The 64,114-nt window shown below is 41.8% G+C and overlaps 1 protein-coding gene across 1 annotated transcript; it reads left to right on the top strand.

Moving 5' to 3' along the window:
• Nucleotides 1-971: 971 nt before the first annotated feature.
• LOC142741772 (uncharacterized) lies at nt 972-54,957 on the top strand. Its single transcript, XM_075851106.1, has 8 exons — nt 972-1,047; nt 1,232-1,693; nt 1,920-2,108; nt 25,194-25,336; nt 34,620-34,809; nt 34,896-35,019; nt 46,652-46,736; nt 54,043-54,957. Exons 1-8 carry the CDS (start codon nt 972-974, stop codon nt 54,292-54,294), a joined length of 1,521 nt encoding a protein of 506 aa, XP_075707221.1. The 3' UTR covers nt 54,295-54,957.
• Nucleotides 54,958-64,114: the final 9,157 nt, after the last annotated feature.

Here is a 64,114-nt window from a genome sequence, read left to right on the forward strand (position 1 = left end):
TATGCCTCTTTAATTGTACCTTTCTTCTGTCTGTTTTTTTTTTATATTACTTTGCTTTGGATGGTTTCTATCCATATTCATCGTATTACTTATGTACCAGTATTTGCATGCACTATTTGCACTTTACTATAGAGGCTGTGGGACCCGACCTATGTGGGGATCCTTTTTCTATGGGTAATGTTACTGCCAATGTACTTATTTTTAATGATTTTGTCTTTCAATAAAATATTGTCCATTTTTCGATAATAATGGTTCATGTGCGATTTCTTATATGGGTGTTCATATTCGTATATCACACGGTTCATTTGAGTTGCTATATGCATGTATTAGCCCAACTATCTTAGTAGGTGTTATGCCATTTTTCCTGTTTTTTTCAGAAGGGAAGGTTTTTGTAATATGGACTTCCGGGCACGTGAAGCATCTTGGCGTACACAAGCAGATGCATTATTTTGTGGCAGTTCACTACCCATTGAAGATATGGAGCAAAAAACGGTTAGTGAGATTAAAAATGTATTAAAGAAATCTCTACATCGTAAAACGAGAATTTGGTGGAATAAACTATCTCTGGAGAATTATGTGAGTAAGCAACTTATTCCAAGAGGTTTGAGGATACAGATTTTTCCCTCATATGGGATTGAGGATGAGACTTTCAGTATGAAGTGGGAGGAGATTTGCAATTCCAGTTCGAAATCTTTGATACTTCTCATTATTGACCATAATGTGAAATCTATGGAGGTGTTGGACAAAAACATTGTGGAATGTGAAACACAGCTTGGTCGTTTGTTAACCCCTGCAGTCATGGAGACATGGAAAGTGGAATTGGATGAGTTATTTCAGACCTGGGAGAAACAAATACAAACCGTAAAGGCTAAAAAATTCCAAAGGGATATGATGGATATGCAAACAGGACGTATGTATAAATGAAAGGAGAGAACTAGGAGCAGAACTCCATCAGTATCATCGTATACATCATGTGGAGCGGAATCTACGACTTCAACTCACTCTACCCAGAGTCTTACAACACGTTATGGCAAGAGGAAATCTTATGTAACGAAGAGATCACAGTCAAAACGCAGAGGTGGTCACGCTTTTGGGAATGCAACATATGATAACAAAGACACCCAACTCAAGGTAATTCATTTATCTAATGTTACTTTAACCCGGGCTCAGACTGAGGTTCCCAGTTTTGGTCTTTCGTTTGTTCCTTCTGATGGTTTTGACTATTTTACAGCCAGAAAGGATTTGCACCATTTTGCAAGAAAATTTATTTTTAAAAGGATTTATCATCGAGAAACAACATCTGACATCTTTTCTACACGGGAGGAACAAGAAACATTGAAAGCTCAAGAGGATCTTATGGAGGAACAGACTGTGAAACCTAGGGGTAAGTTTCCCTCTATAGTTTTAACTAAATCCCAAAAATTCCCTGCATTGTCTCTTTATCCTCACATTGACCTGTTTGTTAAACTGGTCAGTGAGGAATTCAAGTGTATCCCAAGAGCAATCAGACATGATAATTGCACCCATCAGCAAAGTACTGCCATTAAAGAATGGAGCCAGATAAACGACGTTGTTATTAAACCATCTGATAAGGGGGACGTCGTCATCTGGCCAAAAGGCATGAATAAAAGAGAGGCTTTTAGACAACTTTGTGACTCAACATGCTATAAGCGACTCACGTTTAATCCATTGAGTAAATTTAAAACTGAGCTTGATACTAAAAGCAGTGTCTGAAGGGATTATAAGTAAAAAACAATATGAGGGACTAATGCCCAATGATCCAATGGTGGCATGTTTTTACATGCTACCTAAGATCCATAAGCATGCCACGCTGTCTCCTGGAAGACCTATTGTATCCGTAATCAATGGGATTTGTGAACCTATATGCAAGTTCATTGATTTTATTTTGCGTCCTCTAGTTGAGACTTTACCATCTTACTTGAGGGATACGACCGATATTCTACGTAAGATGAATGGTATCTACTTGGAACCTGATATGACTTTTGTCACCTGTGATGTGGAATCGTTATACACCTCAATACATCATAGTGACGGATTGGAAGCAGAAAGTTACTTTCTGCATACATCTGAAGATGATCCTGATCTGGGTAAGCTCATTCTCCAACTGCTTGAGTTTTCCCTAACTCATAACTTTTTTCTCTTTAGGGAGTCTCTGTAATTACAGCTCCAGGGCACAGCAATGGGGGCGTCATGTGCGCCCTAATATGCTAACTTGTTCCTGGGGCTGTGGGAACGTTAGATATTCCTTACTGAGCCCACGGCTCTTATTGAGAGGGTTCATCTATGGGGGCGTTATATTGATGATGACATTTTTATCTGGCAGGGGACATCTCAGGAACTGAAATGTTTTATGGATGGTCTAAATAACAACTTCATGAATATCCAGCTGACATATACATCCCGAAGAACAAAGATGGATTTCCTAGATGTACAATTTCATGTGACCAACGATGGACAAATAGAAACTGATGTACATAGAAAATCCACCTCTGTGAATGCCCTTTTACATGCCAATTCATCTAATCCATCCAATTTGATTAACAGTATAACTGTAGGCCAATTTTTGAGAATACGCAGAATTTGCTCTGATGACTGTAGTTTTGAAAATCAAGCCACTGAACTCAGGAGGCGGTTTGAGAACAGTGGTTTTAGTGCACGGTCAATTAGACAGGGCTATAAGAGAGCGAAAACCTCAAGACGTGATGACTTACTGATGCCCAGAAGAATTTTCAAACAACAACCTGACATTGTAAGATTTATATCCCTATACAACTCTGGGTGCCGTGAAATGAGACCTGCTATTAACAAATATTGGGATATCCTACAGACAGATGACATACTGAACCGATACATGCCAAAGGTACCGTCGATAACCTATCGAAGATAAAAAAAATTGAAAGTTCTATTGGTTCGGAATTATTACCCAGGTAAGGTCCTGGGTAAAATATTTGGGACAAAAGGCCCCAAATGGAGCTGTAAGCCTTGTGGTAAATGTGTTGCATGTCCAAATGTGGAAACTGCTGATAATTTCCTCAATTCATGTAGGAATAGAGAATTTAAAATCACACATTCCATTGGATGCAACACAATTGGTGTAATATAGTATGCAACGTGCCCGTGTGATAAAGTCTATGTCGGACTAACATCACGTGAACTAAGATGTCGTGTAAGGGAACATGTTCTAGATATTGAAGCAGCAGTAAATTAAACTGATTTATCAAAGTTGAAGACTCTACCTAGGCATTTCAAGATACATCATAACTGCAACAGTAAATACTTACAGGTAAGGGGGATTGATCGGGTATTGATTAATGGTAGGGGAGGGGATTGGAAGAGAATTCTGGCCCAGAAGGAGGCTAGATGGATTTATACACTTGATACTGCTTCCCCTAAAGGGCTAAACGAGAAAATTAGTTTTGCACCGTTTCTATAACTTTATAACATCGTATTTTGACTAGGATCTTTTTGAATACTGGAATTATCTGCTACTGATAGTAGTTTATTGCTCTACAGATCCCTTTATTTATTCTCTCACACTCATAACCACCCTATATGTCCATGTTTAATTGATAGAATCTATGTTATTAGTGCTTCATATCACCATTACCCAGGTTTTTGGAGATGGCTTTTTAAGTTGGTTTTATATGCTTTAATTTTACTAATCTTTGTGGTTTTTATTTTCTATGTCCTACAGATATATTCAAGTTTCATATGGCTCCTCCCCTTTGTGCTGCCCTATTTTTCTTCCTCTATACTTGTATGATGGTTATGGCTTATAATCCTCGATATCTGACATTTTTGTCACCATTCTTAATGGGACTATTCTCATTTTAAATACCCGTTTAGGATTGGTATATTGGATTTCAATTTTATGCTGATACTTCGGTTTGGATGACTCTCATTAAGATCACTGTATTTTGTTTTTTCTACTATTGTGATTATTTATGGGTTTTTGTCACTGTTTGTTTCACTGCGTGTTCACTTATCACTGCATGTTCACTTAATTTGAGTTTCACTCATTATTGGTAAACATACTTTGTTTTTTATTATTATTATGCACTATTTTTTGATTGTACTGTTTAGTACCATATTATGCATTATTGTAAATATATGTTTTTGCATGATTTTGTACACATTACATATGGATTGGACATGATGTAATACAGTGTCATATTATACATGTCCCCGTTCACACACTAATTGTTCAGCGTTTATTTATTTTATTTTTTGCGGATTGAATTTTAATATTTTATTCTATCAGCGCGGGGACTTTTATTTCCCTTATTGTCATCAGATCTATATTAGTGTATCCTGCATGTATAATAATGACTGTATATAATGTTATACGCTGTGTATTCAGATATCGGTGGATGAAAAACAATTCTTTCATTAGCGGTCACATGAATTCTGACATGTTCGGATATTATATTAATCGTGACCTTTGAAAAAAAGTGGGACATATAATAAGATTAAAAACACAAAAAATGGCCATACTCACAAATTGGGCAGGTATAATCCCAACAGGACGCAGCCAGGTCAAAAATGCTGCTCAAGGAAAGTGCACAGGTGTGTTTAAATAATAATAGCCACTCCCACTGGCCTTGAGGGGAGTGGCGTGTGGTGCATGGGATATGTAGTAAAAAGTAAATGAATAGTGTATAATGTGCAAGTAGTAATAATATGTGTGAAATATAGGGGGCAGTACTGAGTATAGTGAGTGGTGAATAAAGTGTAAAATATAGGGGGCAGTACTAAAAGGGTCAGGAACGTGAGTGATGCATGAAGTGTGGGTGCAGTGTGTAAAACATGGAGGGCTAATGCGTAAATCATGAGGCACAGTGACCTTTATTCAATGTCTTCCTCTTTTTTCTTGTACTTTATGCGCATTCGCGGCATCCTGGCCGCCCTCCCATTCATCCCTCCCTCCACCCTTGTGGTGGGACGGGCGTCTAATGATGGCGACCATCTTGCCGGCGTTCCAATGCACTCCTAGGCTAATATGCACATTTTGACAATGTGCTTATGATCAGTATTTCCTGGGAGACTGAGTGTGTGCCCACTCGCCTGCCCCTCCCTTTGTGAGGACGGGCCAGTGTGATTGTGGTTAGCTGCACCTGAGTTTTGTTCTGTGAACAAACTCACAGATCCACACCCTGTTGTTTCCATGCGATGATACTTGGGAGGTATCTTCCAATGGGATTATATCATGTAGGACTTTAAAGGTAAATTGCTGTTTGTTACCAGCTGCATGTTTTAGCCGTTCATTGGTGGGTTGTGCTTTATATACCCACATATCTGTGCTCCTTGGTATAGCCCCCGGAAGAAGCGGCGTGCGAAACACGTGTTGGGGTTGACCCCCCCCCCATAGTTCAGGTCTGTATGCCTCCTTAATTGTACCTTTCTTCTGTCTGTTTTTTTAATATTACTTTCCTTTGGATGGTTCCTATCCATATTCATCATATTACTTATGTACCAGTCTTTGCATGCACTATTTGCACTTTACTATAGAGGCTGTGGTACCCGACCCATGTGGGGATCCTTTTTCTATGGGTAATGTTACTGCCAATGTACTTATTTTTAATTATATTGTTTTTCAATAAAATATTGTCTATTTTTCACTAATAATGGTTTATGTGTGATTTCTTATATAGGTGTTCATATTCGTATATATCACACGGTTCATTTGAGTTGCTATATGCATGTATTAGCCCAACTATCTTAGTAGGTGTTATATATTTTGTCTTAAACAAGTAAAATGCATGCTCGATCGGGTTGAGATCTGGTGATTGACTTGGCCATTGCAGAATATTCCACTTCTTTGTCTTAAAAAACTCCTGAGTTGCTTTCGCAGTATTTTTGGGTCATTGTCCATCTGTACTGTGAAGCGACGTCCAATAAACCTTGCTGCATTTGGTTGAATCTGAGCTGAAAGTATATCCAGAACACTTCAGAATTCATCCGGCTGCTTCTGTCTTCAGTCACATCATCAATAAAGACTAGTGACCCGATGCCTTTGGCAGCCATGCATGCCCATGCCATCACACTGCCTCCACCATGTTTTGCAGAGGATGTGGTGTGCTTTGGATCATGAGCTGTTCCAAGAATTCTCCATACTTTCTTCCTCCCATCATTCTGGTACAGGTTGGTCTTAGTTTCATCTGTGCAAAGAATGCTGTTCCAGTACTGGGCTGGCTTCTTTAGATGTTGGTTGGCAAAGTCTAATCTGGCCTTTCTATTTTGAGGCTGATTAATGGTTTGCACCTTGTGGTGAACCCTCTGTATTTGCTCTTATGAAGTCTTCTCTTTATGGTAGACTTAGATACTGATACACCTACTTCCAGGAGAGTGTTCTTCACTTGGGTAGATGTTGTGAAGGGGTTTTTCTTTACCATGGAAAGGATTCTGCAATCATCCACCACTGTTGTCTTCTGTGGACGTCCAGGCCTTTTGGAGTGCACGAGACCACCAGTGCGCTCTTTATTTTCAAGAATATAGCAAACTGTTGATTTGGCCACCCCTAACATTTGTGCTATCTGTCTGATGGATTTACTCATTATATTTCAGCCTAACAATTGTCTGTTTCACTTGCATTGAGAACTCCTTTGACATGATGTTGTGGGTTCACAGCAACAGCTTCAAATGCAAATGCCACACCTAGAATCAACTACAGACCATTTACCTGCTTAATTGATTATGGATTAATGAGGGAATTGCCCATGCAGCCCATTAAATAGCTTTTGAGATAACTGTCCAATTGCCTTTGGTCCCCTGAAAAAGAGGCAGCTACATTTTAAAGAGCTGTAATTCCTAAACCCTTCCTCAAATTAGGATGTGAATACCCTCAAATTAAAGCTGAGAGTCTGCACTTTAAGCCCATATTGATTATATAACTGTATATAATGTCTATATTCTATAAGTTTTGGTTAACAGCTAAAATGCCAAAACTTGTGTCACTGTCCAAATAATTCTGGATCTAACTGTATACAATGAACTGAAAACAATTCTATCAGCCCTGCGATTTTGCTATTATAAATATATCCTATATAATTACAATTCCAGGACCAAACTCAGTACATAAATACAGCCCCAGAACAAAGCTATGTACATATATTCAATACCAGAACCAAGCTCAGTACATAAATGCAACATGAGAACCAAGCTCAGTACATATACAGGGTGGGCCATTTATATGGATACACCTAAATAAAATGGGAATGGTTGGTGATATTAACTTCCTGTTTGTGGCACATTAGTATATGGGAGGGGGGAAACTTTTCAAGCTGGGTGTTGACCATGGCAGCCATTTTGAAGTCGGGCATTTTGTATCCAACTTTAGTTTTTTCAATGGGAAGAGGGTCATGTGACACATCAAACTTATCGAGAATTTCACAAGAAAAACAATGGTGTGCTTGGTTTTAACTTTACTTTGTTCTTTCATGAGTTATTTACAAGTTTCTGACCACTTATAAAATGTGTTCAAAGTGCTGCCCATTGTGTTGGATTGTCAATGCAACCCTCTTCTCCCACTCTTCACACACTGATCGCAACACCGCAGAAGAAATGCTAGCACAGGCTTCCAGTATCCGTAGTTTCAGTTGCTGCACATCTCGTATCTTCACAGCATAGACAATTGCCTTCAGATGACCCCAAAGATAAAAGTCTAAGGGAGTCAGATCGGGAGGCATTTCTTCTGCGGTGTTGCTATGAGTGTGTGAAGGGCAGAACCAATGTAGCTAAATTTAGTGCAACCCCTGCCGTATAGGTTTATACGGAGTAAAACTACAGCTCCCAGCATGTCCCGAACAATGGTAAGGATATGCTGGGAGCTGCTGTTTCACAAAAAATATCATACCCCCCATCATCTCACTGCAGATCATACAGTGACAACAGTACTGATTAGAGGCAGAATAAACATTTACATTAAGTGACTCACCGGTGACATCAGATTCTAGCCCTCCTGAAGATAGTGCCCCACATATGGTGCCCCCTTTATATAGTGCCCCACATATAGCCCCCTGTATATAGTGCCCCACATATAGCCCACCCTGTAGATAGTGTCCCACATATAGCCTCCCCTGTAGATTGTGTCCCACATATAGTCCGCCTGTAGATAGTGCCCCACATATAGCCCCCCCTGTAGATAGTGTCCCACATATAGCCTCCCCTGCAGATAGTGCCCCACATATAGCGCCCCCTATATATAGGACCTCACATTAAGTGCCCACTGTATATAGTGCCCCATTTATAGCCTGCCGTAGATAGTGCCGCATATATAGCCCCCTGTAGATAGTGCCCCACAAATAGCCCCCCTGTAGATAGTGTCCCACATATAGCCTCCCCTGCAGATTGTGCCCCACATATAGCTCCCCTTGTAGATAATGCCACTCACACTTTTAAGTGTAAAAAACAACTTTACATATTCACCTTGATCCTGTTCCCTTGCCGTCCTGTGTCAATGCAGGCCTACTCTCTTCTGAGCAGGTCTGCTGGGGCTGAAGGACGCAAGCGGCGCGATGACATCATCGTGCCGTTAGGGCCGTTGAAAGGCACTGATTGGCAGTGCAGAATGACTTGCCCCGCCAATCAGCGCCCTTCAACAACGGAAGCGGTACGATGACATCCTCACGATGCCAGCATCGTTGAAAGGCGCTGATTGGCAGAGCAAGTCATTCTGCTCTGCCAATCAGCGTCATTGTAAGGTGCTGAATGGTTGGGCACGGCCATTCAGCGCTTATGCATGTAATTGTATCTGCCTTCTATAGACGCAGGTACATTTAGTGCACGAGGGGGTGGCGGCGGCTGGTTTCAGTAGCCCCGCCACCCCCTCAGAGAGGCAGCCGGCTGCCGTCTGAGGCGAGAAACTCATCTTGCCTTATGGATGATGCGGCCCTTCCCATGACACAAACTAAGCATGATCACTGATGAACTACTGCATTCATACTATATGAAGGGCTGTTTTTATGACTATACTTACTGTACTTACCTTGCCGCACGCAACATCCTGCAGTTGTCTAGGACCTTGTGCTATGGGCCCATATGAGGGACTTGCAATTAATAAAAATATCTATCTATCTATCTATCTATCTATCTATCTATCTATCTATCTATCTATCTATCTATCTATCTATCTATCTATCTATCTATCTATCTATCTATTCGTCCAATAAGAGACAGCACTCCAATTTGTGATAGAAAAAACGGCTTTTTATTAGCCCCTGTGCGACGTTTTGGCTCTTTACATGGAGCCTTTCTCAAGCATACAAACAGTGTAAAAGCATGTGCTATATATGGAGACCACACAACTGGTCTCATTAGGCAAGTGATTTAACATAAAACATAAATAAGTACAAAGATGCAGTCATGTTGCATCAGTAAAAGTTATAAAATACAAAGAAGTGCCATTGTGTATATATGATGGTCCTCAGATCAATCCGGGCCATCCAGTTTACAGCAGAAAAAATGCTAATTAGTGAACAACTTTAAAAAAAAGTGCAGGTGCACATCATATAACAATTTAAAAACATGAGCCTTGTGTTTACCTCGGATCCATGTGTTCGGGTTGTAGTTCCGGCGCCTGAAAAGTGGGGTGGCGACTATCTATGACAGAGTAGTCTCTTGCTACAGCGCACTTTCGTGCATGCGCAGTACCACCATGAGGCAGGCGGCGGCCATCTTAGTACAGCATACAAGGCCAGCAGCGGCCATGTTTGTATAATCTTATTGTCAAAATGAAAACTTTATTCTAGGAACCGTGCATACAGTCGATTGCGTCCATGTACAGCATAAAGGGAACTTAGAAGATACCAAAAAAAAATCAATTTAATAGAGATGACAGGGAATACACCCAGTCACCAATCATAACTGCACTGTGAGATATAGACTAGTAACTTTAAGAGTCAAGAATATGTTGCGCTGAAGATGCGCATATAAATGAGAGCAGTTGATAAAGAGACTTAAGGTAGCCATTTATAGATAAAAAACGGCAAAATAAAAGGGAAGACAGTCATCATACATATCCAGAAAGGATTATGATGATTATGATAATGTTACCCCTGGGAAAATAGCAAAAAAAGTTCTAAAAACGCATGAAAAACGCTGTACAAACGCATGGTGTGCACAATACCCATGGAAAAAAAAAAAACAAAAAAAAACGAACATATGATATTAGGTTCTACTTAAATTGTAACTCAGACCATGTCATATATGTACTAGAATGTCCATGCCACCTCCTCTATGTTGGAGAAACTTCGCTCGAATTCAAAACACGGTTAAATCAACACCGCTACATGATCCGCAAAAAACGTATGGACCTTCCTGTGTCCAAGCATTATATAGAAGCTGGACACACGGAAAAAGATATACGAGTATATTTGATAGACGATGTACCAATGTTACGTAGAGGTGGAGACCGTATTAAATCTCTCAAATATAGAGAGCTTCAATGGATTGAGAGATTGCAAACATTGAGACCTAGGGGTCTCAATGTTGACTTCATAACGCACGGTGTAGTCTAGGGATCTACTTACACTCCGTGGGGATGTATTGTTCATAGGTCTTCCTGTATATGAACCAGTGTAAAATCTACCAAATTTGTAACCTTATCTATTTCATTTCTTCCAGATCTCTGATAAACAGAAAATATCAAGTATCACTTGTGTTTTACCTTGGATCCACAATTTCGGGGTATTGGACCATCTTTATCACATTGTTATGATTTGCCTCTTGTGGTATCTTATTCAATTGCATTAAATAATACTTTATATATGAATATATCTACCAAAGGGTTTTTGGAGATAAAAAAAAATAAAAAAAAAAATAAAAAGGAAAAAGAAGAAAAGGAGGGTATTGTGCACACCATGCGTTTGTACAGCGTTTTCATGCGTTTTTAGAACTTTTGTTTTTTTTTGCTATTTTCCCAGGGGTAACATTATCATAATCATCATAATCCTTTCTGGATATGTATGATGACTGTCTTCCCTCTTATTTTGCAGTTTTTTATCTATAAATGGCTACCTTAAGTCTCTTTATCAACTGCTCACATTTATATGCGCATCTTCAGCGCAACATATTTTTGACTCTTAAAGTTACTAGTCTATATCTCACAGTGCAGTTCTGATTGGTGACTGGGTGTATTCCCTGTCATCTCCATTAAATTGCATTTTTTTTTTGGTATCTTCTAAGTTCCCTTTATGCTGTACATGGACGCAATCGACTGTATGCACGGTTCCTAGAATAAAGTTTTCATTTTGACAATAAGATTATACAAACATGGCCGCTGCTGGCCTTGTATGCTGTACTAAGATGGCCGCCGCCTGCCTCATGGTGGTACTGCGCATGCACGAAAGTGCGCTGTAGCAAGAGACTACTCTGTCATAGATAGTCGCCACCCCACTTTTCAGGTGCCGGAACTACAACCCGAACACATGGATCCGAGGTAAACACAAGGCTCATGTTTTTAAATTGTTATATGATGTGCACCTGCACTTTTTTTTAAAGTTGTTCACTAATTAGCATTTTTTCTGCTGTAAACTGGATGGCCCTGATTGATCTGAGGACCATCATATATACACAATGTCACTTCTTTGTATTTTATAACTTTTACTGATGCAACATGACTGCATCTTTGTACTTATTTATGTTTTATGTTAAATCACTTGCCTAATGAGACCAGTTGTGTGGTCTCCATATATAGCACATGCTTTTACACTGTTTGTATGCTTGAGAAAGGCTCCATGTAAAGAGCCAAAACGTCGCACAGGGGCTAATAAAAAGCCGTTTTTTCTATCAAAAATTGGAGTGCTGTCTCTTATTGGACGAATATTGAGGATTTGGGAGCAGTGATCGGGCTCCTGGGACGTGCACCCACCTGTATTCCTGACTGGTGCTGCTGGATGGTGGATATTCTATCTATCTATCTATCTATCTATCTATCTATCTATCTATCTATCTATCTATCTATCTATCTATCTATCTATCTATCTATCTATCTATCTATCTATCTATCTATCTATCTATCTATCTATCTATCTATCTATCGTGCCTTTTCCTGAGCACCACCCTAGGCACTGGACCACCAAAATATGGCCCTGACCATAGAGTTGATTTGATCCAATACCTAGTCTCTAAAATGTTGACCAAGTTTTTTTTTTAGTGTAGGAGGAAACAATAATGTCCACAGGAAACTAACGCATGTCAATGCAAAAAGAACATAAAAAGATTCAGATATTGTTGCTGGTCAGAACTCAGGACTATAAGTGCTATAAGGCAGTGGTGCTATTGCTGACCACCTTAAATTTCCCAAACACAAATGCTGTGATAGGGTGCACCAACACAGTCAAAACCGCATGAAACAGGTGAAGCGTATGGTTTTATTGTGCGTCACCTGTACAAGCTTTCACATCGGTTTTTAATGCGGTTTTGACCGTATGATAAAGAACTTCTCATGTAAATGAAGCCATAATCAAGTGATTGTCTGTTAGTAATAATAAACTCTGAGCCAAGTAAACGCTGACGGAATACGCTTTTATCAGAAATCTTGATCTCTGCACTGTTACACATCTGAAACTTTTCAGCTTTATGTATGTTTCTATAATTTGTATCCAGTGATTATAAAAGCTGCTTCGTGTAGTTCTTTCCTGTTGTCATTTCCTCACTCTCCTCCCTCAGTCATTAAAGATAATTTTCCCAATGTTATAAAATGAGCTGCAGAATCTCCACTGCTTCACTGGTGACACATCAACATTTTTATTTGCAAAGAATGATGCTATTTCTCCTCTTGTGCATTGCTTTGACTGAAACTGTGCAGACTCAACAAAGTGAATTTAAAGGTAGGTAAAGGATTACTGTTTTTTTGTGGGAAGAATGCTTTAGTATTTCAATGTATTATTCAATGGCTTAGCTCTATGCCCTCTGGCCCTAATTGGCCATTTTCAGCTTATCTGTTTACAGGCTCTATGCTTTAGGACAATATCACACATGCAATTTTCATGCAGGTTTGATATGAAGTGGACAAGAAAAGTTATATATTAGAATTTTTTTATACCTTTTCTTCCTTTTGGATTAACTTCTGGCTTTGTCTAAAAAACATACTGAGCAAAAAACTGCATTAAACCTGCATGTGTAATCGTGGCCTTCTACTTTTTATACTCTATAGTCCACATACCGTACAGTAAGGGCTTGTCCACACGTAACGGAATTGCTGCACAAAATTTATGCAGCAATTCGGTTGAAAGTAGCCGACATTCCGCTGCAGAAAAAACGCACCATTTCCTGCGTTTTTTACTGCAGAAAATGGTGCGTATTTTGCTGTGTTTTTCTCAATACAGGGAGATGGTGACATATCCTTTGAAAAACGCAGCAATTCAGTCCACTTTGCGCTACAGGAATTGACATGCTGCGGTACGAAAAATTCGCACCGCAGGTAAATTTCTGCTCGGAATTTTTACACAGCGTGTGGATGAGATATGTTAAATCTCACCCACTTTGCTGCTACTGTAATCTGCTGTGTATTTTTTGTCCGCAATTCCGGATTGAAAATACACAGCAATTCCGCTACTTGTGGACAAGCCCTTACGGAAGTGTCACAGCACTCAGCCAGGGGATTCTGCCCGTTATTCTATCAATCAATGAAAGTCTCAGCAGCTTAACACCCACTGATCATAACTTCTGAAACATCTCTTTTTAAGGCCTCATGCACACGACCGTATTTTTTCCCACCCGTAAATACTGGCGTAAATACGGGTCCGGTGTCACACGTATTCCACCCGTTTTGCACCAGTATTTATGAACCCGTGCCCGTAAATATGGGTCCGGTGTCACCCGTATTCCACCCGTATTTACGGGCACGTTTTTGGCGGCAAAATAGCACTGCACTAATCGGCAGCCCCTTCTCTCTATCAGTGCAGGATAGAGAGAAGGGACAGCCTTTTCTGTAATAAAAGTTAAAGAAATTCATACTTACCCGGCCGTTGTCTTGGTGACGCGTCCCTCTCTTCACATCCAGCCCGACATCCCTGGATGACGCGGCAGTCCATGTGACCGCTGCAGCCTGTGATTGACCTGTGATTGGCTGCAGCGGTCACATGGCCTGAAACGTCATCCAGGACGTCGGGCCGGATGTCGAGAGGGACGCGTCACCAAGGCAACGGGCGGGAGACCGGACTGGAGGAAGCAGGAAGTTGTCGGTAAGTATGAAAGTCTTTTATTTTTATTTTTTACAGGTTTATACTGATCGGTAGTCACTGTCCAGGGTGCTGAAAGAGTTACTGCCGATCAGTTAACTCTTTCAGCTCCCTGGACAGTGACTATTTACTGACGTCGCTTAGCAACGCTGCCATAATGACGGGTGCACACATGTAGCCACCCGTCATTTACGAGAGCTCCATAGACTTCTATGGACTGTCCGTGCCGTTATTACGGCCTGAAATAGGACATGTTCTATCTTTTTCAATGGCACGGGCACCTTCCCGTGAGAAAACGGGAAGGCACCCGTCGCCAATAGAAGTCTATGAGCCCGTTATTACGGGTCGTAATTACGACCCGTAATAACGGGAGTTTTTACGGTCGTGTGCATGAGGCCTTAGACGGCAGGTGTTTAGTTTTAAAATTACTTCCAAATATTGAAATATGTATTTGTCTGTAAAGCCAGTGAGGGTCTTCATACACATAGCAACCATGATGCGGTAGTGTGCTGCGTGGTAACACTGCACATGGTTTTACCATCAATTAACGTAATTTTGTGAAGTGTTCTTTGGCTGTGTGGCTTGTACAGATAAAGCACGTTGAAACCATGTCCATGCTTCACCTGTGCAAGAAGTGCGACCAAAAACTGCATTGCGAAACTGCAACACTGAGTGGTAAAACCGTGTCTGTTTTTGGGCCGCGTGGCAAACTACCACCGCATGACCGCTAGGCATAAGGGCACCCTTGTGGTAACCAGGGCCGATTCTAGCTTTTCTGCTGCCTGAGGTGAAAATGCCGCCTGAGGTGAAAATGTAAATGGCCTCCCCCAGATTTTGATTGACATCCCCCTGGCTGTTCTACAACACTTCCAGCCTCCTCAAACCGTTGCGGATGCGCCGTTGCCTAACTCTGGCGGATGCGCCGTTGCCTTGTACTGCCCTGGCATGTGCAGTGCAGCGATGAAGTCGGGCAGAGTACACCCCTCTGCACAGTGCGTGCAAAAGTAGTACAAAGGAATGGCGCATCCGAGAAAGTTGTATCAGCCAGGGGGATGTCAATCAAACATGGGAAGGTGGGTTTGGAGGCAGGACTATGTGACTCTTCAGGATAGCGGAACCGCCAAATGACCCTTTAATGAGTAATTAGCATATAGTGTGTGCCATTTTAAAAGTTTTTTTTATAGATTTTGCAGCATCTGAAAAAAACCTACATTTGGAAATATTGTCAGGTCATGTATTAACGCATGGTGGTGGTTCAAGCTGTGAAAACTGCAAGACAGGTTCCCATTAAGTATACAATGAATTGAAAACAATCCCATCTGCACTGCAATTTTGTTATTATAAATTTATCATATATAATTACAGCATCAGAACCAAGCTATGACATATATGGCTCCAGAACCAAGCTCAATACATGTATACAGCACCAGAACCAAGCTTAGTACATATATATAGCACCAGAACAAAGCCCAGTACATAAATACAACACCAGAGCCAAGCTCAGTGTCACAATCTGTGGGTATGTGGACCCACTGGGCCATACCGCTGTAGCGGTATAGCAGCTGGCCAATACAGAGTACCAAGTAAAGTCTATAGTTCAAGCAAGGGTACCTGTGGTGGTTCAGACAGTAGCGATGACTAGTCTCAGATGGGACCTTGGCAGCAGACACCAGGCGTGGTGTAACACAGCAGACAGATCAGTGGTACAACACGACTCCAACTCTTTAAGGCACAGGAACAAGGTAGCACTGGATACAGGATACAGGTAGCAGGTACGGGAACACTGGGAACTGGAAGACACTAAGGGACCATTTGCAAAGACTAACACAGGTAACACAAACAATGCTCTTTCAATGAAGGAAGGGGCAGGGCCCTTCTTATGGTTCAGAGTGATCATGGGAGCAATCAGTCAAACTAAAACATGTGTGTGCTCTGGGCCATTAAGCACGCACCCTAGTGGTCCCTGCAGGACAGGACGGCCGCATGTGCTGGTATCTCTGGGGAGGAAGACGTATGCAGGATGATAGGAGTCTGTGGTCTGCGCTACAGCCCCAGAACCAAGGTCAGTACACATATACAGCACCAGAACAAAGCTCAGTACATATATACAGCACCAGAACAAAGCTCAGTACATATATACAGCAACAGAACCAAGCTCAGTACATATATACAGCACCAGCTCAATTTAGTGCAACTCCTGCTGTATAGGTTTGTACGGTATAAAACTGCAGCTCCCAGCATGGCCTGAACTATGGTAAGGATATGCTGTTCTACAAAAAAAATAAATCATATCATAATCAAGTCATCCATCATCTCGCTGCAGATCATACAGTGACTATATTACTGATTAGAGGCAGAACAAACATTTACATTAAGTGACTAACCGGTGACGTCTCAGATTCTAGTTGTTTTTCTCTTTTCTTCTCCATTCGGTCCAGACCTCTATGATGACTTCTCCCGGCCACAACGCAGTTTTCAGCTCAGATATCTTCAGCTTCTCATTTTTAAAACATTTCTGCATCTATAAACGAAGATAAAATTCTCAACGTCCCTAAATATAAGAGCGCCATACACTGTACCTCTAATTATAATAGCACCATACACTGTGACTCTGATTATAATAGTATCATACATTGTGTCCCACACACAAACACACACACACACACACACACACACACACACACACACACACCGTACCCCTGTAAATAGTGCCCCCATAGCCCCCTGTAGATAGTGACGTCAATTACGTCATCTTGCTGCTAGCGTCGTTGAAAGCCGCTGATGGGCAGGGCAGAATGACTTGCGCCGTCAATCAGCCCCATTCAACAACGGAAGCGGCGCGATGATCTCATCACGCCACTTGCGTCATTGAAAGGCGGGGCAAGTTATTCTGCCCTGCCAATCAGCGTCATTGTAAGGTGCGGAATGATCAGGCACGGAACGTGTACCGGCCATTCAGTGCTAATGCATGTAATTGTATCTGCGTGCTATAGATGCAGGTACAATAAGTGCAAGAGGGGGTGGCGGCGGCTAGTTTTAGTAGTGCCGCCGCCCCCTCAGAGAGGCAGCAGGCTGCCGTCTGAGGCGAGAAGCTTATCTTGCCTCATGGACGGTGTGGCCCTGGTGGTAACTGCATCACTTCAACAACATTATCCTGTAATGGAAAAAACGAAAACAATATTCCTTAACCATCTTGTTACACTCCAGGACTCCAAGAAGTCAAGAAAATGAGAAGTTGTTTGGTTGGGTTCTTTGACTGGAGAGCTTGTGGCCACTAGAATTTTGCCTGCATAAGAAAATATGGGCTTGTAAGTTAGTGAAAGAAAATCACTAGTGACAACCAGCTTCAGTGTGAGGAACCTGCCAAACAACCCCACTCTATGACCTCTTTATGCCCTGAAAGGCCATTAAGACAGGAGTTGTCCTTGTGAATCAACCCCTTTATTTGTAGTCATACCTCAAGTTTCATGAGTTGAGTGAGGCTTTAATTTACTATTTTCTTTTACATTTTTATTAATTCATCCAATGTAAAATGGTGCATCTGCTCACTTTTACATAAAAGTTTTTTTATTTTTTATAGTGATACTAATAAAGGAATTCTATATATTTTCTAATAGGTAAAGTTTAACTTAGATTGCACAAAACATACAGATCATCCCTGGATGCTGTGGTCCTCAAGATATGCTTTAGGGTGTAGATTTTAATGCAGTTTCTACTAGATTTCAGGGGTCTGTTAGATGAGACTAAATCTTAGGACCCCTTTAATTTTACAGCATATAGTTTTTGCCTGTAACCCCTTCCCACTTTGGCCACTTTTGACCTTCCTGACAGAGCCTAATTTTTAAAATCTGACATGTTTCACTTTATGTGGTAATAACTTCGGAATGCTTTTACCTATCTAAGCAATTCTGAGACTGTTTTTTCGTTACACATTGGACTTTATGTTACTGGCAAAATATGCTCGATACATTCAGTATTTAATGGCATGTGAAAAATATCAAAATGTAGCGAAAATTTTTAAAAATTAGCATTTTTCTTAATTTGAATGTATCTGCTCGAAAGACAGGCAGTTACACTACACAAAATTGTTGCTAATTAACATCCCCCACATGTCTACTTTAGATTGGCATTGGTTTTGGAACATCCTTTTCTTTTTCTAGGACGTTACAAGGCTTAGAACTTTAGCAGCAATTTCTCACATTTTGAAGAAAATGTCAAAAGGCTATTTTTTCAGGGACTGGTTCAGATGTGAAGTGGCTTTTAGGGCCTTATATATTAGAAACCCCCAATAAGTCGCCCCATTCTCAAAACTGCACCCCTCAAAGTATTCAAAACAGCATTTAGAAAGTTTCTTAACCCTTTAGATATTTCAAAGGATTTAAAGCAAAGTAGAGCTGAAATTTACAAATTTAATTTTGTTTTGCAGAAATTCATTTTTAATCAATATTTTTTGTAACACAGAAAGTTTTACCAGAGAAGCGCAACTCAATATTTATTGCCCATATTCTGCAGTGTTTAGAAATATCCCACATGTGGTCCTAGTATGCTTATGGACTGGAGCACCTAGTGGATTTTGTGGCCTTCTTTTTATTAGAATATATTTTAGACACCATGTCAGGTTTGAAGGGCTCCTCCTGTGCCAAAACAGTGGAAATCCCCCAAAAGTGACCCGTATTTGTAAAACTACACCCCTAAAGGAAATTATCTAGGGGTATAGTAAGCATTTTGACCCCACAGGTATATTGCAGAAATATTGGAAGTCGGCAGTGAAAATGAAAATCTAAATTTTTTCAAAGAAAATATAGGTTTAGCTAATATTTTCTCATTTCCACAAGGACTAAAGGAAAAAAAGCACCGCAAAATTTGTAAAGCAATTTCTCTCGAGTAAAACAATATCCCACATGTGGTCATAAACGCCTGTTTGGACACATGGCAGGGCTTAGAAGGGAAAGAGCGCCATTTGGCTTTTGGAGCTCAAATTTAGCAGGAATAATTTGCAAAGGCCATGTCGCATTTGCAAAGCCCCCGAAGTGACAAAACAATAGAACCCCCCCACAAGTGATCAGATTTTGGAAACAACACCCCTTGAGGAAATTATCTAGGGGTATAGTGAGCATTTTGGCCCCACAGGTATATTGCAGAAATATTGGAATTAGGCCGTGAAAATGAAAATCTACATTCTTTCAAAGAAAATTTAGGTTTAGCTAATTTGTTCTCATTTCCACAAGGACAAAAGGAGAAAAAGCACCACAATAATTGTAAAGCAATTTCTCCCGAGTAAAACAATACCCCACATGTGGTCATAAACAGCTATTTTGACATTTGGAGCTCAAATTTATCAGGAATGGTTTGCGGAGGCCATTTCGCATTTGCAAATCCCCTGAAGGACCAAAAGAGAGAAAACACCAAAAAGTGATTCCATTTAGGAAATTACACCCCTTGAGGAATACATATAGGGGTGTAGTGAGCATTTTGACCCCACAGGTGTTTCATAGATTTTATTAGAATTTTGCAGTAAAAATAAAAACAATCCTTTTTCTTCAATAAGACGTTGCTTTAGCTCAAAATTTTTTATTTTCTCGACAAATAAAGCAAAAAAAGAACCCAAACATTTGTAAAGCAACTTTTCTGGAGTACGGAAATACCCCATATGTGGTCATAAACTACTGTTTGGGCACACGGCAAGGATCAGAACAGAAGAAGCGCCATTTGGCTTTTGGAGTACAGATTTTGCTGCATTGATTTCTTGGCACCATGTTGCTTTTGCAAAGACCCTAAGGTACCAGTACAGTGGAAACTCCCCAAAATTGACTCCATTCACGAAACCACACCCCTTGAAGAATTTATCTAGGGGAGTAGTGAGCATTTTGACACCACAGGTGTTTCATAGATTTTATTAGAATTGGGCAGTGAAAATGAAAAAATATCCTTTTTCTTTAGTAAGACGTAGTTTTAGCTCAAAATTTTTAATTTTCTCAACAAATAAAGGAAAAAAAAGAACTGCAACATTTGTAAAGCAATTTCTCCCGAGTACGGCATTACCCCATATGTGGTCATAAATTGACGTTTGGGCACACAGCAGGGCTCAGATGGGAAGGAGCGGCATTTGGCTTTTGGAGTGCAGATTTTGCTGGATTGGTTTCTGGTCGCTATGTCGCATTTGCAAAGCCCCTGTGGGACCAAAACACCTAGGGGTGTAGTGAGCATGTTAACACCACAGGTGTTTTGCAGAAATTAGTGTGCACTCGATGTTGCAGAGTGAAAATGGGATTTTTTCCATAGATATGCCAATATGTGGCGAACAGCTTGTGCCACCATAACAAGAAATCTCTTTAACTGGTTCCCGACCGCTGGCTGTGGTTTTACGGCCAGCGGTCAGGGTCCTTAAAACCCGAGCCATAGACTTTCTACGGCTCGGGTTTTAACTTGCTGCCCGCGCGATCGGGCAGCTGAATGTCGGGTCTCCGGCTGTCAGTGACTGCCGGGGACCCCGAGGAGAGGATAGAAGCAGCTTTCGCTGCTTCTGTCTTCTCCGATGTCTTTTTACACAGCGCTCAATCAACGCTGTGTATAGGAATAGAGGCAGCGGCCGCGGCGCTGTCTCTATTCCTCCAGGTGATCATGTGACAGGTCACATGATCGCCGGGATGCCTTTAGTGGCAGACTGCTGCTGGGTCTTACTAGACCCAGCACAGCCCTATTAGTGACAATCGTCACTATGAGAGGGCTGATTTCCCCTGTAACTGGGGCTGCTGCGCAGCTCCAGTTACAGTGGAAAAGATGGTGTAAAAGAAAGAAAAAATATATATAAAGTTCCCCAAAGCTCTTTTCTGACCTTTGAGGGACAGACCATAGTAATAAAAAAATAATAAAAGTAAAGTGCAAAAAAAAATTACATAATAAATACACATAAAATACCCACCCCAAAAAAATACCGTTCCCCCCGCCAATCATTGTTGTAACGCTAACGCTGACCCAATTACCCTAATATAGACATGTACTATAAAATTTACGGTAGACAATGACGATCACAAATAAAAGGTCTATTTTAGGGTAAAACTATGTTATTACCAAAAAAATAGCTGAAACGTAAAAAAAGCTTATTTTTTTACTATTATTTCCAAACTTTATGAATAAAAATTCTAAAATAGCAAAAAAGGATGTGTATAAAAATGATAAAAAAAGAAACCTGCATTGTCTACGGAAAAAACGTCGCAAAAATCACGTCGTTAGCCCAACAAATAAAAACGTTATAGCCATTTAACTAACACGTGCTAAAAATGGCTAAACAGTGTCTGGTCCTGAAGGCTCAAAATAGCCTGGTCCTGAACTGGTTAATTATTATGCTGTGTTTCCCAGTTTTATAAACACCCTACATGTAGCCCTAATATTTTGCCTGGACATTTGACAGGGCTCAGGAGTGAAAGAGTACCATGTAAAATTGAGGCCTAATTTGGTGATTTACAAAGTATTGGTTCACAATTGCAGAGGCTCTGATGTGAAATAATAAAAAGAAACCCCTGAGAAGTGACCCTATTTTGGAAACTACACCCCCTTCAAGGCATTTATTAAGGGGTGTATGGAGCATTTTCACCCCATCTTTCTTTTCTATAAATGATTGCGCTGCGGATGGTGCAAAGTAAAAATTTCAATTTTTAGCCAGATATGCCATTTCAGTGGCAAATATGTCATGCCCAGATTATGCCACTGGAGACACACACCCCAAAAATATATGTGGAAGTAAACTGCTGTTTGGGATTTGTAGGGGTACATATAAGCTGGGCAAAGTACATCAGGGGCATAGTCAGGTGGTATAATTATGGGGTAAAATAATCCCTAGATGTGTGTTACGCTGTGAAGCAATCATTTCTGCACAGGCCAGTGTCGCACTAATAAATGGTCCTTACTCATTCCCCTTTTGGTCCACACTCCGCACCTTTGCAGTTTGGGGAATTTTACTGGGAAAGCGTTGTTCTGGTATAATACGGGCACCCTTGCTTCCAGCAGATATGTTTGGGCCCTACCGTTCCTGGTTCCCTAATTTTAGGGCCTTGATAAATCGCCTTTTGAAACAGAAGAAATGTTCCCCTCGGACCGGCACAACTGTATATTTTTTATTTCCTGACTTATTGGAGCCTTAATTCATTTTATTTTTTTCATAGACATAGTGGCATGAGGGCTGTTTTTTGCAGGACGAGCTGTAGTTATTATTGGTACCATTTTGCACCTGCGACTTTTTAATCACTTTTTATCTAATTTTTTGAGCGGGAAGGTGACCAAAAAACAGCAATTCTGGCATAGTTATTTAGTTTTTTTTATACAGCGTTCACCATGCGTTATAAATTACATGTTAACTTTACTCTGCGGGTCAGTACGATTCCGGCGATACCTAATTTATAGCACTTTTTTATGTTTTACACCTTTTTGCTCAATAAAATTACTATTGTAAAAAGAATGTATTTTTTCTGTCGCCATGTTGTGAGAACGATAACTTTTATATTTTTTCGTGGACGGAGCTGTATGAGGGCTTGTTTTTTATGAGACGAGCTATGGTTTTTATAGGTACCATTTTTGGATACATGCCACTTTTTGATCACTTTTATTTACATTTTTGTAGGGCAAAGTGACCAAAAAACAGAAATTCTGGCATTGTTTCTTACTGGTTTTTTTTTACGCCGTTCACCGCGTGGAATAAATAATATAATATTTTTATAGTTCAGTCCGTTACGGTCACGCCGATACCAAATATGTATGTTTTATTTCTTTTTTTCAATAATAAAGGACTTGATAAGGGAAAAAGGGCGATAGTGTTTTTCTATTACTTGAAAGTTTTATTATATTTTTTACAACTTTTTTTTCACTTTGTTTACACTTTTTTTTTAACATTTTTCTTTAGTCCCACTAGGGGACTTGATGGTCCAACTGTCAATTTTTTTCTAATACATTGCACTACCTATTTAGTGCAATGTATTAGATCTGTCAGTCATTCACTGACAGCAAGGCTTCGCGTCCCGGGCAGCACCTAATCGGCTTCCGTAATGGTAGAGCAGGAGGCCATTGTTAAGCCTCCTGGTGCCATAGCAGTAGTCGGCAGCCCTGCTATTGCAGGGCAGAGCTGCCGATCTGCTGCCAACCACTAAGATGCAGCGAACGCGTTCCGATCGCTGCATCTAAGTGGTTAATGGCAGGGATCGGAGCTAGCTCTGGTTCCTGCCTATTGCAGGTGGACGTCAGCTGTAACATACAGCTGACATTCACCGCTGATGACGCCGGCTCCTGTCCTGAGCTGTTGCCATCTTCTCAACGGCTACGGACGCCTTAAAGGCCCCGCCTCCGGGCGGGGGCCTGGAATATTTCCGTACTAGGCAGACCGGGGGGCCACTATTAGGCCTCCGGTTGCCATTGCAGCCACCACCACCCCGGCAATTTCATTGCTGGGGTGTTGATGAGCTGCAAACACCCTAAATGCAGCGATCGCATTTGACCGCTGCATTTAAGGGGTTAATGGCAGGGATCGAAGCTAACTTCGGTTCCTGCCATTACAGCACGATGTCAGCAGTAAGATACAGCTGACATCCGGGGATGATGGCGCCGACTCAGCTTCTGAGTCGATGCCATCCATTTGTCGTGTATACGACAATTTGCGGGAAGCACTGGCTTTCCAGAACGTATACATATGACAAATGGCGGGAAAGGGTTAAATACTTTTTCCACAGCTGCACTTCACCTTAGCAGCTGTAAACGGTGCAGATCACAGTCACTTTATTACCTTCATACTTGGGACGTCCGTCATTCATCTCTATTGTTTTCGATTCATAATAGTGAGGGTATGTTCACACGCAGAGTTTTTTGGCGTATTTCAAGACGTAAATGCCCCAAATTAAGCAAAACAAATGGTAGCTATACACCTTCAAACATCTGACCATTGAATTCAATGGGAAAAACCGCATTTCGTTCAGACGGTGCGCTTTTTTACGCCGCTGTTTTAAAAAACGGCGCATAAAAACAAGGAGCATGTCACTTCTTGAACCGTTTAAGCTGTTTGCATTGTGTCAATTTAAATACAGCTCTAAAAACGGCTCAAAAAAATCTTTTTCGGCTGCAAAAATGACTGAAAATCAGAGGCTATTTTCCCTTTAAAACAACTCTGTCATTTTCAGCCGTTTTAGACTTTGCATGTGAACATACCCTAAGGGGTAACCAAGACATTTTGAATGCACAAGAGTCTTCACAAGAATACTGAACTGTACCCTTGGGATGTTACATAATTCTATTAATAAAGCACTATTTAAAATACTGCATATATATATATATATATACAATTTATTATTACCTTTTGCCTTCTATTAAGATTATAAATTACTTACAGTACAGTATGGAGTTCGATGATTTAAAACCTTATTTTCATTGACCATAAACCGTGTACTTTTATCCATGCGCACTAAGAGCTCACGGACATGGAAATGCTGTGTGCTTGGCAGCACACGGAGTCCCTACATGTCCGTATTCTGGACCCATAGGCACTCCATACACTGCTGTATGTTGCATCTATGAGGCACTATACTATCCCACAGAAGTATTCTATGTTATACGACATGTGATGGAGCAATCCTGTGTGCCTCTATATAGAACCAGTGACACATTGAGGGCATATAGAGGTTGCTGCAGTCAGGTAGCGCTTGATGACATGTCATAACATTAGAATGGCGCCAAATTTAAAAGGTAAGTACTTTAGAATTTATTTTAGCATTTTGAGTTACTTGAATATGTGGAAAACCCGTTTTAGGTTTACTCTATGTAATTAACATATATGCTTATATCATTAGAGACTGTTATTTTGCTTGGACTATTCTTCGCTTTGCGTTTGTACATAATGTTATTGCATGTTTTTTCATTACTGACCAAATAAAAAATTATTATTCACAGTAAAATACAATTGATATTTGTATATTTGCAATGTGACATAATATTTAGCATATTTTACTTATGCAGGTCCCCCAGAAAATATAACTTTGACATGGCAGGGTGGTGATATGGTGATTCAAACGTCAGATGTTCAGTTTGTAAGGCCAATGAGCATAGATTGCTTCAAACTTTTTCTGGAACTGAAGAGCAGCAAAGAAATGGAACAGCGGGTCAGTATTGAATTTTTTTTTACATTCTTGACTTAACTATAACTGAAGTTATTGTCCAACACACAGTGGCGTAACTACCGCCGTAGCAGCAGTAGCGGCTGCTACGGGGCCCGCGGCATGAGGGGGCCCGTGTCACCCGCCGGCACGGGCCCCCACCATGGCCGGGAGGCTCCGCTAGCAGCCGCTATGACTGCTACAGCGGGACGCCACTGAACACTACGGCAGAGCAGGGAGGTATCTCCCCGCTCTGCCATTAACTGGTTCCCGACCGCTGGCTGTATTTTTACGGCCAGCGGTCAGGGTCCTTAAAACCCGAGCCATAGACTTTCTACGGCTCGGGTTTTAACTTGCTGCCCGCGCGATCGGGCAGCTGAATGTCGGGTCTCCGGCTGTCAGTGACTGCCGGGGACCCTGAGGAGAGGATAGAAGCAGCTTTCGCTGCTTCTGTCTTCTCTGATCACTTGTACACAGTGCTGAATGCGCGCTGTGTACAGGAATAGAGACATCAGCAGCGGCGCTGTCTCTATTCCTCCCGGTGATCATGTGACTGGTCACATGATCGCCGGGTGCCATTAGTGGCAGGCTGCTGCTGGGTCTTACAAGACCCAGCACAGCCCTGTTAGTGACAATCGTCACTATGAGAGGGCTGATTTCCCATGTAAATGGGGCTGCTGTGCAGCCCCAGTTACAGTGGAAAAACATGGTGTAAAAGAAAGAAAAAAAATATATAAAGTTCCCCAAAGGTCTTCTTTGACCTTTGAGGGACAGACCATAGTAATAAAAAAATAATAAAGTAAAGTGCAAAAAAAATTAAAATAATAAATACACATAAAATACCCACCCCCCAAAAAAAAACGTTCCCCCCCGCCAATCATTGTTGTAACGCTAGCGCTGACCCAATTACCCTAATACAGACATGTAATATATAAAAATTTACGGTAGACAATGACGATCAAAAATAAAAGGTCTATTTTAGGGTAAAACTATGTTATTACCAAAAAAAAATAGCTGAAATGTAAAAAAGCGTATTTTTTTACTATTATTTTCAAACTTTATGAATAAAAATTCTAAAATAGCAAAAAAGGTGTGTAGAAAAACGATAAAAAATGAAACCTGCATTGTCTACGTAAAAAACATTGCAATAATCACGTCGTTAGCCCAACAAATAATCATGTATCCCCTATCCTGTGGAGATCCTGTGGAGAGGGGATACATGTATTTTGTAGGACACACTGTAGGTCGCATTTTTTTGGGAGGGGGGACGCTGTATGGCGTTCCCTACAGGGGGGGGTGGCTGTATGGCGTTCCCTACAGGGGGGGGTGGCTGTATGGCGTTCCCTACAGGGGGGGAGCTGTATGGCGTTCCCTACAGGGGGGGCTGTATGGCATTCTCTACAGGGGGGGCTGTATGGCGTTCTCTACAGGGGGGGCTGTATGGCGTTCCCTACAGGGGGGGCTGTATGGCGTTCTCTACAGGGGGGGCTGTATGGGGTTCTCTGCAGGGGGGCTGTATGGCGCTATCTACAGGGGGGTTGTATGGCGTTATCTACAGGGGAGCTGTATGGCGTTCTCTACAGGGGGATGTATGGCGTTATCTACAGGGGGGGCTGTAAAAAAGGCACTATCTACAAGGGGGGGGGGGGTTGTGTGACACCCAGGGAAGGGGGGGCCCCAGTCAAAAGTTTGCTATGGGGCCCAGTCTTTCCTAGTTATGCCCCTGCCAACACAGCTGCACACATCTCTATTATTAACATTTTATGAAACTTCTTGTTTTCTATGTTCAGTTTTGAAGGAAAGGCTTTGGGCATCATACGATGCCACCGGATTGTCTGCTTTACCAGCTGCATCTTCTACCATCACTTGCAAAATCCACTTCTTTAATTCTGTTACTTCCTAGTACCATATAGTCACCAACCCCTGTCCATATGTCCTATTGAAAGCATATAAACATGTTACGTATTGCACTTCATCCCCATTCAAGTGAGTGGGCCTGAGCTGAAATACAAAACACAGTCCATGGAAAAGATTGACACTGTTTCTGGGGAAAAAAGCAGACAATTTAAAAAAAAATCCTGGACAAACCTTTTAACCCGTTCCCGACGTATGATGCATACTTAGGTCATAGCCGTGTAGGGAAAGCATGGAGCGGGCTCACGGGCTCAGCCAGATCCATATAACGTGGGTGTCTGCTGTATTACTGTAATGATCGGGAACCCGCTTGTTTAACCCCATAGATGCCACTGTCTAAAACAAACTGCGGCCTCTAAGAAAGGGGGGACGCCCCCTTTGACAACCCAATGCCCCCCCATGGCTGCCATCTTTGTACTTCTATTAAGCTCTGCCTTAGATTGTCAGAATCAAGATATATGGCAACACATTAGTATCCCTGGTTCTAGTCTTCTAGGGGGTCTAATAAAAAAAGGAACATAATGTTTTTTTGTTTATGTACAAAAAAAATCTTAACAGTTTAAAAAAAAACAAACAACTCTTTTTCCATTTAATTCCTAAAGCATTGTAAAAAAATTAAAATAAACATAATTGGTATTTCCAGGTCTGTAAAAGTCTGAAATATTACATTATAACAATATTTAACCTGCATGGTGAACACAGTAAAAAAAAAAAATTAAAATGTTAGAATCGCTGATTTTTGGTCACCTCATCTCCCACAAAAAATTGAACAAAAAGAGAGCAAAAACTCGCACGTACCCCAAAATGGTACCATTACAGACCACAGCTCACCCAGCAAAAAATAAGCCCTCAAACTGCTCAATCGATGGAAAAATAATAAACTTAAGGCTCTCAGAATATGGCGAAAATTTATTTTATTTTTAACAATTAGTTTTTTTCCTTGTAAAAGTAGTAAAAAATATAAAGTAACTATATAGATATTGGTATCGCCATAATCGTATTGACCCACAGAATAAAGCTAACATGTTGTTTTTATTGCACGATGAACGCCGTAAAAACTAAACCCAAAAAACAATGGAGGAATGTTCACACGTACAAAAAGAAGTGGCTAAAAATTACAAGGCTGTTTCCTAGGAAAAACAGCTTCTGATTTCAAGTCATTTTTTAAGCTGAATTTTTTTTTTACATTTTAAGCTTATTTTGAGGCTTTTATTGTAAAAATACACCTTATGTGAACAGCACAGTGTATGTGCCATTAAAATCAATGGAAAACTATTTTCAGGCTTATTTCAAGTATATTTTGGAGCATTATACAAGCCTTTTTCGCTCCAAAATAAGCCTGAAAATAAGCTGTGTGAACATACCCTTTTCATTTTTTTTCCAGTTTCCTAGTACATTATACGGTACAATAATGGGTGCCATGACAAAATTCAACTTGTCCCGCAAAAATTAAGACCTCATACGGCTTTATCGATTTAAAAAATAAAACAAGTTATGATTTTTGGAAGATAGGGAGGAAAAGACAAAAATTAAACTCTGAGAAATGGCTTCGGCGGGTAGAAGTCAAAGAAAAACTCCTGACAAAGCTTATGCACTGTGGTATGTATAATACAGGGCCTGAGGGGCAATTTTCTGACTATGACATAGGGATTTTCTCTTTGGTGTTCTTTGAATTCCTGTGAATCCGTTTTGCTCAGAGTGTTTCTTTAATTTACAAATTAAGCATCACATATTTTAGCGATCCATCAATGTCAAGTTTTAGGAAAACAAATAAAATAATTAAAATGCTAATGACAGTTTAGTTAAATAGCGGAAATTAACAATAGAGGGCCCCTGTGCAAGAACAGTATTTGGGCCTATAGATTTTCAACTACCAATTTGCCAACACTTTTATCCCTAGACTTCCTAATCCATGGCTCGCCAGAAAATCCCTCAATGTTGTGCTAATGTCTGCTCTTGGTTTATTCCTTTTATCATTAGATCAAAGTTTTATTGAAACGCTGATCTGAGCCGTTTAACCCTTTCTGCACCGCAAGTAATGCTGATCACTGTACTCATCTACCTGTCAGCCCCATCATTGCAATCGCTTCGGTTTTAAACTGGTAGCTTGGGGCCTATAAAAGGTTTGCAGTATTTTTGCCTGTTAGAGCATACCTAATGGGACTATTTTTAATTGTATCTTTTTAAAAAATGTACAATTAAATAAGACAATGACGCAAAATATAATAAGAACGATTTAAAAACATAAATAAATGATATTGAATGAAAATAGTTAAACAGTAGAAAACACATACATATTAGGTGTCCGCGCACACCTCATTACCTTTCAAACTATTTATTTTTGTCAATTAAGGTAAATGGCATAAAATAAAGACTAAAACTATGGCAGAATTGCTTTCATGAATTGCCATTTTAAAAACATTCATAAAAAATGTATAAAAAGTTATATTATTTATCTACCACTAATCCTGCAAAAAACAAGACCTTGCAAATATAAAAATGATAAGTTATCACTGACGGAATGCAGTGAGGCAAAATTAAAAAATTCTGGTGGCCCTAAAGGCCAAAATTGTCTTGGTCCTTAAATGGGTAAAAAGTATTTATATTTATTTATTTAAAGTTACCTATAGTAAAATTGCATGTATTTTACTTTATAATAGATGCTTTTTCCTGGACTTTGCCCTCCCTTGAACTAAATGGATTATATAAATGTTTATCAACTAGGTCCAATGTGTAGGTCTTCCTTCCTCAGTTTAAAAGGGGTTTCCCCTTACTGTATCAGTTTAAAGGGAACCTGTCACCAGCATTTTACCTATTGAACTTTACTTATCCCTCACTGGCAACTGCTATCAAAAATTCATTACCGTTATCCCCTCTCCTAAACTCCTCCTCCGAATGTAAATAACGGTCTGCAAACATTTTGTGCTTTTTATCGTAATAATCCGGTGTCCCTTTGTGTGCACACACCAGAAGAGGACATCAATGCACAAGTGCGGGATTTTGTGTGCTGGGGGAAGGCGAGGAGCTGTCAATCAAAAGTAAGGAGGCGGGGTAAACTCGGAAAGACTTGAGGAATGAAGATTTGACTCTTTCCAAACGAAGATATGACTCTTTTATGCTCATTAGCATATGGTGTGGGAATACTAAAATACTGAATACCAAAGCTACAGAGCCGACTAAGAAGATTATTATAGGTTATATAGAAATTATTTTTCACCCACTACCCACAGGTATTGCTGGTTTAATAGGTGAAATGCTGGTGACTGGTTCCCTTTAAGTAGGCACAGAGGCAGGATAGACATTAATATACAAATAACATACACAAAATTTAGAAAGATGAGAAAAGAGTTCAGAAAAGTTGTTATGACTATTGTATGAAGATAGATAATGCAGTATGCAATCTATGCAGTGAGAATATCTGCTGTAGAGCACCGACTGCTGCTCTAACACATAAAATATTTGGTACACTATCAGAAAAGGACCATTCGTGAAGACATGTAAAGTTTTATTATTAAGATTGCGAGATACTGTGAGGTTAGATGGCTTGGGTCTGGCTTCCTCAGCTCTGGCTCGAGATAGAGACCTACATAATGGTTCTCTACAGCTGTAGAGTGTTGAGCAATTAATCTACCTATATGCTATCGCCAGACTTCTTGCTGCCTGATATTATTTTGGATGAGGATGATGATTGTTATTACACAAATGACTGTGTAAGATAATGTCTATTTTGAAATAGCTGGAACTTGTTCCAGGTGAACCAGGTGGGAAGGGGGAGGAGGTTGGTGTAGGGTTTCGAGGGAAATGTGTTGTGTGCTTTGCACAATTTTTATATTTTCTGTACTTGAATACGTGTGTTTTGTAAAACACTGTTTCTTGTTAATCAAAAAATGTAAATAAAAATATACGTGATTAAGAGAGATACTGTAAGGCTTTATGTACACGACCGTAGAGGTGTGCAAGGTCTGTGATTACGGCACGGATGGGCCGTAGAGTGTCATCCACGTGCCATCCTCAATCACCGACCGTGCACACACAAGATGTGCATTGACTTGAATAAGCCCGGACCGCAATTTCGGACCATATAATAACGTCCTATTTTTTTTGCGGTTCGGACTCTGGGCAATGCACGAAATGTGGAAACCACGGTCGTGTGCATTGGCCTATAGGATAGCATGTGTTCTATACTATCTGCAATTGCGGATAGTATAGGGCCGCAAATGCACGGTCATGTGCATGAGGCCTAAGATTTTGATGCTGTACAAGGCTCACAATACACATATTCATAAATTTGTTCTTATTTCTGTATAACAACTATTTTCTTTTGCCTTATCCTTTTATCTGAAATATTGCCTCTTTATTGTTTTCCTTATTGTCAGCATTTGTATTAATCCGATTATAGATGTCACATCAGCAACGATAGCTTTCATGCATCTGATCGACATTTAATATGAGTGGAAAAATCAGTGATGACATCATCACTATTGCATCACCAATTTTTAAGTGATCAGTGGTGCTGCACAGTCCTTTCCACTGAGCCGTAAAATGCATAATGGAAGTGATTTTTAAAGCAGGTGCAAATATAAAAAGTGGTAATGCCAATGATGACCAACTTGATGTTAGCACTTTATGATCAGCAGAGAGAAAAGCATTGTAAGGAATATAAAATAGAGCTAAAATTCATTATTATAGCTCCTTATTTATCCACTGGAGTGAAAAAATCTGCGCAAACTCCTTTTGATATGCCTTTAAAGCACTTAAAGTTTAACTCTTGTTTTCACTGACACACTAGCCTCCTACACCTGTCACATCCTCTTCTGGGGGAGATATATCGACGATATTCTCCTCCTGTGGGACGGTGACCTATCCCTATTCCACGATTTCATGAACATACTCAATACTAATCAGGTGGGTATGAAATTCACCCACTGTATACACGAAAAATAAATTATTTTTTTGGATTTAAAAATCTCCTTGGATCCTGCTGGTGGTGTCCATACTGATATCTCCAGGAAACCTACATCTACAAACAGTCTATTGCATTGGGAAAGTTACCATCCTCCTGCCCTTAAGAAGGGAATCCCTATTGGGCAGTACCTCCGTGCAAAAAGAAACTGTTTGGACGAACGGTCCTTTCAACTGGAATGTAATAGCCTCTTCTCCAAATTTGTGGCAAGAGGTTATCCCAGAAAGTGGCTGCACAAAGCCTATGCCAGGGCTAGAGCTACTAATAGAAGTGAATTATTATGTGAACGTAGGTCTCAAGATGTTCAGCAAATAGCGATTACTGCTAAATACATGGGATCTACTAACATCAGATGCATCGGCACTTTTGATACTGGCTCCCAACAGGTTCGCAAAATTTTACACCGACACTGGCCAATTCTGTTGGCCGACCCAGATCTTCCTGATGCTATCCCCTCTACACCTAGTATCACCTACCGTAGAGGGAGGAACCTACGCGACTACCTGGTCCATAGCCATCACTCCGGCCCAAATGTGATGTCGAAATGTTGGCTAAAGTCATCTATCGGCTCACACCCATGTGGTCGGTGCTCTTTCTGTTATCTCATGCCTACCGTCAAACATTTTACAAATCCATTGGATGGAAGATCTTACCAGATCAGAGAATTTATTAATTGTCAGAGTAAGGGGGTTATTTATTTTGCTAAGTGCCCTTGTCCTAAATTATATGTTGGCAAAACTATACAGGAATTGAGGAGGAGAATCTCTAAACACCTAAGTACCATCCATCACAAAGAAGACACACCACTCTCTAGGCACATGCGCTTCGCACATGATGGGGATATTCGTGCCTTGCAATTTTGGGGTATCACCCATATTAAACTTTGCCCCAGAGCAGGTAATCTGGATCGCAGGTTACTACAAGAGGAGGCACGTTGGATCCATTGTTTGGGTTTCACTTTTGCGGCTTTTCTGTGAATTTATCTACTATTTGATATGAGCATGTTATTATCATCAGCCGGTTCCTTTTTTCCTCCCGGTATATATACATCAGTATGTTATGTCATAAGCTGTATTATTATTTAACTAATTCTAATAATGACTATACCTTTTGCTATCCATTACTATTTATTGATTTAATCTAATTTACTATCTATTTTTGGATAACTATTCAGACTATTTTAGTGACTAGTGTGACGGCTCCCTTTAAACTTATAATCGAGCTCCTACTATAGATTAAATTTGTTTCACTATTAGTGTTATCTTCTAGGTGACATTATACACACATTGTCTATACTTGTGCTAAACCACTTCTGTGGTCTACGTTTACATAGCCATGACTCCCAGTCTATTTGTCTACATTTTCCCCTCTTTATCGCTGGTCACGGATTGACGTAGCGATTACATCTCACTTTAACTATGTTTGCATATACTTGCAGTACGTATGCGCCCAGATGAATCCTCGTTAACATTTTTTAACTACCCGATTTTTTCTATCTCCTCTATATTCTTTACAGCGCCTGCGCGCCTGCACTGCATTCATTCGTGGTCCGTGTATCGTCTGCGATTTGCTGTGCTGACTGTCAGTCAGCCGAGTGGAGGCACGGTCCTCTATTCGGTTTCTGATTGGCTCCCAGCTAATTACAGGCACACGTGTAGACACTTCTCCTTGTATATATGACTGTGGATTCCGCCGCTCGCTGTCACTAGCCCCGATACCCCTGAAGACGCTACGTCGGTAGCGAAACATGTCGGGGGGGGGGGGGCTTCTTTGAATTTTAATTATTGGTCTTGCTGATCCTTTAGAATTTAACTGACAGCATTGGTGCTGCGGACTGCAGTCGTTAGCACCTTGCTTCCTTTGAGTCTTTACACACTGCACTATGCTGATCCTTATCAGCAATGGACCAGGAATTTTAACTTTCATGTAGTCTGTCTATGGTTGTTATACCTAATAAAAATTTTGTTATTTTATTTTGGTATTTGGGAAACAAGGGCTTGTTTGCCGGCAGGCATTCTATGTATTGAATCTCCTGCGCCCACCAACTATTGGGGTCCATCCCTTAGTAATTGATTGCACAATTGCTCTCACTAAATGGTGACACATTGGGGAAGGAATTTAGGATTAACCCTCCCTCATCCCTATGACCTGTAAGAGCCAGTAAGAGACCTTCCTTAAAATATTCTTATTCTAAAATGTCAGCTCTCGTGACGCTACAAGATTGGTTATGTGGGCTCATGTAGGCAGGTAGGTGTGTATGAACAAAAATTTATGAAAAATATTAATACTCAGTTTGTCTATGTGTTTTTTTACATATGGGATTTAAATTCAACTATGTCAACAGCATTGTAAGTCAATAATTTTGTACTCTATGCACACATTTTAATCTTTAATATGTTTACTCTTTGCTAGAGAACATTTATATCTTCAGAATGTTCCAAAACAGACTCATTGCCAATGTTCTGCCAATTTTCCGATCCAAACTTGGATCCAGAGAAATGTTTCTATATACGATTGCAGTTTCAAACAAATGAAGTTTGTACACATATATATGAAAGTGAGTGGAGTGATACAATCTTCATGAAGAATTACAGTCTAGTAGGTATGAGTCATGTGTCTTGATCATTTGCTTGTAATTAATTGCATTGCAGTATATAGTATACTTATTTGTTGTCTTCTCTTTATTAGAGTCATGTCATGTGCAGAAACCCACAGCGTTTGGTGTGATGGACTCACACTTCATAATTTTATTTTCAGCGATTTCAATACTGGTTATATTTGTTATAATATTTCTCAGATGTCATATGGAAAGGTATGTAAATTCATAACAACTAGTAGCATAAATTCAGAAATAGCTTATAATCTGGACCTTGCTATTGCTTATTGTTCAATAGCTTTTTTAAGACATCATCGGACATGTAACTTGAAGCTCCTGGGCCCCAATCCAAAATCTGTATAAGGGCTCCCCACTTACCATGGACTGTTTACAATGCTAGTGTCTTCTTTTGTGGTAGGGTGGACTGTTGGTGTGACTACTACATGTAATAAATGGCCTAGCCAAATCCTCTTTATAATAGTTCTCTACTCTGGCTAATAGATTGAGTCCTGAGTAGGGCTCCCCCTTCCTCATTATGTCTAATTGGGCATATGGACAGAAATTGTGCAGATTTACAACTGTAATTGCCCTTGCATAATATACATTTCACATTCCAATTCCATATATATATATATATATATATATATATATATATATATATATATATATATGTATATAAATATATATATATATATATACACACACCGTATATATTGTATGTATATATATTTATATATATTGTATATGTACATGCATAGTTTATGCCCAAAACTATGCGGACTCCGCAGGGGCGTAGCTAGGGGGGGGGGGGGCAGGCGGACACCTGCAGCAGCGATCAGTGTTAGAAAGAGCCAGTAGTTCATGCAGCGGCGTTCTGACTGAGGTCCAGTCACCTGACCTGTCACGTGACCACACGTCAGTGACATGGGGTCAGAGGATTCAGGTCAAGTAAATGGACTGGTCCATTCCCAGGCTGTCACCGACCAAAGGCAGAAGGAACTCCGCTGCTGCCTGCGCCGCATGACCTCCTCGGCTCCTCCGGTGAGTCACGTCAGACAGAGTAGAGAGTGGTAGTGGTAGGCTACCGCTCTCTGCTCTGTTTACTGTGTGGTGTTAAGTGCAAGGGGGGGAGTGTGGCGCTATTTACAAGAGGGGGGAGTGTGGCGCTGTTTACAATGGGGAGTGTGGCGCTATTTACAAAGGGGGGGGGATGTGGTGCTATTTACAAGAGGGGGAGTGTGGCGCTATTTACAAGCGGGGAGTGTGGCACTATTTACAAGCGGGGAAGCAGGCTGTGTGTGGCACTATCTACAAAGTGGGGAGTGTGCCGCTATTTACAAGGGGGGGAGTGTGGAGCTATTTACAAGGGGGGGAGTGTGGCGCTATATATACAAGGGGGGGGAGTGTGGTGCTATTTACAAGGGGGGCAGCAGTCTGTGTGCGGCCCTATCTACAAGGGGGGCTTTGTGGCGCTGTTTACAAGGGGGGGCTCTGTGGCACTATATACAAGGGGGGCTGTGTAGCACTATCTATAAGGGGGGCTGTGTGTGGCGCGATCTACAACATGTGGCTGTGTGTGGCTCTATCTACAACAGGAGGATGTGTGTGGTGCTATCTACAAGAGAGGGGCTGTGTGTGGCACTATCTAAAAGGGGGGGTGGCGCTATTTACAAGGGGGCTGTGTGGTCCCACCTACCTGAGAGGGGATGTGTGTGGCACTATCTACAAGAGAGGGGTTGTGTGTGGCGCTATTTACAAGGGGGGCTGTGTGTGGTGATATCTACAAGGGGGGCGATGTGCGTGGTGCTATCTACAAGGGGGGCTGTGTGGCGATATCTACAAGGGGGGCTGTGTGGCACTATCTACAACAGGGTGGCTGTGTGGAGTTAACTACAAGGGGGGCTGTGTGTGGAGCTATCTACAGGGGGCTGTGTGGCGTTATATACAAAAGGGGGGCTGTGTGTGGCGCTATCTACAGAGGGCTGTGTGTTGCGCTATCTACACGGGGCTGTGTGTGGCGCTATCTACAGGGTGCTGTGTGTGGGGCTATCTACAGGGGGCTGTGTGTGGGGCTATCTACAGGGGGCTGTGTGTGGCTTCTTTAATTTATTTTCTTTTAATTTATTTTTATGTTAACTCCCTTATATAACTATATCACTTGTAAAATGTAGAAATGCTTGAGTTACATTTAAAAAATTGAGAAAAAAAATTGATTGGTAGAGAAAGCAAACAGGGGCGAGGGGGAAGGAGATGCCGAGAAATAAGTTGTGGCAGGCGCAAATATGAACCTTTGTCCCGGGTGCAGGAGAACCTAGCTACGCCTCTGGACTCGCCTGACCATCACATCTTCACACCATATGAGCTTATTGGATGCTCCAGTGTTAATATGGAGGGGGCTCTTTTGCTGATATGACAGCTTCCATTGATTTTGGAAAGCTTTTTGCAAGATCGAGGCGATCAGAAATTTAACAGACTTACTTGTGGCATAGGTGGCATCCTACTGTATGATAGTGCCACATCTAAAGCCAATGAGCTTCTTGTAGCGTCCATGGCCGCGGACCGTCAGGGTTACTCACCCCCGGCGGCCGCAGCAATGGATCTGTGAGCGCTGGCTCTCATCTCTTTCCCAGGAGACACCAGCGATCACTTCCGCTCCGGTCCGCTTGTCCCATAGGGTGCGCGTGCAAGCTCGTGCCCGGCCTTAAAGCTCCAGGAAAGCACAAATGGAATCATCATCAACTGCCCATGATTCCTGGGACTGTAAGAAGGGCCCTGCCCCTTTACTCATTGCCTGAGCGTTGTTAGTATTCCCATGTCAGTCTTGCAAATGGTCCCTTAGTGTTATCCCGTTCCTGTTGTTACCCATGCCCTATTATCTGTATCCTGTATCCCATGCTGTGTTCTTGTTCCTGAGCCTGTTAGTGTTGGAGTCGTGTCACACTGCATCTGCTGTCATCTGCCACATCCAGTGTCATCTACCACTCTCTGCATCATCTTCCACATCCAGTGTGATCTGCCACATCTGGCGCAACCTATTGCACCTGCTGTCATCCGCCACGTCTGGCGTAACCTGCTACACCAACCTCCATCTGTGCCAAAGCCTCGGCCACTGTCTGGACTATTCAGGTATCCTAGTGCGGGACTTTGTATTGCTGGGGTGCTCTGTTGTTTGGCCAGCTGCCCCCCCCGCTATGGCTGTACGGCCTAGTGGGTCCACATACCCACAGACCGTGACAATATGCTCAGGCCATGGACCCCGCTTGTCAACATGAGACCTTGACGACACAAGCCATGCTGGTCGAGATGAAGGTCCTTCAGTCACGGCAAGACCAACTCCTCCTGTCGGTGAATGCCATTGCACATCGGCTGGTTGCTCAAACCACAGTCGTCACCGCACCTATTCCTACTGTTCCTCCTGCTACACTTCCAGGCTGTACCAGTGCCAATCCCCTATGCTTCTTGCCGCTACGTCCTCGTTATGACGGAGACACAAGGAACTGCAGGGGATATCTGAATCAGTGCCAGATCCAGTTCAGACTACATGTCAGGGCCTTCTCATCTGATGATGCCAGGATCGCCTTCATAATCTCTCTCCTTACTGGCAAAGCCCTGGCATGGGCAAATGCTCTGTGAGAACATCAGGGATCAGAGACCCGTGACTTTGCAGTGCTTTTGTACGGACTTTCCGTTCGATATTTGAAGAACCTGGGAGAGTTTCTTCTGCTGCTGCATCCATGCTGACCCTACACCAGGGAGACCTCTCCGTGGGCGAGTATGCCATACAGTTTCGTACCGTGGCTGCTGAATTAACTTGGAACAACGAGGCTTTGGTGGCCACATTCTGGCAGGGACTGTCTTCTGGGATTAAAGACGAGCTGGCCGCTCATGATCTGCTACCTACCCTGGACGATCTCATCCTACTAGCCACCCGGGTTGACATGAGGATCCAGGAGCATTCCCAAGAGGTTCTCAGGGAGAGAGGATTTCCTAGGCTGGCTTCGACTATCCAGCAAACCCTACTATCCTCTTCAGTCGTCCTACCAGAGGATCCTATGCAGATGGACCGAGTCAAATTGTCTACCCAGGAGAGACAATGCAGATGCACTTCTGGACTTTGTCTGTATTGCAGCCTCGGAGGCCATATTGTGCCCCCAGAGGCCAGAAAGACCCGAGTGCCTAGGATTGGTTGGAGAGACAACCCTAGGTGGAACGGTACCAAATAAAGCATTCAGTTCCAAGTTGACCATTCCTGTGACCATATTATCCGGCGAGAAGACACATAGTTTCTGCCTATCTGGACTCCGGGTCCACGGCAAACTTCATCCAAAAGGAGCTAGTGGATCATCTCCAGTTGCCCACAGTTCCCCTGGAGACATCTTCGGCTTTTGCCACGGTGAATGGACTGCCTCTGCCCGATTCGATTGTATCTAAGACCAAGCCGCTGAAGCTCCAAGTTGGAGCCCTTCATTCGGAACTAATTTAGTTTCTAGTTTTGTCCAAATCCATCAATCCTGTTCTGCTGGGCCTGCCTTGGCTTCGACTGCAGGCCCCAGTCCTAGACTGGAGTTCCGGAGAGGTTCTCCAATGGGGCTTTAAGTGCATGGGTCGCTGTCTGTTGCAGATCCATCCTGTCCAGCCTCCTCTGCCTCAGTCATTGGCGGGATTACCCCCCCATTTCGCTCAGTTTGCGGATGTCTTCAACAAGAGGGAGGCTGAGACGCTGCCTCCACATTGGACTTATGATTGCGCCATTGAACAGGTTCCAAATGCCTCTCTACCACATAGACGGGTATATCCTCTCTCCTTGCCAGAGACTCTATCAATGTCAGCCTATATCAAGGAGAATTTGGAGAGGGGTTTCATACGAAAGTCCTCCTCCCAAGCCTGGGCCTTTGTTAAAAACAAAGACAGATCTCTTCGACCCTGCATTGACTACCATGGTCTTAACCAGATCATGGTCAAGAACAAATACCCGTTGCCACTTATATCCGAACTGTTTGACCGTATACGAGGAGCCAGGATTTTTTCAAAATTAGGCTTGCGTGAGGCCTTTAATTTGATCCGAATCCATCAAGGGGATGAGTGGATGATGGCGTTTAAACACGAGACGGGCACTACGAATACCTAGTGATGCCCTTCGGACTGTGTAACGCTCCCGCGGTGTTCCAGGAATTAATCACTGATATCTTCCGAGATCTCCTCTATGTCTATGCTGTAGTCTATCTGAATGATATTTAGATTTTCTCCCCAGATCCGACGACTCATCGGAGGCATGTCCGTCAGGTTCTACTGCGATTAAGGGAGAATCGTTTATATGCCAAGCTGGAGACGTGCATCTTTGAAAAGTATTCTCTGCCCTTCCTGGGCTACATTATCTCGGATCAAGGTCTCAAGATTGATCCTGAGAAAGTAAAGTCTGCGTTTCCTGGGATTCACCAATTATTACCGGCAGTATATCCCAAACTTCTCAGCACTGACTGCTCCCATCTTCACCCTTACCAAGAAGGATGTGAACGCCAAGGTGTGGACTCGAGAGGCAGAATCCACATTTATTAGCCCCAAGAAAACCTTCACTTCAGCCTCGATCCTCCATCATCCTGACGTGTCTCGGCAGTTTTCATTGGAGGTGGATGCTTCTTCTGTTGGTGCAGGTGCACTTCTGTTCCAGAGGAGCTCCAAAGGAAATGCAGTATTATGTGGCTATTACTCCAGACTTTTTTTTTCTGCAGAGCGCAACAACTCTATTGGGGATCGTGAGATACTGGCCATCAAATTGGCTCTGGAGGAGTGGAGACATCAGCTAGAGAGCGCATCTCACCCCATCCTGATCTACACCAACCACAATAACCTCACCTATCTCCAATCGGCTAAACGACTAAATCCCCGTCAAGCCAGGTGGTCGCTGTTCTTCACCCATTTCCAATTTGTGCTCCACTACCGTCCCACTGACAAGAATGTGAGGGCCGATGCCCTGTCCAGGTCATTTGAGACAGATGTCACGGTGGAGTCCCTTCAAAGTATCATAGACCCGTCCTGCATTGTCACTGCCAATTTTTTGCAGGTTAGAGCCATCCCTCCGGGGAGGACTTTTGTTCGGTTGGCAGACAGGAGAAGAATTCTCTGCTGGGGACACAGCTCTAAGCTAGCTGGGCAAGCTGGTGTTCGTAAGACCCGAGACCTGATTACTCGTCATTTCCGGTGGCCCACGCTACTCAAAGATGTTGTGGACTTTGTCTCTTCCTGCATGGTGTGTGCTTCTAACAAGGTTGCTCACTCCAAGCCTGCTGGCCTGCTCCAACCTCTGCCTGTACCCAATGTCCCCTGGCAGCACATTGCGATGGACTTTGTCACAGACCTTCCTCCCTCAGCAGGATGCAACACTGTCTGGGTGGTGGTGGACTGGTTTTCGAAGATGGCACATTTTATCCTGCTGACCGGCCTACCTTCAGCCCCCTGACTAGCGAGTCTCTTCATTCAGCACATCTTCTGCTTGCATGGCTTGCCCCTTCACATCGTGTCCGATCAATTTACCTCTAAATTCTGGAGAGCCCTCTGTAAGCTTCTGGATGTGAGATTGGACTTTTCCTCAGCCTATCACCCCCAGTCCAATGGGCAAGTCGAGAGGATTAACCAGATCATGGAGAATTATCTCCTTGCAGCATGATAACTGGGTACAGCTTCTTCCTTGGGCCGAGTTCTCGTATAACAACCACACAAGTGAGTCCACCACTTCCACACCATTCTACATTGTGTACAGTCAACATCCATGGTCCCTCTTCCTGTGTCGACTACTTCTCAGGTACCCGCTGCTGAATCTGCATTTGGGGACTTTCTGCAAATCTGGCAACAGACCCAGTCCTCTATTTTGCCTGCAGTCAATCTCATGAAGCGAAAAGCAGATATAAAAAGAAAAGAGCAGCCTCAGTATCTTCCAGGTACCAAAGTCTGGCTGTCCTCACGGAACATTCGTTTAAAGGTGCTTTCATACAAGTTTGCTCCCAGGTTCCTTGGACCCTTTGAGATATTGCAACAGATAAACTCCTACAAGCTTCGGCTGCCTCCTACCCTCAGAATCCCCCAACTCCTTTCATGTGTCCCTCCTGAAACCAGTGGTCCTGAACCGCTACAGTAAGACTCCAATTTCCGCAGTTGCTCCCATGTTCATCTGATGTGTTTGAGGTGAGGGAGATCCTGGACTGCAAGGGGGTAGAAGGAAGGACCTTCTATTTGGTGGACTGGAGAGGGTTTGGTCCGAGGAGAGGTCCTGGGAGCCGGAAGAGAACCTCAGTGCCCCTGCTCTCATTAAGAAGTTCCTCTCTCCCGAGGGGGCGTAAGAGGGGGGATACTGTAGCATCCATGGTCGCGGACCGTCCGGGTTACTCCCCGCCGGTGGCCGCAGCCATGGATCTGTGAGCGCTGGCTCGCATCTCCTTCCCAGGAGACGCCAGCGCTCACTTCCGCTCCGGTGCGCTGTGTCCCGTAGCGTGCGTGCGCAAGCTCGTGCCCGGCCTTAAAGGGCCAGCGTGCGCACAAATGGAATCATCATCATCATCAACTGCCCATGATTCCCGGGACTATAAGAAGGGCCCTTCTTCTTTGCTCATTGCCTGAGCATTGTTAGTATTCCCATGTCAGTCTTGCAAATGGTCCCTTAGTGTTATCCCGTTAATGTTGTTACCCGTGCCCTCTTACCTGTATCCTGTATCCCGTGCTGTGTTCTTGTTCCTGAGCCTTTTCGTGTTGGAGTCGTGTCCCACTGCATCTGCTGTCGTCTACCATGACCAGTGTAATCTGCCACGTACAATGTCATCTTCCACGTCCGATGTGATCTGCCACGTCTGGCGCAACCTGCTGCACCTGCTGTCATCCACCACGTCTGGCGTAACCTGCTGCACCCGCCTCCATCCATGCCATAGCCTCGGCCACTGTCTGTACTGTTCAGGTACCCTAGTGCGGGACTTTGTATTGCTGTGGTGCTCTGTTTTTCGGCCAGCTGCCTCCCCGCTACGGCGGTGTGGCCTAGTGGGTCCACATACCCACAGACCGTGACACTTCTCAGTACGACCTAAACTATTAGCAATGTTTGTCTATGGAGATTCCATGTCTGTGTGCAGGAATTTATGAATCTGTTTGCAATGGGTGAAGCTGAAATACCTGAACTCAATAATTGAGTGAATGGGAAGTGAAACTATGCAGAGGTTGTCATAAACTCCCTAATGAACGCTGGGTACTACAATGAACCATATATATAAATGGCTGTGTATTACATAGAGTAGTTACATAGCTAAAAAAAACCGACATAGGTTTGTCAAGTTTAACCTTTCTCAATCAATTATGCGTCAGTTATTGCTTGATTAATTGTAACTCAATCCCATTTGTCATATTATAGGCATCTAGGCCCTTTTGTAAATGCTAACAAACTATCTGCCACTACTACCTCTTGGGTAGGGCATTCCATAGTTTGACTTCTCTAACTGTAAAGAACACTTTCCTATATTAATGTCTGAATTGCCTTTCATCGACATGCAATAAATATACTCTGTTCTTTTTTACAGTTATTGGAAAGAACAAATCAGGTGCCAGTTCCTTGTATTGACCACACATATATTTATTTATACATGTAAATAAGATCACCTCTAAGGCAACTTTTTTTCCAAACTGAACAGGCATAATTTTTTATGCCTCTAAGGCTGGATTCACACGAGCACATTACGTCCGTAATGGACGGAACGTATTTCGGCCGGAAGTCCCGGACCGAACACACTACAGGGAGCCGGGCTCCTAGCATCATAGTTATGTACGACGCTAGGAGTCCCTGCCTCGCTGCAGGACAACTGTCCCGTACTGTAATCATGTTTTCAGTACAGGACAGTAGTTCCACGGAGAGGCAGCGACTCCTAGCATCGTACATAACTCCCTGCACTGTGTTCGGTCTGGGACTTCCGGCCGAAATACGTTCCATCCATTACGGACGTAATGTGCTCGTGTGAATCCAGCCTCATTGTTATAGAGACCTCCCATCCCATTTACTAATCTAGTTGTCCGCCTTTGAACTCTCTCCAGCTGTCCTATATCTTTATTACAGTGGGAGCCCAAAACTGAATCCCATATTCAAGATGTGGCCTTTGAAGGGCTTTATAGAGGGGTAATGTTACATTTGAATCACAGGTTTTTATCTCTTTTCATACACCCTAAAATCCTGTTTGCATTTGCAGCTGCCGCTTGACATTTAATGCTGCTGCTTAGCTTACTCGTAACCAGAATATCCAGGTCCTTCTCTTGTTCTATCCACAGTTTTATTCAATTTAATATACATGCATTAAAAACTATTCCTGCAGCCAAGTGCATTATTTTACATTTATCAACATTAAAATTAATCTGACAAGTTTTTGCTCATGCTGCCAGCTCTGTAGTTCTTTTTGTAAAGTTTTAAGTTTCCTACAATGTTTTTTTATCTTCAGCAAAAACTGACATTTTGCTATCAATCCCATCCAAAAGGTCATTAATAAAGAGATTAAAAAGAACTAGGCCTAACACAGATCCTTGTGATGTGCCACTGCTGACTTTTGCTCATTCTGAGTATGTACCGTTTACAACTAGTCTTTGTGTTCTGTTCCTTAACCCCTTAACGACATGTCACATACTAGTAAGTGACAGCCATTAAGGGGAAGTATGGAACGGGCTCACGGGCTGAGCTCACGACATATTTAGCGGGTGACGGCTGTGTTATACAGGCGACACCTCACTGCAACTGGCGGAATCAAAGATCACTTTGATTCCACCCATTTAACACCATAAATGCCGCGGTCATTTACGACCGCGGAATTTAAATTGTTAGAAACAGGGGGGCGCCCCCTCCAAACACGCCATCAAGCCCCCCCGCGATGCGATCGGCTGGTGACAATGGTTGTCATGGCAGCCTGGGGGACTAATGATGGCCCCCAGTTCTGACATCTTTGTACTCCTTTGAAGCCCTGCCTCCTGTCAGAATCACGATGTACTGCCTAGGGGGACTAATAAAAAAAGTAAAAAAACTGTTAAATAAAGTTTTTTTTTCTGTAACAAAAGAAAGTATTAAAAGTTAAAAAAAACACCCTTTTCCCATTTTCCCCCTAAAGAAATGTTAAAAAAAATAAAAGTTAACATAACTAGTATTGCCACGTCCGTAAAAGTCAGAACTATCACAATATAGCATTGTTTAACCTGCTCGGTGGACGCCGTAAAAACAAAATATATAAAACATGCAAATTGCTGTTTTTTGGTCACCTTAGCTCTCCAAAAAATTTTAATAAAAAAGTGAACAAAAAGTCGCATGTACCCCAAAAGGGTATCGGTGAAGACCACAGGTTGCCCCGCAAATCTAAGGCCTCACACCACTAAATTGATGGAAAAATAAAAAAGTTATGGCTCTCAGAATATGGCGACACAAATTTTTTTTTTTTTAGCAAATTGTTTTCTTTTTTTAAAGTGGTAAAACATAAAGCAAAACATATACATTTGGTATCGCCGTAATTGTATCAACCAGTAGAATAAGGTGAATATATAGTTTTTACCGCCTCATTGACTCCGTAAAAACAAAACCTCCCAAAAAAATGGCCAATCGCTGTTTTTTACCCATTTTATCCCACAAATATTTTTTTCATCTTCCCAGTAAATTATGCGGTACAATAAATGATGCCATGAAAAACTACAATTTGTCCCGCAAAAAACAAGCCCTCATATGGCTATGTCGACAAAGAATTACTGATGCTTGATAAAGACCCATTTATGGGTTAAAACGTTGCAAGTGTTTTTATGTTTGGTGAATAAATCAAATACACTTCTTTGGATTATCTTCAGTGCTGCAGTTCCTTTCTTCGATTGCATATTGATTGTCTCCCTTGGACCTGGGATTCTTTGCTGCGTGCACCACCCATGTTTGGGGAGTTGTCCTTTCCCGCTGAAGAATTTTTTGTGGCTGTGCTGCTGTTTTCCTGTCTACAGGATATGTCATAAATTTCAGATAGATGGAGCCCCACCTCTGAGACCCGCACCTATCTCTAGAACGGGGGCCTCCTAAACCACATTCGAGCTTCTTGTGCTCACGTTGACTACCGGCCACTTACTGACTATATCGTTGGGAGTTACGGAAACAGCGTAACCCGCTGAGCTACGCTGTTTCCGTAAGCTCCATAGAACTGAATGGTAGTTATGGAAAGAGCATAGCTCGCATGCTTCTTATTCAAATATAAAAAAACACGTGAACACGCAACGTATTGAAACGTGATGAGCCGAAATAGTGGTGGTGAATAACCTTCCAAGTTATTTTATATTTTAATAAGAAGCCTGTCCTCGTTTTGACTTTTGCCCGGATGGACTTTATGGGACTGATCACCCTATCTGGTAACGTGCATCACAGCCCTTATTTGTGAGGAGAGTGCTGCACCTATATTCATTTGTGTCCTGCCTCTAGCTTCAATACAAGCCTGTTGTGTGGTACAGTGTCAAATGCAAAATCCAGATGTATCACATCAGCCACATGACCAACATCCAGATTTGCAGTTACCTTCTTATAGAAACCGAGCATGTTTGCCTAGCCACGACCTGTCTTTCGTGAATCCATGCTGGTTATCAGTTATCAGATTATTCACCACTATAAAATATGTATCCTGCTAGAATTAACTTCCTAGCAATTCCTTACATAGTACTGTATAGTGCAATTTGCAAGATGAGAGATAACACTTTTTAGTATGTGTGCAGACAGGAAGTCACAGTTTTATTAAAGATTGTACCCATGTCTGGGATAGATAAAGGCTGTTTTTCATAATGACTTATTTGTCTATTTCTGTGGGTGTTTTTTTAAAAACAGATTGAAGAACTGTATATTTCCAATAGTACCTGATCCAAAGAATTCATTTCATAACCTATTTGAAAGTCACAACGGATATTTTGAGGTAACGTTTATTAATTATAGCTACAGTATAACAAATGCAGCATGAATTAATGCAAGGCTCTATTCACACGACAGGATCCAAGTGTCGGCCAATAAAACTGCCGTATTGGTCAATTTTTCTCTGCCGTTTTGCATCAGTTTTGCATCTATTCCCGGGCCGTGTTTTTAACGGCCGATTTTGATCCGTTTTGCATCCATTTTTTTCCCTGTCTGTTTTAAAAACTGCTGAATTTCATTTGTAAATTTTTTGCCACACACTTCCCACTGTAGATAATGCCACACACTGCCTTCTGTAGATACTGCCACAGCCCCCTGTAGATAGTGCCACACAGCCCCTCTTGTAGATAGTGCGACACAGCCCCCCATGTAGGTAATGCCATACAACCCTCCTGTAGGTAATGCCACACAGCAACCCTGGAGGGTAATGCCACACAGCCCCCTGTAGGTAATGCCACACAGCCCCCTGTAGGTAATGCCATACTGCCCCCTGTAGGTAATGCCACACAGCCCCCCTGTAGGTAATGCCATACAGCCCCCCTGTAGGTAATACCACACAGCCCCCCAGTAGTTAATGCCACACAGCCCCTGTAAGTAATGCCACACAGCCCCCTGTAGGTAATGCCACACAGCCCCCTGTAGGTAATGCCAAACAGCCCCCTTAAGGTAATGCCACACAGCCCCCTGTAGGTAATGCCACACAGCCCCCCTATAGGTAATGCCACACAGCCCCCCCTGTAGATAGTTCTACACAGCATCCTTTTACATAGCACCCCTCCATAGACGGCAACCCCTACCTTTCTGTAGATAGCGCCACTGTAGGGGACAATTCCAGGAGAAGTCCCTGACTTCAATCTCCATATATGGAGAGTGAAGTCAGGGACTTTTTCCTGGAGCGGAAACACCGGCCACAGTGCCGGTGTTTCAGCTTCAGGAGTCCCTGACGTCACTGTGCCCATATATGGACAGTGAAGTCAGGGACTTCTCCTGGAGCAGAAACACTGGCCACAGCATCGGGGATTCCGCTTCAGAAGTCCCTGACGTCGCTATGTCCATATATGGACAGTGAAGTCAGGGACTTCTCCTGGAGCAGAATCCCCAACCACAGCTTCGGCAACGCTGTGGCTGGGGATAGGGGATTCCGCTCATACAGAGAGCAAAAAAATACCCTCCTCCTTCTCACATGCACTTCGCACTGTGAGGAGGAGAAGAAAGCGCACGAGCAGCAGAAAGCTCGGCCGTCACTCGGATCACATCGGAGAACGGCCAAAAATAGGGCATACACCATTTTTTGATGGCCCGGTTTAAATCGGGCATATGAATAGCCCCATTTGGGGGATATTTTTCCGACTGCGTCTGTGTGACGGACATTCAATAAACGTCCGTCACACGGTCGGGAATCCCTGTCGTGTGAATATGGCCTTACAATGTTTCCTTATTAAAGTGAACGTATAATTTTTTTTATCTACGTTATTATAAACATAATATTTATAAGCATTAGCTTAAAAATAAGTCACTTTAAATGGCGTCTGGCGGCCTATCATTAGGCAGGCCACTATAAAATAAGGGCATCATTTGAGAGATTGCACCCCAGCAGCACCTAAGCTTAAAGGGGTTATCCGATTTGTTAACTTTTTTTTTAAACGGCTGCAAATGTCCTTAAAGAAGACAAACAATCAGTACTCACCTATCCCCCCCCCCCCCGGTTATCTAGTCTTCCCAGCTATACTACCATGCTATTGCAGAGGCTTTGATTCTTTCAGGACAAGCAGAAAGCAATTTCTATTGGCTGCTCTGCAGTGAAGAGAGGATCATTATGCAGAGACCAGACTGTGGGGAGACTGACTGAGCATGCTCCACCACAAGGACTCAGATTATTAGGCAGATGGGCATATTGCTATACACTTTAATACCAGGTGGCGCCAAACTATCTAAGTAAGTGTAAGAACTAAAATATAATAAACCTAGTATTCTTCGTGGGATAACCATGCATTAAAGTGGTTTTCCCATGAGGGACATTTATGACATATCCACAGGCTATGTCATAAATGTCAGATAGATGCGGGTCCCACCTCTGGGACCCGCACCTATCTCTAGAACGGGGCCCCTTAAACCCCGTTCTAGTTTGTCTGCTGTCACTGACTCCCGGCCACTTCCTGACTTTATGGATGGGAGTTATGAAAACAGCGTAGCCCGCTGAGCTACGCTGTTTCCGTAACACCTATAGTATTGAAAAGCAACAGGGGACAAAGGTAGGATCCAGCGCTGAAGGCGTTAAAATGGAAAACGATTTTCCAAGTTTAATTGAAGATTTAAAAGGAAGTCCAGTGGTGTATGGTCCTGGGTGTATAAGAAGTTGAGGGAGGGTATCCTCTTGGGCCTACGCGTTTCGGACGACGCTGCGTCCTTAGACTTGGCTGTGGTAAATTTTGAATAGAGCGCGCTGTCATTTATATCCTGTGATATAAATGACAGCGCGCTCTATTCAAAATTTACCACAGCCAAGTCTAAGGACGCAGCGTCGTCCGAAACGCGTAGGCCCAAGAGGATACCCTCCCTCAACTTCTTATACACCCAGGACCATACACCACTGGACTTCCTTTTAAAACTTCAATTAAACTTGGAAAATCGTTTTCCATTTTAACGCCTTCAGCGCTGGATCCTACCTTTGTCCCCTGTTTCTACTTGATATTCCGTGTGCCGACACGAGGATCCGGGCGCTATCTACGACACACCGGAGTGTGTCAGGTGAGCTGGAGGATTTCTCCACTTTTTTCTAGTATTGAATAGCGGTTATGGAAGCAGCGTAGCATGCAAACTACGCTGTTTCCGTAACAACCATTCAGTTCTATGGGCCTTACGAAAACAGTGCAGCTCAGCGAGCTACGCTGTTTTCACCTGCGTGGTTGGAAATTGAGCTTTTAATACTTTTTGAGCTTTTTAAAGCTTTTTGAGCTTTTAATACTTTTTTTTGGTACATAAAAAAAACAACTTTATTTAACTGTTTTTACTTTTTTTATTAGTTCCCCTAGGCAGTACATCGTGATTCTGACAGGAGGCAGGGCTTCAAAGGAGTACAAAGATGTCAGAACTGGGGGCCATCATTAGTCCCCCAGGCTGCCATGACAACCATTGTCACCAGCCGATCGCATCGCGGGGGGGGCTTGATGGCGTGTTGGAGGTGGCGCCCCCTGTTTCTAACAATTTAAATTCCGCTGTTAAACGGGCGGAATCAAAGTGATCCTGTGGATATGTCATAAATGTTCCTCGTGGGAAAACCCCTTTAATTGTTTTTTTCTCCTATTACTGATGTAAGTAGAGACATATCATGCAGTGTAAAGTTAAAAGTGTGGAAAAGAAAATGGAAAAAGCTTGTAACTTCACAAATTCTGAATGAAAAGGTGTAAAAACAAAAGTGAAAAAATAGGTTATGACTAAAGGTAGTAATATAAAGTGATGTGATGTTATGCACTATAGTTAGGAAATAAATGTCTCTTAAAAAAGGTTTTTAGGGCACAGCTAAAAGTGGGAAGTTTGTGCTGACACAATTCTAATGTAATACTACAGGGAATTGATGATAATAGAATGAAATCTATACAGTCTCTCCAAACAGTAGCCTGACTTTATCTGCAATATCACTATGAATTTCTTACAAAAGCTTCAGCGAAAAGAGAACAGCAGGAAAGAAGTTGTATTCTCCTGTTATCTACAATCTGTGTGTATCTTACATGCTGATCCGAAAAGCACAATGGGGCAGATTTATTAATTCAATCCGAAAGTTTTGGGATAAATGTAGACCAGGCAGTCAGAAACTGCACCAAATTTATCATAGTAGTGCATGCTGTATAATAAATTTGGAACAAATTGCGGAAACTTTTTTCTTCCTTGCGCCACCTGTAGACTGGCGCACTTTACATCAACATTTTGAACCAAAAGATTGGAGCGCGTTATTCATCTGGCGCATTTTATTAATTCTCTTAGCCACGCCCCTATTTCTAAACTCGTCAAAACTGTTGAAGAAGGTGCAAAGAGTTTCTTAAACACATAATACATTTAATGTTCGCCATGTACGCCACTTTTATTGGATTCAGGGTTAATAAGAATGTGATATTAGACTGAGAACTTTTATTCACAGTTGCTGTTCTTTAGAATATATTCTGTGGCTATCACCATGTTATCATAAGTTTTGTAAAGAAATATGGTGCTTGTGTCATTACTGCAAACCAGTGCTAAAGTGTGACTTCTTCAATTTTCTCCGGTGGTGCCAGAGCAATAAATCTGGGCCCCATCTGTTGCTATAATTTGGGTATTATTAGGGGTTTAGAGCTGCAGGATCTTACCCATTACTTATTATCAGCCACACCTCCAGGTGGACAACACTGGTATTTATCGATTTCCTCCATTTATAATAAAAGAAGGATTGCTCGTAATGATTTCATTCAAATAAAAGTTTAATATAAAGCTTTTGGTCCCAATGTGAAATATGTACCATGGCTATAAAGTGCCCTTTATAGAACAGGTGACGCCTTATGAAGCTGAGGAGCAGTTGGGCCTACTCAGTCACCAGAACCTAGTGTGATAGCAACCTCTGTACCTCCTGTAGCTATGCCCATGACCACAAAATGTGCAGGGTTTACAATAAGAAACTATCCTGTAAGCAACACCAAAGTCACTTGGTGCTGTTTTTCAGTAACTTTATCAAATAGAACAGTTATTCTATGTGGGAAAATCATTCCTTCCACAAATACTAAACAAATCTATTGTATCTCAACTATATCCAGATCTGACAACTCCCCCATATACATTATTATACTGCGCATATTTGTTAATAATATTGGTGGTCCTATAACAAGACTATGAGTGCAGGTAACAAGGGAGAACATTTCATAGTTTGGCTCTGTTCGCACCAAGTTTTAGCATCCTATTAAAAGGATATTTTAAATGATATACTGAACTTTTCATTAACTTTCTATTAACTAGCCCCCTTACCACGGTTTCTTTAAGTTCTTGCTTACTTTTATAAAGTAAAGATAAACAGTACTTTGCAAAAGTTTTAGGCAGTTGTTGAAAAATTGGAGTTTTTTTTATTTTTTATCAATCAACAAAATACATAGTAAATGGACAGAAGAGAAATCTAAATCAAATTAATATTTGGTGTAACCACCCTTTGCCTTCAAAACAGCATCAATTCTTTTAGGTACACTTGCACACAGTTTTTGAAGGAACTCGGCAGGGAGGTTGTTCCAAACATCTTGGAGAACTCTTCTTTCTCTTCATGTAATCCCAGACAGACCGATGCCTGTAGTTAAAGTAACATCAGTGGTAAATGGCCAGTGACTGAAAATCAAAGCAAAACTGGCTTAGTTCCCCATAGCAACCAATCACAGCACAGCTTTCATTTTCAAGAGCCAAATTTGAAAAGTGCTTATATAGTGTGACATAAGATGGCTTTAAAGCAAGAAAAAGCTTTTTGTATGTTGGAATTTGCAAGAACGGGGTCTGTTGTGACAGTACACAAAACTTTCAGAATAAATTTGGTAAATGTGCTCCGCATAGAAACTGCATTTCGTTTTGGGTGAAGCAATTTAAAACCACTGGGTGTTTATGTCATGGGAAATGTCCAGGCCGCCCCAAGACTTCGGAAAAGACAGTGAACAGGATTTGATCCGTGTACGAACGTAGTCCTAGAAAGTCGACCAGGCTGACACGGTATGGCGTATGTTCTGAAAATGTCTGCGTTGTTCAGCTGGCGGATGTTCAGCGATGAGGTTACCTTTCACCTCAGTGGGAAGGTCAATAACCACAACGTTAGAATTTAGGACTCAGAAAAACCATGCGCCCTTATCGAGCGCATGAGTGACTCTGTGCAATGAGCAGGCGCAAAGCCTACGGTCCCTTCGTTTTTGCCGAGGATGCTGTCCCTGGCCACTCCCATCTGGACATGTTAAAGAAATGGCTTATGCCACAGATAGAATAAGATCTGCCAAACGTAGTCTATCAGCAGGTTGGTGCACCTCCACATTTCTATTTGGATGTTCACCAATACCTGAATATAACTCTACCGGAACGTTGGATCGGCCACGCCGGAAACAACGATTCACCAATGTTGCGCTGGCCTCCAAGATCGCCAAATCTAACAACCTGCGACTTCTTTCTGTGGGGCTACATCAAGGACTCAGTGTATTTTCCTCCCCAGCCACAGGGTATGACCAACCTGAGACAACGCATCACTGAAACAGTGCAGTCCATATCCAAGGATATGCTGGCATGCGTCTGGACACAACTGGACTATCGCCTAGACATCTGCCGTGTCACTAATGGAAATCACCTTGAACATTTGTAGTGTAGATAAAACTTGGATAGATAGTGTGTCTTTTCATGTTAATAAATGTGTGTTATGTTCTCGATTATAAATACAGAGGCTATAATTTTGCACCATCCTTTTTTAATCACCCTGTATATTCATTTTAATTTTTGCAAAAATGTAGAAAAAAAAGTAGCTCTGATATTTTTTTTTTGCATACACCAATCATCATAAATTATGCTATGAATTTATTGTGCCGGCTGTAATAGTCATGACCATAGCAAATGTGTGTATTTTTATTTTATGTTTTTGGACTTTTTCTATAAAGAGTATATAAAGATATGTAAGCAGTGCATAGTTTCAGTGCCCTCTGTCATTCCATGTAGATCACATGAATATGTATGTATTCTGCTGATATCAGTAAAATGAAATCTAACTTCAAGTCTGAGTATCAAAACGAATCTTTAGACTAAATCAAAGGCTAGATCTGTTTCAAAATGTATAATGGAAAATTCAAAAGTCGTATAAAATATCTATGTATGAGTGCAGCTGCCAAAGATGAAAATAGACTTAAAATAATTGCCAGTCTGAAGATATTTCAATGGCAAAATGGCATTGAATATGGTAGCCCTATAGAGCAAGGAGAAATTAGTGGCTTCCAAGCACCTCCCTTATTTAAAGGCAAACAATAGGATCAGACACGAGAATCAAACCTGTCCAATATGTTGGGCATTCCGCATAGACATTAGATATCTATGAGCAGATCAACTGGTCGTTCAGGTCCTTTCCCATTGGTAACCGATCTATAGGATTTTATTTTTGCTCCCTGCTACAGATGGGGGCTGCTTCTTTTTTTTATTTTTTTTTTACACTTAATTGTTCTGTAAATTCTATATCGTTGATAGATTTGTGCTTTTTATGATTTCATTGCTCTAAAGGTTAAACTTAAATTTGTGCCATAATGCTATGACATTACTTGAATATTTTTGCATTTATAATTATACAGGAATGGGTAAAGACAGCAGACAATGACATCCATCAAGAAGAATTAGAATGTGTCATGGATGAGCAGAAGGATGAGCCTGCATCAACATACGTGAAGGAAAATGAAGTTATGATGCCAATAAATCAACCTGTTATCGGGGAACAAGAGGACAATGTCACACCGGCCTCTGTAGCTCTACAGGAGGAAGCTACTAATGTTTTCTTTGGGAATATCAATTTTACAATGAATGAAAGCATGTATGTAAGGCTGTAGCAATCTGATTGTTTGGTATAGAGATACTAATTACCTTTGGAGTAATGTTAAAGGGGTTGTCCAACATCAGCATGGGAGCGCAGGAGATTGGTAAAATAAGTATACTCCTTTTGTTATTTTAGACCATTGTAAGCAGTTTGTAGAAAATGTCATGTTTTGGACAACCCTTTTTCAGGTGTTGCCTTCTTTAGACAACACGGTTATAGAGGCACATTGAGCTAATAGAATAGGGATGCCTTGTTAGCAAGACTCTCAACTCTGTAGTTGCACGCCTATCCGCTGATTTCATTGGGTTCAATGAAATTCTTAAAAAAATGGCATTTAGATTGACACCCCAGCCAAGGAGGATGTGAATTCAGAACTACGAAAAAGAAGAAATTGTTCAGCTTAGATTTTCATTGAAACCTGTGTTAAAACATCTCACAATACGCTGAACTACATCAAAGGACTATTGCATGATGTCGTTTTACATTTGCTGACTACAGTTTAACAGTCACCAGAATGCTTCATATCTTGAGTTCTTTTTAGGATTTTAAACATGGGTATGTTTCCTCTGAGCAGATCCTATTTATAACTAGCATATATGCAATATAGTTTGCCACATTTTGTATAAACTTCTTCAGTTGCTATGTTATTGCTTGCAGTTATTAACTTGAACATCAGTTGCCAATATGTTAAGAATGTGATATCCTGTGATCAAATGAAAATAAAGATGGCAAGATGTTTGACTGACGTCACTGAGCATTAGTAACATAATAAGGTTTAATAAAGTTCATCAAATTCAATCTATAATCCTACACTGTTGATTCAGATGAATAACCACGTAACCCAATCCCTGAATATTAACCATGAAGCTTTAAAGAGGCTCTGTCACCAGATTCTCAAATCCCTATCTCCTATTGCATGTGATCGGCGCTGCAATGTAGATAACAGTAAAGTTTTTTTTGTTTTTTTAAAACGCTCATTTTTGGCCAAGTTATGAGCTATTTTATATATATATGCAAATGAGCTTTGAAATGGACAATTGGGCGTTTTTTTTTCGTTATGTCCAACTGTAGTCAGAAGTGTCAGGATTCTGACTACACATGACATCCAGGCTGGATTTCATGTGTATTCATTATCAGGACACTCGATTAACGTTAATCTCTGTGTATGCGGCTGCACATCGCTGCTGTGTAAATCAATGGGGATGAGTGTATGACGCTGACTGGTCATTGATTGGTCAGCGTCATACACGTAAACACACCCAGTTAAAAATACAATACACGCCCAGTTGGACATAACAAAAAAAAAAATGCCCAATTGTCCATTTCAAAGCTCATTTGCATGTATATAAAATAGCTCATAACTTGGCCAAAAATGAACGTTTAAAAAAAACAAACACAAAACGTTACTGTTATCTACATTGCAGCGCCGATCACATGCAATAGGAGATAGGGATTTGAGAATCTGGTGACAGAGCCTCTTTAATGTATTGTTCAGCGTTTTTCTGACATATAACATCTGTAAAATGCTAACATTTGTTTTATCTTCTCCAATACAATATACAAAGAGATATATAAGATATCTGCCATTTTTAGAAAAAAGCTTTCTTACCTTATTTTGTTTTAAATTTATTTTCTTATTCACATATAAAAGCATAGCAAAAGCAACACAATGACAAATTTACTCTGTTCCCCACCATTCCCCGAGGTGGAGAAAAAAAATTCAACAATAACTTTTTATTAATAATTTTTAATAAACATTTTGAACTAAGTATCTGACACAGGGGCTTCAACATTATCAAAGATTATATATATATTTTTTTACATATCCTTAAAACACAACCATTTCCCCCACATAGTTTCAAATGCTTCGTAATTTCCCAGGGACCTGGACGTTGCATGCTCTAAACTCACCAGTCTTGAAGTTCGAATAATCTACTTTCTCATATTGGGGACTGAACGAGACAGCCAGTATCTTGCTATCAATTTACGTGCTATAAACATGGCTCTAAGTATCGCCAAAAACTCTAATGTTATTACATCCAGGTCTCTGGGGAACTTCAAGATACAAAGTTCCAATGTTGGTTTTATATTAACCTTAAACATTTGGTTGCTATATGATAACACTTTCTCTCAATATTGGAACAACTTTGTACACCTCTATGTCAAGTGTTTCCATTTTGGACAATTTGCTGTGTCCCTTTTTTCTATTTTGAACCGATAGGTGGCGGACTAGCATAATCAATGTGTAAACATAAATTGTGTAATGCTATCTACTTAACTTGGTAATACTTTATTTGATAAAGTGGTTAACTTGTTCCAGTGCAAACTCCTACTCGAATCATTAACCCATTATACATATAATTAAATAGTCAAACCCTTATTCCAATTATAAAACAACATAGTGTAAATCTTTGAGATTAATCCTTTGTCACGGTCACAAGGTATGTTGACCCACTAGGCCGCTCCGCTGTAGCGGAAAGGCAGCTGACCAGGTCACAGCCTATATGAAAGTCAAAAGTAGATAGTAACGCTTGGGTACCTGAACTAGTCCAGACGGTGGTTGTGGCTTCAGCACGGATGGAGGGCGGTGCAGCAGGTAGCGCCAGACATGGCGGGCAGTATCTGATGTGGCAGAAGACACTGGACATGGCAGAAGACAATGGATGTGGCAGAAGACACTGGACGTGGCAAACGACAGCAGGTGCAGTAGACACGACTTCAACACTGGTATGCACACTAACAAGAACAGTACGGTACACAGGAACAGGTAACAGGGTATGGGTAACGACTGGAATGGGAAACACTAAGGGACCATTTGCAAGACAGACTGGGATAAACTAATAACGCTCAGGCAAGGATCAGAAGGCCTGGGGCCTTCTTATAAACCAGGAAATAATGGCAGTTGATGATGATGACGATTTCCTTTGTGTGCGCGCTGGCCCTTTAAGGCCAGGCACAAGCATGCACGCGCACCCTATGGGACACAGCAGAACGGAGCGGAAATGAGCGCTGGCGTCTCCTAGGAAGGCGATAAGGACCAGCGCTCACGGATCCATGGCTGCGGGCGTCGGGAGGTGAGTAAACCTGACGGCCCGCGGCCATGGACGCTACAGTATCCCTCCTCTTATGCCCCCTCTTCTTGGGGCCAGAGCGAGAGAGGAACTTTTTAATAAGAGCAGGAGCACTGAGGTTCTCTTCTGGCTCCCAGGACCTCTCTTCAGGACCAAACCCTCTCCAGTCCACCAAATAGAAAGTTCTTCCTCCTACCCTTTTGCAGTCCAGGATCTCCTTTACCTCGAATACATCAGAAGGACCGCTGGAAGCAACTGTGGAACTAGAAGTCTTGCTGTAGCGGTTCAGGACCACTGGTTTCAGGAGGGACACATGGAAGGAGTTGGGGATTCTGAGGGTAGGAGGCAGTCGCAGCTTATAGGAGACTGGGTTGATCTGTTGCAGAATCTCGAAAGGACCAAGGAACCTGGGAGCAAACTTGTATGAGGGTACCTTCAAGCGAATGTTCAGAGAGGACAACCAGACCTATTTAAAAACAGCTTATCCCAGCTTTTTTACAGTCTCTCCAATAATCTTCATTAATGGAAAAACATTTAAGTTCACAAATTCAGAAATACTTTACGTGAAACTATACAAAGATATCTAAAGCTCTCTGTAGGCCCTAACACTCTCGATTTCTTACCTCCATCTCCCATCCTATTCGTTTAGGGTACAAGAATTGATTTTCCCAGTTGTTTTTAAGACCAGAGAAAATGCCAAATTTATCAACTAGTTAAAAAATATGGTAGCTCTCAATGAGTTGTTAGACTTTCCTATAAATAAGAGCAAACCATCCATGTATATTTGCTTCCTGGATGACAGAAGCCCTTAAAGGGGTTATCCAGGGACCAAAAATTGCTTTGCTTTCATATTTTTAAGTAAAAAGAAGTCACTTACTAATACATTTTAATAAAAAATTTGGTACTAAATGGTGCCGTTCAAACCCAGTGAGCTGTTCCCGGAAGTGCTGGAGCTTTTCTAATATTGATGACGCGCTGACACGGCCTCACATGACTGAGGGCTTGCTTCCTGTGCTGTTCGTGTCAACATGTTATCAATGGCATGACCGCAAGGGGCTGTCACACTGCCTATTGCTGAAGTCCCCGAGCAAAGCATCAGCTAGCGCTTTGCTCGGGAGTCCAGCACTTCTCCCGACATTTGGTCAGTGACTTCAGGGGTTTCCTATAGCTTGAGTTCCCGAGCAGAGCATCAGCTGATGCCTGGCTCGGGGACTCCAGCATTGCTGCCAACGTCACTGTCACTGTCAATATATGGACAGTGACGTCGGCAGCAGTACGGGAGTCCCCAGGCAGAGCATCAGCTGTTGCTTTGCTCGGGGACTCCAGGACTGCTGCCGACGCCACTGTCCATATATGGAGAGTGACTACAGGGGTTTCCTATCGCTGGATTCCCCGAGCAGATCATCAGCTGGTGCTCTGCCCGGGAACTCCATCATTGCTGCCAACGTCACTGTCCATATATGGACAGTGATGTTGGCAGCAGTACTGGAGTCCCCGAGCAGAGCATCACTGTCCGTATATGGACAGTGACGTTGGCAGCAGTGCTGGAGTCCCGAGGCACAGCAGCAGCTGATGCTCTGCTCAGGGACTCCAGCTATAGGAAACTCCTGAAGTCACTGTCTATATAAGGACAGTGACATCGGCAGCAGTAGTGGAGTCCCCGGGGAGAGTATCAGCTGATGCTCTGCCTGGGGACTCCTGTACTGCTGCCGAAGTACGGGTTGAGTAAAATGAGTATATGAGTAAAACTCACCCATCTTAGAAGAACAATCTATTATATCCTTGCCAAGAGAAATAAGTCACCTGAAAATCTGAAGTCAGCATTTAATAAAATTATAATATAATATTTTAAAGTGTAATGCGTGTCTGTGATTGGCTCAAATCTGAAATATTCTCATTATATGCTATTGGCTGAATTAGACTTATTGTCACATTGTCTCTGATTGGTTCACCTCTAGCCTACATCCCTTTTGAATGATATTATTGTAACTGAGTTTGTCTGTGTGTTTTTATTCCTCTCTTGATATATATCGGTATGAAATCTCCTGATTGGAATGCTGGATAAAGTTCCTGGCGTGAGTGTCTGTTGGAACATTCATCTAAATTTCAGTTTAATATGTTTTGAGACATTGACCTCCACAACAGTAACGGTGCCGAAAAACCTGGGAGATTGCTCGCCTGATAGCTGTTACGGAGAGGTCAGCCTTTACATTTGTGAATTAATAAAAACGCGGTAGGTAAGGAGCTTATTTTTACACCACCTTTCACGCATGTATTGCGTAAGCCTTGGAATTTAGCTGTCATGACATCACATTTTCTGGATGGGGCAGTTTATCCAGCAATGGTATGAAAGGATGGATCCAAAAATGTATGTTGTGTGATGAAAGATTGCAGGTTCATATGTGAACTTGAGTTGTTGATGTGTAAATCTTGAATTGTGTATATGAAAGACATGTCAGAATTTTTGCCGGCAATTAAATTGTTAACCAGAAAAAGTTGTAAGGTGTGATGACCTCTCCCTTTGGAATGCGGTGAGGTAGTGCATGGTTGAGAGAAGTTGTAACTTATATGTGAAGTTTTGAAATGAAAGGATTGCAGTTTGGACAGTGAAAAAAACTTGTGCTGATCTGTTGTAATGTGTCATTTGTTATTTAGCTGTTGTGTAAAATCGTTAAGGATCAATAGTTATCCTGTTGCCTATTAGCTCTGAGATAATGGCTGGGAGGTACTGACTGTCTGTAGGTGACAGAACAGTTAGATATTTGTGAGTAATATCCTGTAGCACCACAAGGGCTTCTATGGTTAAGTCCTGATAATGGGGAACCCAGTGCAATAGAGAAAACTTTGAATGTTGTTTTGAGTAAACATTGACATGCTTTTAGCACACCAACAGCTTGTAATACTGTGTCTAAGGCTATGTTCACACGGGGTCTTTTGCCGAGTTTTTTGACGCGGAAACCGCGTCGCAAAACTCGGCAGAAACGGCCCGAGAACGCCTCCCATTGATTTCAATGGGAGGCGTCGGCGTCTTTTTCCCGCGAGCAGTAAAACTGCCTCGCGGGAAAAAGAAGCGACATGCCCTATCTTCGGGCGCTTCCGCCTCCGACCTCCCATTGACTTCAATGGGAGGCAGGAGAAAGCGTGTTTTCTGCCCGCGGCGCTCAATGGCCGCGGGCGAAAAACGGCGCGATAATTGCTATTCACACGGAGTATTTTGGGGGAGGAATATCTGCCTCAAAATTCCGTTTGGAGCTTTGAGGCAGATATTCCTCCCCCAAAATACTCCGTGTGAACATAGCCTAAGGGTCCTTAAGGGTCCTTAAAAAACTGTCAGTTGTATGCATTGTAAGACTGGCTTAAGGTAGGAATCAGTGCAGACTGATTCCTAGCACACATTTGATAATCCGGCATGGACTTTGATGTAGTACAACTTCCAAAGTAAGTCTGTAGTAGTATAACATCAGACCATCCAGAACAGAATACCGTTGTAACAACCTGTGTTCAATGAATGACCCTGACACATACCCCAATTGCCATTGAGTAAACATTGACATGCTTTTAGCACACCAACAGCTTGTAATACTTTGTCTAAGGGTCCTTAAGGGCCCTTAAAAAACTGTCAGTTGTATGCATTGTAAGACTGGCTTAAGGTAGGAATCAGTGCAGACTGATTCCTAGCACACATTTGATAATCAGGCATGGACTTTGATGTAGTACAACTTCCAAAGTAAGTCTGTAGTAGTATAACATCAGACCATCCGGAACTGAATACCGTTGTAACAACTTGTGTTCAATGAATGACCCTGACACATACCCCAATTGCCATCTGTGTCAGAGTAGTATAACTACCTACACAAATTACAGTGAAGGACATTGGTATTGGCTCATACCTACGGCCCCTAAAGAAATCATCACCAAAATACATCACTGGCTGTATGGATCAAAAGCTATACCCCGGCAGCGAGGGGTTTGTAGATGTATGAAATGAATGTGACCAACTCCTGCTTGATTCAATGGAGGTTGACGAATGTCAATTGTATTGAAGAATTTGCTCTTGCAATTTAACCCTTTCAAGACTGAGCTCATTTTGACCTTCATGACCAGCCCCATTTTCTCAAATCTGACATGTGTCAATTTATGTGTTAATAACTCTGGAATGCTTTTGCCTATCCAAGCGATTCTGAGATTGTTTTCTCGTGACATATTGTACTTTATGTTAGTGGAAAAATTTGGTCAATAAATTCATTGCTTATTTGTGAAAAATACCAAAATTTAGAGAAAATTTGCAAAAATTATGATTTTTCTCATTTTAAATGTATCTGCTTGTAAAACAGATAGTAATACCACACAAAATAGTTACTATTTTATATATTCCATATGTCTACTTTATATTTGCATAGTTTTTTGAACATTATTTGATTTTTCTAGGACGTTACAACGTTTAGAACTTTAGCAGCAATTTCTCAAATTTTCAAGAAAATTTCAAAAGGCTATTTTTACAGGGACCAGTTCAGTTCTGAAGTGGCATTGAGGGCCTTATGTACTAGATAGACCCATAAATCACCCCATATTAAAAACTGCACCCCTCAAAGTATTAAAAATAGCATTCAGAAAGTTTCTTAACCCATTAGGCGCTTCACAGGAATTAAAGCAAAGTAGAGGTGAAATTTACAAATTTTATTTTTTTTGCTGAAATTCATTTGTAATAAAAAAAATTCTGTAACACAGAAGGTTTTACCCGAGAAATGCAACTCAATATTTATTGCCCAAATTCTGCAGTTTTTAGAAATATCCCACACGTGGCTCTAGTGTGATAATCGACTGAAACACAGGCCTCAGAAGCAAAGTAGCACCTAGTGGATTTTGGGGCCTCCTTTTTTTAGAATATATTTTAGGCACCATGTCAGGTTTGAAGAGGTCTTGTGGTACCAAAACAGTGGAAATCCCCCAAAAGTGAGACGGTTTTGGAAACTACACACCTCAAGGAATTTATCTAGGGGTACAGTTAGCATCTTGACCCCACAGGTCTTCTGCTATATTTATTGGAGTTTGTCTGTGAAAGTGAAAATCTACTTTTTTTCTGAAAAAATATTTTAAAAAAATAATATTTGCAAGGAATAAAGATTAAAAAGCAACCAAAAACTTGTAAAGCTACTTCTCCCGATTACGCCAATACCCCATATGTGGTACTAAACTGCTGTTTGGACCCACAGCAGAGCTCAGAAGGGAAGGAGCGCCATTTGGATTTTGAAGCGCAGATTTTGCTGGATTGGTTTTCAGTGCCATGTCGCGTTTGCAACGCCCTGGAGTAAGCAAAACAGTGGAATCCCCCCAAAACTGACCCCATTTTGAAGACTATACCCCTCAAGGAATTGTTCTAGGGGTATAGTTAGCATTTTGACCCCACAGTTTTTTTGCTGAATTTAGTGGAATTAGGCCGTGAAAATGAAAATCTACTTTTTTCTGAAAAAACATAGAAATGTTTAATTTTTACAATGAATAAAGGAGAAAAATTACCCCAAAATTTGTAAAGCAATTTGTCCTGATTACAGCAATACGCCATATGTGGTAATAAACTGCTGTTTGGACCCACGGCACGACTCAGGAGGGAAGGAACAATATTTGGCTTTTGGAGCTCAAATTTAGCTGGACTGGTTTTCGGGTGTCATGTCGCATATGCAAAGCCCCTGAGGTACCAAAACAGTGGAAACCTCCCAAAAGTCCCTTTAGGGGACTGGAACGAGCAATCATTAGGTCGCTGGTACAATACACTGCAATACTAATGTATTGCAGTATAATGTCATTTTACAGGCTCCTGTAACAGCGCGATCGCTGTTCCTGTCCGTTAGTCCCGGGTGTCAGCTGTAATACACAGCTGACAGCTGCAGAATATGGAGCGGGCGCAGCGCGTGAGCCCGCTCCATATATAACCCCTCGCACCACGACATTCTATTAAGTCGTGGTGCGCCAAGGCGTTAATGCGCAGCGGATGGTGCAAAGTGAAAATTACAATTTTCCACTGATATGCCATTTTAATGCACAATATATTGTGCCCAGTTTGTGCCACTGAAGACAAATACCTCATATAATGTTGAGCGGGTTCTTCCGGATATAAAATGTCATATATGTGGACGTAAGCTGGTGTTTGGGCACGCTGTGGGGCTCAGAAGGGAGGGAACACCATTTGGCTTTTGGAGCGCAGATTTTGCTTGGTAACTGTTCTGTTTGGGGTTTTTCTCGTATTTCAGTTATGATGTGGGGGTATATGTAAGCTGTGCGGGGTACATCAGGGCATAATAAGAGGGTATAATAATGGGGTACATAAATAATAATTCGCAGATATGTGGCCTGTGTCACACTGATAAATGGCGCCTGATCCTATCCGCTTTTGGAACACTCTGCACATTTTGCTTATGATATGATTACGGCGATACCATATGTATATAGGTTTTTTATGTTTTGTGGCGATTGCGCAATAAAATCACTTTGATAAAATTATTTATTTTCTGTATCACCATATTCTGAGAGCCATAATTTTATATTTTTCCCTTCAAAAAAGCGGTGTAAGGGCTTGTTTTTTGCGGGACGGGTTGTAGTTTTTATTGGTACTATTTTTGGGTACATCCGACTTTTTGATCACTTTTTATTCTATATTTTTGGAGGGTGGATGACCAAAAAAAAGTGATTCTGACATTGTTTTTTAATTATTTTTTTTTGCGGTGTTCACCGTGCGGGAAAAATAATATTATAGTTTTATAGGTT

This window comes from Rhinoderma darwinii, chromosome 2 (assembly GCF_050947455.1).
Source record: "Rhinoderma darwinii isolate aRhiDar2 chromosome 2, aRhiDar2.hap1, whole genome shotgun sequence".
In the NCBI taxonomy this organism is placed as follows: Eukaryota; Metazoa; Chordata; class Amphibia; order Anura; family Rhinodermatidae; genus Rhinoderma; species Rhinoderma darwinii.

What these genes read in the sequence shown, in the direction of transcription:
- LOC142741772 (XM_075851106.1), top strand. Translation starts at nt 972, where the DNA reads ATGTGGAGCGGAATCTACGACTTCAACTCACTCTACCCAGAGTCTTAC. An exon ending in ATGGCAAGAGGAAATCTTAT is followed by an intron (nt 1,048 to 1,231) that starts GTAACGAAGAGA and finishes ACTATTTTACAG; the next exon opens with CCAGAAAGGATTTGCACCAT. An exon ending in GCAAAGAAATGGAACAGCGG is followed by an intron (nt 25,337 to 34,619) that starts GTCAGTATTGAA and finishes ACTCTTTGCTAG; the next exon opens with AGAACATTTATATCTTCAGA.